Source organism: Desmodus rotundus, chromosome 10, assembly GCF_022682495.2.
Source record: "Desmodus rotundus isolate HL8 chromosome 10, HLdesRot8A.1, whole genome shotgun sequence".
In the NCBI taxonomy this organism is placed as follows: domain Eukaryota; kingdom Metazoa; phylum Chordata; class Mammalia; order Chiroptera; family Phyllostomidae; genus Desmodus; species Desmodus rotundus.
The window spans coordinates 86178066-86248357 of NC_071396.1; the positions used below are offsets into that span (position 1 = coordinate 86178066).

Here is a 70292-nt window from a genome sequence, read left to right on the forward strand (position 1 = left end):
TTTTCCAAATGCAAATGTCTTTGTTCTTGGCTTAAAAAAAAATAGAACAGTGGGAATTTGAAATGGTGCAGATGCTATAGAAAATAGTATGGCAGTTTCTCAAAATATTCAACGTGTAACTATATATGATTCAGCAATTCCACTTCTGGGTATATACCCTAAAGAACTGAAGCAGAGACTCAGACAGTTATTTGTATACACATGTTCATAGTGGCATTATTCACAATAGCCAAAAGGTGGGAGAAACCCTTCATAATCAATGGATGAATGGGTAAATAGAATGTGGTACGTACATACAGTGGAATATTGTTCAGCCTTAACTAGGAAGGAGATTCTGACATGCTACAAATGGATGAAACTTACAAACATTATACTAAGTGGATAAGCCAGACTCAAAAGGAAAAATACGATTCCACTTATATGATGTACCTAGAATAGTTACATACATAGACACAGGAAGTAGAATTGTGGTTACCAGGGACTGGGGGTGGGGAGAATGAGGAATTATTGTTCATTGGGACAGGGAGTCGGTATGGGATGATGAAGTAGTTTCTGGAGCTAGATGGTCGTGATGGTTGCATGTGTGAATGTATGTAGTGCCACCGAATTGTATACATAGTAATGGTAAAATGTCAAATTTTATGTTTTGTGTATTTAACCAAAACTATGGAATTATGGCAATTTTGCTACCTCTTTTAATTTTCGTTATACTTTTTATAGTATTATGTGGGAGGTCCAAGATCATTCTGTTTTTGGAGTTGTAGTTTCTCTTTCTGGTCTACATGAGTTCCTCCCTCTCTGCACTTTATCCTTTCCTCCTGCTTTTCTTTTCTTTCTTTTTTTTACCATTTCTTCAGTTTAATTAAGGTTTACATATGAAGAGATCATATAGTAAAATAAAATCACATTCAGTATTATATAATATGACCGAATATTTTAATTTTTATTGTTATTCAATTACAGTTATCTGCATTTTCTCCCCATCCCTCCACCCCACCCCAGCCATACCCACCTCCCTCCCCCACCTCCACCCTCCCCCTTGATTTTGTCCATGTGTCCTTTATTCCTCCTACTTTTCTTAAGCCTTTGACTTCATAGAATGGGGATATTCAAGAAGACAAAATTTTTAATAGACTTCCCGAATTCAAAAAATTTTCTATTTTATTATGCTAAAGTGTTTTTATTTAATCCTGAATTATTTTATTAAATTTCTGACTTAATTGTGATTCTAAGTTGTTTAATCTGTTGACATGGTCTATTATAGTAATGGGTTTTCTGATGAACTGTCTCTTGCATTCCTAGGAACACTTTACTAGATTGTAACATATTACATACTGTTGAGTTTGATTTGTTATTTAGGATTCTTGTTATCTACATTCACTTTCATTTTCATTTGTATCCTGTTAAGAGTTTTTGAGGTTCTAGGATTTTATCCAACTTAAAGCTGCAAGTTAGCTGTTACTATTTCATGGGTAATGGCAGCAGACATGACTCCTGGGACACAGAGGACTTTTTTAGCTCACAGCATAGCAAGTAGTGCGAGCATCAAGTGCATCAGGACCTCTTCATTGCCTGCCCACCAAGTCCCACTGAAGCAAAATAAAGGGTCTCAGGTGGATGCAGCACAAGTGAGTTTGTGAGGCAGCTGAACTTGCAGAATTCAACTCTGTTATACAAGGTCTGATCTTTGTCTCAGACCTCGTTCTTCAAGGTCATTCACTGATAAATGGCCCGGACAGCGAAACCTAGCCAGCAAAAATGTGTAGGGAGTCTTGAGTCCTAGCTAGACTGTCTTTTTCATCATAATTTTATATGAAGGTTACACTAACCTCAATGAACACAATGAATGTTTTTTTCTAATCCCAGAAAGTATTTCTGTAAACTAGGGATTTATGTGTTGAAGTTTGGGTAGACAATGCAAACAATGCTTTGTTTTAGAGGAGAGAGGGGAGAAATTTGGTATGATGATCATTTTAACATTAATATGTGAGGGGCTCTGAACTGCAGCCCCTTCACCCCCCCCCCACCCCACCCCGGGCTGCCACGGATGAGAATAAGTCTACCAGGACATGATCTGCTTGGGCAGGAAAGGTGGCCAATCTCTCAAAGGAGAAGGGCCAGGAGCCTGTTCCTCAATGGGCTTTTACTGGGTTTATTTGAATAGGAAAACAGGTCTACAATGATCATCAATCATTGTCAGGCAGTAATGACCAAACAATAGATAACATTCAAAGAACTCTGAGGGCTTATTTTCAGTCAGGGTCAGATAAAACTTTGAGGAACAAACTCATTTCATGTTTGGACCCTTATCATTTAAATTGAGGGTATTAGCCAAGTAGGTTTCATAGGATTTTATGCATTCTCTCTTAAGCCTGATCACCCCAGGGAACCTGCCCTTTCCAGCACAGGGCCACACCCACCTCCGGCATTGTTTCAGGCTTAAGTCAGGGAGGGGAAGTAAGGCAGCCAAGAGATTAGGAGACTTCTTGCAGACCAGAATGAGGACTCAGGCTATGTCAAAACTGAGGGGCAAGGATCCATTACCCTCTTTTTCTATAGCCCGTCCTTCCCCGAGGGCCCCTTTGCGACCATGCTTGTCTTAGGTCATCCTCCTTTGAGGAATATTACCTGTCATTAGCTAATGGGTCAGGCTTGGGGCCAAGAAGGGGGAGATAAAAGGGAGCAGAGGTGGTGACCCTACAAGGAAGATAAGCTTTGTCTCCTAAGTGGCTTATGGTCCCAAGGTCTTTTTACTGAGCCATAGCCTTGAGGGGTTATAGTTTCCGAAACCAGGCGGGGCAGTTCCCAACATTAATAGGCTTTTTTTCTGTGTGAAAATTAATCCATAAAGTTCTCAAATACATAGTCTGCTTTAATAATTTCTTGAATCTATTCAATACTATTGTATATGAGGGGAGACCCCCAAAAACAGATTTACAAAAAATTGTATTTATTCTTACATGTTTAAACTTCAGTCACCTTCAAAGTACTTGCCATTTGATGCAATATATCTATTAAGAGCATTTTTTTCCACTGCTCGGAAGTTTTTGAACTTATCAATTTTGATGCCTTTTAGTGCTTCTGCCATTTTTTGTTTCATCTCTTCATGTCGGCAAAATGTTTCTCTTTGAGGGTTTTTTTTAATCTGGGGAAACAACAAAAATTCTCTAGGGATGAGATCAGGTGACTAGGGAGGGTGGGGCACGGGGCATCATGCAGAGGTCAAAAACTGCTAAACACTCAGAGCAGTGTTGGCAGGTGTGCTCATAAATCACCCATCATGATATGGGCAAGTATGTTGAAAGTCTTTAAAAAATTCACTGAAGCTAAACACAGCCTCTCACACCACCACCAGCAGGTGCACTGATGGATGGGTTCCTAGAACATGAGTCTAGTGTGGGAAGCCTGTATTACAATGGGGCCCACTCTTGTATCTTTATTTATGCCTCCTTTTTCAATGAAGATATTTCTTTTCATCCCTTTTCTATCAGTCTGCACCCTCCAATCCACCTCCCCAAGGATAAGCTTTTGGTCCATATTTTAATCTGCCTTTTCCTCTAACCTCCATTCTCCCCCACATGGAACCATGGAACTAATTACTACTTAAATCTTCTACATACCCACTAATGTGTTCAAACTAGACTAGCAGCTATTGTTCCTATTCATCCTATTTTGTGGGCTGATCTAGCACACCTTCCATGTTGAGAATCTCTGTGAAGGGTGTAGGTACAAAAGTCTGTGTTCCCCAATCTCAAGGAACATTTCCAGGTATTCCAGAACTCTCTTGCCTTGCACTTATCTGGCAGTGGCTCTAGGGTAGGTCTGTGGACTTCTGCAGCAGAGTAATCAATCAGCCAGAGGAGGTGCTTCATCTCATCCTTCAGGCACCCCCACTCCAAGAAATCCTCCTTACCCATGGTTTGGGGAACAAAATGCTCGTCCAACTGTCTCTCAGGAGGCTCTAGGTGGGGTTTAGGGTCTCGTCCAATTACTTCTGATTCTCTTTAGAGTGTAGGGTATTAATGCTTCTCCTTTAGCTTAAGGTTCTCGTTGTTAAACAGGGATAGCGTGTAACAAACTGTGGATAAAGAATTTAAAATTGAATAAGGCCACCTAATACAATAATATAAATGAACTGATAAGTATACTATAACCTGGATTATAATGAAGAAAATCTGATATCTCATGTTCATAGAAATGAAAAGGAGAATGGTGGCTACCAGGGACCATGGGAGGAAGAAATAAGTTGTTTAATGGGTCGAGTTTCAGTTCTGGAAAGTGAAAAGACTCGAGATTCACTGTACAACAGTGTGAATATACTTAAAATTACTGAACTGTACACTTAAAAATGGGTAACATGGTTAAAAAAAGACATCCAGTATCCAGTTGACATGGGATTTTATTTTGTAGAAAAACAACATCTAGAGAATGCTACAGACAGCCCTCGCATGTCTAAAGTACTATGTATAAACAGGAAAACTGCTCATAATGACAGCACTGAAGCACTGAGATACCAAAGGACCTTCCGAATCCAGAAGTCGAATTATACTCAATACGGTCAAAGTTATAATATACTGACATTTGATAAACCAGATAACCATCCAAACATAACTTTGAGCAGTACATAACTTGGTGGTATCTAAGTCTTCTGGGAATATATAAACTTATTCATAGTCTTCTGGTATATCTCCACACAAATATTTTAAAATTCAAATTTCTTGGTCAAGTGATACAGTGTTTGAATTTAAATATATTTAGACGTTTCCATTATACAAAGTTAAATGTACAACTAAATTAGTAAAAAGTGCTCATTATGGTTTTATGGGAACATTAATACTGCGACTAAAATGTTTATGAATGTACTCTATACTAATATTGCCTTTTTAATTTAAATCTAAATTTTCCTTCTATTTTATAACCACTTTTGTGACTTTTTTGGTAAGAAATTTATGCCTTCTTAATTCATATATACTTTTTTCCTCCGTATTTCTTAGCTTAAATTCAGTACAAGCTTTATTGATTGGTATCTTAGGCTTTGTGTGTATTCTTACTCCGGAACACCAGCAGTTCTTCAGAGGCCTAAAACCCAGCACAGGCATTACTGTATTAAATTAGTTCTAGAGAAAACATTGATGACATTTTTCTTGAAATATACAGAACATATCACGCCAAATCTCTTGTTTATACAATGAACTGGTAAAACTGGTAAATTGCACATACAGTTTATATTCCAAAAGTAGAATAACTTAAATATTAAAACGTACCTTTATGTTACCACCATAACTGACCTTATAAGCATAACAAATGGCAATATTCAATACAAAAATCACAAAAACACTAACCTTAAGTACTGCCTATCACAGAATACACTCTCATCTTCCTATAATCTATTCAAACTATAGACAGCAGTTTTTTAAGCTACTCTATCATTTACACCCTAATTAGAAATTTATACGAAACACAATTTTGTGTTCAAATATGGAAATAAGCAACATAATTCCAAATCCCAAAAGCATCCCAGCGTTCTGTAAAAGGAAATATCCCCAGCGGCTACATCCATGGTCACTAGCATCATTGTGTAGCATCTCAGGTACCTTAGAAAAAGAAAAAAAGAGCAACCTTTAAGGCTTTAAAACTACAGATTAGTTTTTACAAGCCTTAGCAGGACAGCATATTTGTATTATATATAGCTGGATATATTGATCAATTCCTTAAAACATGACCATATACATATTGATTTTAGCCAGTAACATCACATAGCATTTCCTAGCAGTTTAATTAACAATGATTATTTATGATCTGCATAGCAAGTCAAAATTCTTTGATGACAAAGAGATGCTTTGTCCATTAATAAGGAACTTTTAAGCATTCACAGTACACACAGCATGCCAATAATATGTGGCTTGTGCTAGGTTTCCTACAAATCTATACACAATTCAAAGCATGACTGCTGAGCTTCTACTGACAAAGGGGAACATACAGAGGGGGTAGGTATTTCTCTGTGTCCTCTTACACATTAGGCAGGATAAAGATGTGCCTGTGATCAACAATCCAAAAAGTAAACCCTGAAGATACTATACTTTATATGGTACTTTGCTGCGTATAGAATGACTTATCACTACTGCATTTAATCTAAAGCCTTTTAAAAATAAGGTTTCACTAAACATTATCTCTATTTTATTGTAAGTCAATATTGTAATTTGACATCTTAAAAACTTACCATGTCAACCAGTGCAACATACATGAATAAGCCAGCAGTAAGTGCAAATATCCACATAGAAACATTTTCAGCATAATGACCAATGAAAATTCCTGTTGCCATTCCAAGATATGCCAGCATGGCTGACAAAGCATTATAAAGAACAGCCTGCTTAACAGTCATGCCTGCCTTTAGTAACACAGCAAAGTCACCTTTAACAGAAAACAAAACAGAGGATAAAGCAATTGAAAAACCATTTTTAAAACACATACCCAAGAGATGTCACAGATTTAAGAAATTTTAAGAGGAAGAGAAAAGCAAAAGTGTAACCCTAACAGCTCTATAAACTAAGATATTTTTTTATTCAAAGTTTTTCTTAAGGCTCACACTTTGTTAATGAGTGATAAATACCACAAACTTACTATTCTTATGCTCTTCCACTGTCTTAAAGAAGCTCATAATTGGCCACAAGGAGGAGAGTGGCAAACACTCATGAAATGATGAGCAAATTGTAAAGGCAACTTATAATTAAGAGCTAGAGTCCAATGTTCTCCTTGTAAGAGAACATAACATAAATTAAGATGGGAATAGTTAAGGCTTTGTGGAGTCTGAAGGATCCAGAATGGAGAACATAAATGGATGTTAAATATAAGCATTAAGCATGCAGATGGGAAGCCTTCTGAATGGCAGGCACATGCCATGGAACAAAAGTGAAAATGGTGGCATGGTTGTGTGCAACAATGTGCCTATAAAAAAATCGAAAACCAAAAACAAACAAATGAACAAAAAGACCCCAAGGCCATGAACTAGGATCCAGAACAACTCTGGGAAGGTTTTTATCAGCTCCAGTGAGATTCTCTGTTAATGGAAGATGATTCACTTGATTCCTGTGGTCTAATTCATATTGTGTATATGAAGATAATGATCACTGAGGTCAGCAGAATGTTGGCATAAGAAAACATTTAGTAGGGGGAGGGAGTGACAAAGGTACCTCTTTGGCAACCCCACGTAGGCAATTGTGTAAATGTACTTACATGGTCAGAACTGTGACTGGAAACAAACTTACATTCATTAAGAAAAGAAAGCTAACTAGGTTAGCAGAGTTATAAGAAGGCCTAACAGTTATGAGGAAGCTTGCTGGAACTATCACTAACAAAAGCTAGTGGCACTCAGACATGTCAGCCACCTGGAAAATACCATTCATATAGTTCTCTTACCTAATTCATGAGGCAACTCATGACAGAACACAGCCACAGAAGTACTTAAACCACTTGATAAACCCTCGGTGAAAGCAGCCCCTGTGTAAAAACCAATCAGAAAAAGACTGACATTATTTTGTGGGTGTGTTTTTAAAAAACCTTACCAGCATACAAAATGAGGTAAAAGAAATAAACTATATTCTGGTTGTGAATAAACAAAACTTTCCCAAGTGCATCCTGTACCTTCTTTTTAAGTAATCTCAGATTACATTCAATTGGTTTAAATTTCCCAATGGAGCACAAGCTGGTATGATTAAGAAGGGAAGGTTCTACTATGACTTAACAGTGATTAGATGATCTTATACAAAACTGCTCCCCCATAAAACATATTTAAAAATATAAAATAAAATGACTTAAAATTAGGAAAAAAAACCCAACAACTCAGCAGTCAAGAGTACAAATTGTTTCACTGGCCTCAGAGGAGTTCACTACGATATCAGACTTGTTACATTCATTCTTCCACTGTCTCATAAAGAGAGTCTAAGACAAATAGATCTTTTCCTTTTAAAAGTTAACATACTACATATAACTGATCATTTATAAACCATGACTTAGCATTTGAATATTCTCCTTTGTTGCTTCTGCTGTGCAGAGAGGAGGAAAACAACCAGGCTCCCAGGGGGGAGCCAAGGCCTGGGCTCATCTTAGCTGGGCTACAAAATAGCATTGTCTCCTTGGGCAACTGTTTACCCTGCCAGGCCTCAGCTGCCTAATCTACAATTGTTTCCAAGGTCCCTTTCAGTACTAAGTTACTAAAATTCAGACGTATCCTACTATCTCCTAATTATGGTATAACAATTTAATAGCAAAATCTCTAGTTCTTCTTTGGATAGGGATTGGCAACTGAACTTATCATATATGCAAAGACTCCTTTATAGCATGAAAGAAAAAAATGATAGAAGATATTCTTTTACCTTAATTAATAGTTTATATTGCAGATAAGAAAACTTAAATGTACAGGGGGGAAAAAATTCACACATGCTCCAAATACATTGGAGCCTGATCTTAAGACCTTGCAAATTAAAACAACTTTTGGTAGTTAACAATTTAGGTAATGGGCTAGGCACAGTTCCTTTCACTTTACTGAGCATTTCATTGTCAAAGTAGCCAAAGAAGAAACAGCACTTTGATAATCAACCAATAAAGGGCAAATATGTAGATGTATACCGATCGCCAGGCCATCGCTGAAATTGTGCAGGCCGTCGCCCATTATCACCATCCATGCCAACGTGGCGATGCCGGCATCTTTCAGCTCCTCCCGAGAGTAGCGCTGACTGTGACTGTGGGGGTGGTGGTTTTGGTGGTGGTGGTGATGGAGAATATGATGGTAGTCATGATGGTGGTGAATGAGATCATCTGACTGGCCCAGTGTATCATGGAAATGCGAATGGCATTTATTCTTGCAACCTCTGGGTACATATTCATTATAAACTTCTTGTGGATGAGCATGAGCTATCATGACCTCTTCTTCTTCCAAGATTGCTGGCTGCTGAGAATCAAAGTGGGAGGGCTCTTGTGAGTCTGCTCGTAAATAGCTTTCAGGTCCTGGGTACAAACAGAAAAGGATATTGGGACAGTCAGAAAGCTTTGTTAATAAGCTTAGACACATTCAAACATTCCCATTGACAAGGTCAACAAAGATCTTAAAGTGGAGCAACTCTCTCACATATGCCTGAAGAAATAAACATTAGAGTATTATTGATGAAAAACAGGTTTTAATGAATTTTAGAAATTAAATCATCTCACATATTAAGAATGGATTTTAAACATTAACCTTCAATAATTACCCCCTAGATCCTCCCTTAATTCTTCTACCTCCTTACATTTTTAAAGATTACTTTTTTCCTGATTATAAAAGGAGATACTTATTTTAAACTGATAAGAACAGATACTATACTTGATCTTAGCCAACAGGCTGAGAAGCACTATTTCAGAAAAATATTTAAGAAAAATAATTAAATTGGAAATAAAAAACATACAGAATTCTGTTGTCTTTCTCTTTTTTGATGGCAAAATTCAAGGAAAAACAGAAGAATCAGAAATACCATCATCACCAAGAACCGTTTATTACCTATCTGTACAAAGAGAAGTAAATGCAACAATAAGGTTTTGTTTTCCTGTATCCTGTTCACTAGTATCACTTTTTCCGGAAGTACTCCCGACACTGTGGACCAATTGTAAAGCAGCTATTTCTTCTCATTTTTATAAATTTCACTAGAGTCTGCTAAAAAAAGTTAGAGAGAATAGATACAGGAGGAAGAACAACAGCACTTTACTTGCTCTTTAGAGAAAAAGAGTATGTTGGAAAACAAAAGGGTGGAAAAATACAAAAAGGCACAGCAACAATAAAGTTTCTCCTCAGTTAGCACCTCTCTCTTGAGCACCTACTCTGGGTCAGGCACTGGTGACAGGATGGAGCATGACAATACCTCTGTCTTCAAGAAACTAATGCTGTTGTGGGAAGAAAGCCAAGGAGCAAGGAGCTAGATATGTAACGTAATTTAAGGAACTGGAAAGCATGGGGAGAAAAGAGAAAAGGGGAATATGATAGAGAGTGATTAGAAAACCTTTGTATTTGGGTGATCCAGGGAAGGCCTCTGAGAAGATATGAGTGGAGACTGAAACAATAGGAGAAGGAATTTATGTGAAGATCTGGGAGAAGAGGCTTCCAAGAAGGTACAGCAAATGCGAGGCTCTGAGACAAACCTGGTATGCTCACAGGTTAAAAAGGCCAGCAGGCTGGACAGAGAACAATGGGGGAGAGTAGAGGGCAGGTTAGAACCTTGAAAGTCACAATGAAGAGTTTAAAATTTTAATCTTAAAAATAATAAATTTTAATCTTTAAAACTTTAATCTTAATTCAACGAAGAATGCCAAGCTTAATTCAACAAAGAATGCCAAGCTTACATTCAAGTGACAGGAAAAATAATAACTTTACAGTGAAAAAACATGGTAGATATAATCTTAGCCAAGTGCTCAAAATTAATACTGCCCATATGTGACAAAGAGCATTGGGCCAGGTGGCACATTATGTGACTGAAAAAAATACGATATCACTTTGTGGTACTGCTGCTAACACTGATCAATCTTTATAAAAAAAACATTCGACTCAACATCTGACCAAACTGTACTCTAGATCTTTTTCTTCTTTTGGGGGTGAAGGGTAAATAAAAGAAGAAAATTAGAAAAACACAAGTAAGGTCTATGGACTAGATAATTGCATTGTATCAATATTAATTTCCTGATTCCAATATCCAAACTATGTTACATATGAGAATGTTCCTTTCCTTAGTAAACATATGGTGAAGTATTTAGAAGTAAAGAAACATCCTGTCTGTCCTGGCCAGTGTGGCTCCATTGGTTGGGCATTGTCCTGCAAACTGAAAGGTAGCCGGTTCGATTCCTGGTCAGGGCACATGCCTGTGTCTAGGGTTTGGTCCCTGGTTGGGGTGTGTGCAAGAGGCAACCAATTGATGTTTATCTCCTCCTTCTCCCCCCCTTCCCTTCTCTCTAAAACCAATACAAGAAAAAAAAAACACACACACACACATCATGTCTTTAACTTAACTCTCAAATGGTTTAGAGAAAAATGTGTACATGTGTACACAGAGAAAGAGAGAGAATGATAAATGCAGGTAAAATAACTGGAGAATACAGGAAAGGGATATACGAATTAATTGTATCATTCTTGAAATTTTTCTGTAAGTCTGAAATTACTTCAAAATAAAAAATTTAAAAATATCTATATAAATTTACAAATCTATATAAAAATAACCTCTCACTGGCAATTAAAAAGTATGATTTTAAAAAAAAGAAAGGGACATGGTCTCATCTTTTCCATATAGTCCAAGCAGAGCAATGAACTCCTTCCAGCCCTCAGATTCATACGGACTTACGATCGTCTGCATCTACTTTCTCCTCATGTGGTGAAAGTTGAGAGTCATACTTGGAGAGCTGCTTCTTAATCTCCACGTCATCATCATTTTCAGGCTTTTTCTGATTCTAAAATAGCAAGGGAAAGCAATACTTTAAAATAGTTGATTTGTTTATGTGTACAGCTTTAAATAAACACTTAAGCAAAAAACGCAGAAAAAGATTAGAGTAACAGCCCTCCAATGGAATAAAAGCCACCGAAGGGCAGGGCCTGTACTGAACTTGCACAGCACGTAGCAGAGTGTCCTAGGCATGGGAACTGTTCAAAATGTGAAGAATCAATGCCTTAGCAATATAAGATGCAGAAAAACGATGTTCACCTTTCTGAATGCCCCCTAGGTGATCTGCTCTAAGTGTGCTCTTACATAAACAGCACAGCACCCCCAGGGAGCTTGTCAGAAATGCACAATCTCAGGCCACACCCAGACCTAATGAATCAGATGGGGATTTTAACTAGATCCCCAGGTGATTCACATACACATCAAAATTTAGCTCTGCCTCAGGTTATCCATTTAGAACCAACTAGAAGCATTTCCTTCAGGCACTTAGTGATCTAACCTATTGCTTGTTTTTTTCTACCTGTCCTTTGTATGCGGAAAACCCATGCTTTCCACACTTTAGACATCCTAAAACTGAAACCAGAGAAGTCAGCGTTTGTGCTGTCTGTCACTACCAGAACTAGTAAGTAGAGACTAGGAATGAATCTTTATGGATGCTTTATTCAGACTGCGGGTTATATACCTTCAGAAACCATTTTAACATCTCATCTCAAGCCGATCTTTTATAAAGAGAAGAAAGGGTAGGTAAGGGGCTTTCGAAAAGGTTAATCAGATAAGAAGTTCCCAGTATACTTCTCTATCTGTAGATCAACAACTCAGACCATCTCTATTGCACAAAAGTTGAATTGCTTGTCTACCTCCTAGAGTCAAATGGTCTCGAATTCCAGTTCCTGGAATGACAGCTTTCCTCATGCATTTAATCACTTAAGCCTATCAACTAAGACTGAAACCTTTAACTCTTGAGTTCCCTTATCAAAACAACACCTGACACTAAGATACACTTGTTATTACAACTTAAATGTTTTTCCTATAGTAAAACACCATTAACAAACTTTCTTTTTTTAAACTATTAGTTAGCCTTGAATTTAAAACTGGGGTTTTTAAGCAACATACTTGAGATATTGTTCCCATCTCTGAGCCCAACCACAAAGGTCACTGTTTGAAAATGGTGCCTTTGTATTATCTACTTATATAGAAGATAACATTAAAAATATTTTAAAATGTCACACAAAAATTATACTTATTTGCAGTACCTTCGAATAGGACTTAAGATTTCTTCTAGTTCTAACAGTGTATAAAATATCAGCACATTCTTAGGTTTGTGGACAAAACAAGGGCTCTATAATAAATCTGACAAATGTAGTGACTGAAAGTAACCTCACAGGGTCACCTGACTGTAAATTTCTAACTGGGCAGTTTGTGGTGGGTAGTCACACCTCAGAACTGTAAACTTCCCTAGTAAAAGGTTACTATTGCCCTAAGCAAGCCCTGTCCATTGTTTCTGTGCATCTGCGTTGGCACACCTTTGAAATGCCTCTTTTTCAGAGGAAAATGGAATTATAACCACCCCCAAGAGAGCGCAGAATTGGCGTTGGCCAGGTAGTGTGGCTGGTTAGAGCATTGTCCAGATATGCCAAGGTTGGGGGTTTAATCTCCGGTTAGGGCACATACAAGAAGTAAAACATGAATGCATAAATAAGTGGAACAACAAATCAACATTTCTCTAAAAATCAATCAATAAAAATGTTTTAAATAGAGCACATAATCTTGTTAACTATCTTGTAATCCAATCATAGATTTCCCTGCCTTGCTTTCTCTCACTTCCTGTAATCTTACATTCCCTTAATTCCAAAGGCATAAAAGGAATGGCAAACTGCCATTCTGGGGAGCGTTGTTCTCAGTCTGTTGAGATCTTGCTTCCAGCATGTCCTGTGTGGCTCAGATAAATTCTAATAAACTAATAAATTTTCTACAGCTTTGGATGTTCTTGTATCAATCGGTTGTAAGAATATTCTCAGAGAAAGTATTTAAACATTTGTGAATATAAATAAATTCGGGGTATTTTAAATCACATTACTTAATGCTTTATTTCTTGTTGGGTAATGACTCTCTTGAACTTACAGACTTTAATGAAGTCTTTTGTTCCTTAAGTATTAGGTACCTATAATGTTCCTTAGGCTTCGTGCTGGTAATACAATGTATAACAAGTTACAAAGCGTGTATGTTCTCATGGAGCTTATCAACAGGGAGGGAGTCTTTACACATAATAATTATATACAATTCTTCGACTACAATTTTTGATACATTTACAAAGAAAAATCAGAGTGCTATGAGAGTGTATAACAAAATGAAAAGATAAGTACCAGGACAGGCTTCCTTGAGAAAGTGATATTTACACCAAGACCTAAAGATGAGCAGGGGTTTGCCAGGGGAAGGAAAGAGAGGCAGCGTTCCAGGCAGGAAGAATAGCATGTAGGAGGCCCAGAAAGGAGTCAGTCTCATCTGTAACAGAAAGAAGGACAATGTGGTTGGGGCCTAGTATGTCAGAGACAGGGTGGCTAGAGATAAGGCCAGACGGATGGAGGAGACCAGACAATGCAGACTTGTTAAGAGCTGTGGCTTTGTCCTAAAAGCCAGGAGGAATCACTAAAGGAAGGATTTTAAATAGTGGAGTCTAATCTCATCAGATTTCATTGAAACAAATCACTCTGCCTGGATTAGGAGAAGACAAAATAATGTAGACAAGGTCAGTTAGGAGGCAACTACTGTCACCTGGGTGGGAGATAAGGATGGTATGGGCTAGAATAGTAAGCAAGGTGGAGAGAAATGGAAAACCTCTAGATATATTTAATAAAACTAGGTTAAGTATGAGGATGGAGATGTCACAGGTGATTCTCAGGCTTCCTGCTCAGTATGAGCAATAACCTTTACTGGTAGACAGTTTGACACTGAACTAATGGAAGGGTCTAACTATGTCAAGTATGAGATATAATCCTAATTCGAATACAGTGATTTCAGATTTACAAGGATGGTAAGTAATCTAAAACTGTGGTATACACAGGTGCAGGATGGATGTTGTATGGACAAATCCTAGGTAAAATGTCCTGTTATGGGTGAAAAGATCTCTCAAAACTTACCATGTAATAAGTCATTATTATACTTTTTGAGGAACCAAATGAGATTAAAAACTGTTAAGTAAAACTAAGATCTGGGTGCCCTTGAAAAAAGATCTTCAATGTATTCTAAAAAGGAAAAGGACAAAGTCTGCAAAACTCCTGTGGGATGTCTTTATCTAGAAATTAAAAGTCCCCACTAGGACAGTCTTTTTGATAGTGGAACTTATGAGTTAAGGGTTTTAGCCCTGGCTGGTGTGGCTCAGTGGATTGAGCACTGGTCTGCAAACCCACAGCTCCGGGGTTGATTCCTGGGCAGAGCAAACGCCTGGGTTGTGGACCAGGGCCCCTAGCTGGGAGAGTTTGAGAGGCAACCACACACTGACGTTTCCCTCCCTTTCTTTCTCTGTCCCTTCCCCTCTCTCTAAAAGTAAATAAATAAAACCTTTTAAAACAAGTTAAAGGTTTTAGCCTTAGTTGATAGGCTTACGTGATTAATGCATGTGGAAAGCTGTTATTCCAGGAACTGGAATGCATGACTAGGTACCAAGTGACTCCAGGAGGTCACAAGCAATTTAGCCTTTATGCCCCAGGGGCTCTGCATGAAATGCAGATGGTATTTGAGTCACTGTGTTCCTGAGAGAGAATACCAACGATACAGATAAAGAATTGCTATGATCAACAGATAAAGAAGTACTAGGAAAATCACTGCAACTCTTATCCAATTAATCTTTTTCCCAACCCCATCACCTACCGTTTATTCTTAAAACAAACAAAAAACTGGTCAGCTTGAAATGAGATGTTAAGATCATTTCTGAGGGTACATAACCTACCATCTTATCTTCTCAAATTGCTGGCCATCTGAATAAAGCACCCATAAAGATTCAATCCTTGTCTCTACTTATTGGTTCTGGTGCAACAGGCAGCGTGAAATGACTTCTGCAGGTTCATTTTGACTGACTTGTCTGATCACATCATATAAGACGAGGCAGATAACCACAGGCAACTCAAAGTTACTTTTACCAGAAATAAAGAGCCTACTATTTGGCTTCATACTATTTTCTAGATGCAATTTGCAAAGGTCACATATCCTTTCAAATAAAACAGGATATCCAGCTACTGGGTAAATCATTAATTTGAAGTTATCACATAATCATAATTACTATGAATATTGATTGCATATCCACGATAAGTTTTTCTTAAACCGCTTTACTGGGGTATGATTAACATTTAAAAAGCTTTACATATTTAATGTATACAACTTAGTGAGTTTGTAGATACGTATACACCCATGAAACCATTGCCACCATCAAGGCCATAACCTCGATGATTGATTGTCAAGGACCCACTTGTGCCTTGTTTGGTCATTTATTTAAGTGTTTTTCCTTGCCTTTCTCACCCCCTCATGAGTTTGAAGAGAATTTGAAGATCAAGAACTCCAGGGTTATAAAGATACAGGATTGCTCTCCATTAGTGCCCCTGAGAGCAAAAAGTATCTCAAGAATAACCAATCCCCTCTCAAAGACCATATATCCTGGACAAGCTCTCCTTACAGTCTAGCTAGAATACTACTCTAAATAAATGTCTGATGCATAATAAGTACTCAGTATATTTTTTCTTACCTTTTTCTTTTTATCTTTAAATTGTTTGATCAAAGTGAGTACATGTTCAACAAGGAACATGAAATACAAGCCTCCCAGGGCTGTCAGACCCTTCCATGTGGAATCAAAATAGGTACTTTCTTCTATGTTTTGAGAAGATAGATGACTGAACAGTGGCCCTCTCTTCATGTCCATTGCTGTTTCTTCATGGCTGTGACTATGGTGGTGACTTGCATGAGACTAAAGGCAAAACAACATGTATTTTATAAATTCATCAGTTTCACACATCAAAAAAACTGGCCAAGGTCAAATTTGAAATCATTCAGAATAAGGCAATTAATGGGATACTGTGGAATGAGGGGAAGTTTAGGATATTAACAATAAAATGACCAATAAGCAGACAACTATCTAGAGCTTAATGCATCTAATGTACAATGGCACTTAACAGATTGGATCTGTTCAGTGTAAGGATACATTCCCCAATGATTCTCATAATACATCGGCAGTGGGTATTTTTAATGTTTGACAAGTTATCATAGACACAGGTAATAGGAAAAAGCCATATTTAACACGCCTATAGTGTTTGCTTCTTATACTCCTAGCTGGAAAGCTCATGGCACTGTCATCGGTGTGCTTACAAGAAGCCCAGTCTGTGTAACAAGCCCTGCCAGGCACCTCCAGAGGCACTGCCTCAGTGGCCTGCAGCTGAGTGCAGCAGGAACTACTGCTCCCGCAGGTTAGGAACAGGGTGTGGCACATACGCAGAGCTGAGGTTGGGGGTGGTGGTGTCAGAGGGTATACACCCCATGCGCATGTCACTTTATGTAGCAGGTATTTCTGAACATCTGCCATCTGATGGTTAGGGAGTTGGTCACAGCAAAACAGTTGTCTCTCACTACTAGATAAAGCATGATGAGATATGTATTACTTTAGGAATAATTCCTTCCTCCCACCCCCCACACTTACCTGCGAACCTCTAAGGGAAATTTAGAAAATGAGATCCAAATTATTTTCTTGCCTGTGCACCTATCCCAAATATTTAATGGAAATGTAAACTCACTTTACCAAACCTGCTTTAGTTAATAATTCACTTGTGTCACAAAGTATTAGCCTCTAAATACACACATACATTCAACTCTGAAGAAAACCCTTAAGTTTCTTGTACAAGGAGTTGTATTTTCTATTTCTGTAACAATTGCATTAACATGTAAGCATATAATTCACACTATTGCAGTCTGTCACAGTACTAATATACGAGTAGAATCTGCCTCCTTTTATTAACTGGGTTCCGAAAGGTTAAATTAGTTTATACTTAATTACCTTTAAAAAGAAAAGCAAAATAATGTATTAAGGTCAAGCACAAAAATGCAGCTTTTGTTACCAAATATATTTTAAAATCAACTCCTCTAAACCAAATTTCCAACCTTTATACATAGCAATACAAAGAGTTCTAGTATAAACAAAATATGTATATATTTTCTTTTTTTATTTTTTATTGTTATTCAATTACAGTTGTATGCCTTTTCTCCCCTATATTTTCAATGTTGAGTAACACACTATACTAATAGGACAAATTACCATACTTACATGTGGAAGGAGGTGTAAAAAAGCATCACCACTCAATGTCCCAACAGCCAAAGCCACAAGAAAACTCAGGAGAAACTTGAAAAATACCCGATTCATGAGAGGCACTAAGATAATGCCCAGCAAAGACAGGAAACTGATGATGGAAATTGCTATAAAGCCACCAAGCCAGGCTGTCAAACAAAAGGGAGCAAAGGAAAAACATACAATTGATATAAATGAGCTTTGAATAGCATAAAACTTTGTTTGAATAGCATAAAATAACTTGTAAAAAGTAGGGAAATCTTAAAGAAATGTAAACGCAGTGGAATGAGACTGTGATAACATAGCAATAACCAACAAATGGGCTCAAATGAACAATTTGACTGAACTCTCCAGGTAAAGAGTGTAAACCTGGTGGAAAATTCCTCAGCTGGTAGTGAAAGCAGCAGGGAAAATGACAAACAAGAATTAACTCCAGCTCATTTGGGAGTTGAACTTTCAGACTCCCGTAACACCTAAACTATTAAAGAGAAAAGGAAAATGTTTTGTAAAAAAAAAACTGCCGAGAGAGAAAGGAAAATAAAGAAAACCAGGAATTAAATATTTCCTCAGTAAACAAAGCAATTGTGTCTTGTCTTTTTTTTGAACTGATTATTTATTTTAAAAGATTTTATTTATTTTTAGAGAGAGGGGAAGGGAAAGAGAAAGAGAGGGAGAGAAACACCTTGATCGGTTGCTTCTCACAAGCCCCCAACTGGGGACCTGGCCTGCAACCCAGGCAAGTGCCCTGATCAGGAATCAAACTGGAGACATTTTGGTTCGCAGGACCCTTCAGTTCACAGGCAGGCACTTAATCCACTGGGCCACACCAGACAGAGCAGCAATTATTTCTTTACCGTAGTCTTTTTTTTTAAATCCTCACCCAAGGACATTTTTTTCATGGCTCTTTTTAGAAAGGCAGATAGGGAGAGAGGGTGGGACAGAGGGAGAAACATCGACGAGTGAGGCATGCCTCTCAAATGTGCCTAAACCAGGGACTGAACCTGCAACCTTCTGGTTACATGACAACGTTCCGAGCAAACGGAGCCACACTGGCCAAGGAGATTTCTTCATTATAGTTTGTGAGCACTGAAACTCTACACTATAGCAGAGCTTATCCATTTTCATTTATTAGTAACAACAGACCAGAATTAGGTTCCTAAACAACAGAGATTAACTCTGCCCCTTCTTCCCAAACAGTGTGACTACAAAGAAAAAGCCCAAATTTCAGATAACTCTGACACTTCCTGTGGAATGACCTCAGGCAAGTAATAGGTTATGTTTTATTTTATTTTATTTTTAAAGATAAGGCTAACACAGAGAAGTTACAATTTAAGATCTTTTTTAAGAGTAAGGCTAACACACTTGCTTTCTTCACATGCAAGGCAAGAACAATTAGGACGGTATATTTGAAATTATGCTGAAAAATGAATAGGTTTTTGTAAATATAAAGAAAATTACAACATAAATGCACCTATTGGAAATTATTTTTGCAAAAAAACCACAACTGTACCTATTTGTAAAGAATAGGTCTTTGGAGGGATTTCAGCTTTCTTTTCACTGGTGGTATGACTCAAACATGATCTAGCATCAATCTGATTGATGATGGCCGGGCAGAGGTAGTTAAACTCTGATGCGTTCAGCGGCACCTGGAGGGCCATGCCATGAGATGTAAGCAGCTTGGATGCATTGAAACACTGAAGAAAACAAAGCAGTGAAAATCACCAAAAAGCATTCCCATTAGATAATCCAGAAACATTATTTGATGACACAACACCCTTTCCTTAATGAAGCTATTTCTTAAATTTTTTTTAAGTTAACACTAATTCAAAATCAACTTTTGTTTTGAGTACTTTGGAATTTGCCTCAAACTGCCTGGAGATACTGTGTCACAATAGTGTTATCCACTTGTCTGCCTACTTAGTAGAAACAGTCACATCACCAGTTGCCTAGAGAGAAAGCCTCAAGTGCAATAAGCCTGAGGATAAACGAACATTCACAAGGCTGTTAACTTATTGTATCAACCTATTAAGGAAATGAGCTTTAATTTCCGAGAAGGGATTCATTAGAGATTGGGACATATGTTGTTTTAGTAACAACGCTATCCTACTGGGCCTAAACAAGCCCCAAACGCGTCACTCTTTCAGCAATGACCATACTTGGAAAACTTAGCTCTGCTCTGACTACGTACCTGGCAAATAATGCTCTACAAGAGAATTAAAGTATGCACATTACCTTTGAGCAGGGCAAAGTTGGTAATAAAACAAACCTGTACTGGCAGGCAGCTGTTTCAACAATTTAATTAGATGACTACTTTGAAGAGAATCTTCTGAGTAATCTAAGCCCTTCTATGCCCCCAGAATTGGGGGTAGCACCTATTTCTCATCTTCTGTAAAGTTATTTTAAACTCCACCAATTCCTGGTTAGTAGTACTCAGAACAAACTTTATTACCAGTGTCACTATGGAACAACCACTAGTAGGATTATCCCAGAATTAGTACAGTCATATGATGATTTGAATGAAGTACTTAAGTTTTACTTTTTAACATATATCAACTAATTCCTTGTTCTTGACATCTTTCAGGCAAGGCAAACCGAGTACAGTCAGTAAGACTAGTCTAGAAAAAACACATGAACTCAGAACTTCACCGCCCAGACATTGTCCAATGTGTTGCTCTTTGTAGCAGTTCCAATTTCAATCACTCCACAAAGTACGATCCCTCTGCCAAGGAAGTAATACCGTCCTTGCATTCTTCAGCCCCTGCAACCACACCTTTCCCTAAAATATCGAATCTAACTCCTGCATTTCCAACCTCCTGTTTACTATTTTTTAATAATAATATTCACCTTTAAAGACTTTCTCCAGAAATAACTTTGATATCTGCTTTCTATACTTATTTTAAATTCTGTATTATAAAATGTTTTTAGCAGGCATACTATTCTTATTATCTCTCTCTTTTTTTTAAATCAGAAATGATTACAACATAGTAGAGATACTTTGGGCCAAATGGCTTGCGGAGAAAGTAGAAATTCCCTTTTCTTTCTTTTTAAGATTTTATTTATTTTTAGAGAAAGGGAGGGAGAGGGAGAGAAACATCATTGTGTGGTTGCCTCTCCGTGAGGCCCCAACTGGGGACCTTGCTCACAACCCAGACATGTGCCAAAATCAAACCAGCAACCCTTTGGTTCACAGACCGGTGCTCAATCCACTGAACCACACCAGCCAGGGCAGAAATTCCCTTTTCAGTAACTTCACCATTTTATTTGTACCTTAAACTCCTAACAACTAGAGATGGAATGGCAATAACAGAATAGACAAACAGGCATAATGATTAAAATAAGAACAGCCTTTATCTTACCTCCTGAGTATTTCCATTTGCATTTATGGGATACATAAAGTCTTTTCTGGGCTCACTCACAGATTCATTTGTTTTCCTCCTAGCCAGCCGGCTCACTCGGCTCTTTTCCATGATACTGGGGGGAGTAGAACTGCTCACATCTTTGGGGAGAAGTTTTCCAGGTTTTGGAGTTTCTATTGTCTCTAGAAAGTGAGTTCCTTCAGAGACAGCATTATACACAGTTGAGGTCACTTCACTAGCACCAACACCATCCTTGATTAAAACGTTCCTTCTACTACTGGCATGTTCTGATCGGTGAGATCCTTTTCCTTGGTTGTTTCTAGCGTCTTTTCCAGAGCTATCAGAATCATGGTCTGGGCAAAGAGCCTTCCGATTATTTTTACCGGAAGCAGCATGATTATGGTGAGAGTGATGCTCGTGGTCAGAGTGATGCTCGTGGTCAGAGTGATGCTCATGGTCATGGTCATGGTGTATATGAACTCTTTTAATCTTATCTATGCCTATATTCTGCAGCAACTTTCTGAACCCTTCAACCGACAAGGAATTATTTTCTCCATAGCGATGGAAAAGCTGCTGTAGATGATGTCGCTGTGTGGTAACCGCCAAATCAACATTAATGCCAGACTCCCAGTCTGGAATAATTTTCTCAGTGGTGTGAGGGAAAGCAGTCGCTGGTTCTACTTCCTGAAGGGGACTTGTGACTGACAGAGTGAAGGTCAGGACGAAGATTACAGTTAAACTCCTCGCCATTGCACCTTCCTAGAGAAGACAGAAAAAGAAATGTCGCTTTCACTTCTAAAATAATTTGAATTAAGAAATCTCATGCTGAACACTGATGTCTAATCAAATAATCAAGGTGTACAGCACACCATTTAGTGTGACCAATGCAGTGTAAGGTACTGTGAAAATAGAGAAACTAGAGTCCTAGGCTCTACCCTTGCATTGCTAAGACAGGTGAAACAAATGGAGAATTGTTGAGTGTTAAGAGAGTCTGGAATTAGCAGTATAAATGCAACAACAATTCAGACACTGGAGAGACCCATGTGGCCACAGCCATACTGACAACTTCATACTGTGTTGAGAACAATGATTTAAAACCAAAACTTACCTCTACCACCACCATCATCATTTCATAAAAACAGTATTGTAACATCAAAAGGAGTAAATATGGCAATCTCAGGTAATCCACATTTAAAATTTTTCTTAAACTACATACAAATCAATTTAAGGCTCCTTTTCCCCTACACCACTCTTCAAAGTCGCCCAGTTTTGCCAGTCTGTGTAGGCCTCAGGGTATTTTCTGTGCGCACTCAACTAGTTGTGTATGTAAACCACACAAATAGGATCTTTTTCCCTGCTCAAAAATGACATCTTTCCATGTCAGTACCTATAAGCTGATTTCATGCTTTCCAATGACTGCATGATAATAGTTCCTTAAGTAAATGAAACTTCGTGAAAAACCTCTATCAACCTTATGTTGCTACAAATGAGTGAAAATTTTATCCCTGGCCATCACTTACCCAGACAATGGTGTTTGGAGTTAGGAAAAGCAGCATTCAGTTAAGCCGAGGAAGGTACAGTCCAGATACGTGGATAGACTGGCATCGCAGGCCCCACATGTCCAGTCGTCACCAAACTCACCTGCCTCCAGAGAAAGACACACAGGTTGTGTTTCTGGAGCGAGAGCGCGAGGGCACGAGGCAACGTAGCTCTACCACTTTCAGCTGTTCCTCCTTGCACCAAGAAAAGCGGGCAATACCTATTTACAGGGTGACTGAGGCCACTACAGGACGGGCGTGTAAGCAAGCGCTCCAAACAATGTCGGCAGTGCTGCACAGCTGCTGCGTACCGTACCCCGAGAAGTGAAAATGGAAGTACGTTAAGTACACAGGGCTAGACTCCTGAAAGAACAATCTCCGGCCCCTGAATCTTCATAGGCAAACGAAAACCATTAAGAAGTCATTCTCAGCAGAGAGAGGCAAAGACTGGAAGGGTTGGGACGAGCACAGGCGCAAAGCTCCGTGCCTTCCTGCAGGAAGGATGCTTAGGGCTGTCGCGGACCCGCGGGCGGACCGCCTCCCCTGTAAGTCTTCGGGTGCTGTTGGAAAACAAAGCCTAAAGGAAGAGCCTGGAGAAAACGGCGAGTGAAGAAAAAGGGAAAGGGGGCACACCCCCGTTTATTTTTAAACACGACTCTATCTCCAGATAGATGAATAATGCCGTCTCCTCACAAAGTCCTCCTTTGAAGTCTGAAGCCCATCTGTGCACCCCGACCTGGAAAGTCCAGCCTCCACGGCCCGCGGGGCACCCCTCTCTGCAGCCCCCGTCCGGCCCCGCGGGACTCACCTCTACGCGGCCTCGCAGTCCCACAGCCCGGCCCCGCGCACAGGTTCAGTTCCCGCAGGCGGTCCGGAGGGCTCGGAACCGGCCGGTGCTTTCCTCTCTCGAAACTATACAAGGCACAATGAAGCGACGATCTCAGCGGCCCGGACGCCCCTCGGTCCGGGTGCCGCAGCACAGCCACCAAGAATCCGCGCCTCACGCGCCCTCGCCTCGCCGGAGCAGGACAATTACTAATTACCGCCGCGCGCAGCGCGCGGCCGGGAACCACCGCCTCCGCCGGCCCTGGCTGCAGGACATGCGCAGTGCGGCCCAGAACCCTGTCCGCCGCCAGTGGATCGGTGTGGACGCCTGATCGTCGGCGCCGCGGGGCTCGCAGGGGCGGGAGGGGGCGAAGGCGCGGCGCGAGCGGACTAGAAGTGTGGAAACTAATTGCATACCCTTTCTTCGAACCCTCTGCGCCCCTGCACCCCGGAGACCCGAGACTCTCTTGCCAAGGCTCTCGCCGGGCCCAACCGCGTCCGCTGCTGGGAGCCGGGGCGTGAGGGGCAGTGGGACGTTGCTGACGCTGCCCCGCACATTAGCCGCAGGTCTTTCTGGAACGTCCGGAACTACTCAGGCCGGTGTTGGTCCTTGGGACGGCGGCCGCGTTTGTTTGCCGGGCCACGGCCCAGGACAGAAGGGCTGGCAGCGGCGGCGCGGCACTGAGGATCCCTAGAGCCGGGGCCGGGGGGCGGGGCAGTTGCCGCCCGGCGACTCCGGCAGCCTCCGAAACGCGGTGAGGACTCAGCCATCCGGGGAGGTGGTCTCGCGAGTAGTTCCGCTCAGAGGGCGGAAGTGCGCGCCCAGGTCCCGGCCGCTGACCAGCCAGCAAGATGGTGGCGTCAGTGCTGGAGACGACTCACGTGTTTTGTTGCCCAAACCGGGTCCGGGGAGCCCTGAGCTGGAGCTCCGGGCCGGGAGGACTTCTGGCCTTCGGCACGTCCTGTTCCGTGGTGCTCTATGACCCTTGGGTAAGAGAGGTGGCCCGACGCCTGACCCTGTGGGGCTGAAAGTGCTGAGTGCTGTCGGGACAGAATGTGGACGCTGAGCCTGGGCGAGGACGCTGGGTGTGCGGGCTGGTCCGCTTGGGGGGTGGTGTCTAGGCCAGGACTCGAGAGCTTGCGCGCTTCGTCAGCCGGGGGTCCCCAAGTCCCACCAGTGATCGGTTAACCTCACGTAGATACCTGAATGATGATAACCTTTTTTGAAGCCTTCTGTGGCAACTAATTGTATGTAGTACTGTTAAAGATTTAGTTCGGGTTTTGAAAGATTTGCGATTTAGGTATGGATCAAATCCATTATCACAGATGCTATCCCATTTCTGTATTTCCCGCGGTATTTTGTAAACTTGTTGTATTGCTTTAAAAAATATATCACTTGTATTTTATATTTTAGCTTTGGAATTGGACTTTTTAAAGAAAGTGCCACTGGAGTAAAGGTCATAGGGGCTGGGGGTCCTGAGCACTAGTTCTGAGGCAGGACTTAACCTATTCTCTGAACTTCACCCAGTCAGTTGATTTTAGTTTTGGCTCTTTCCCTACCAAACTTCTCAAATGGCTAGTTTTTGCATGCTTCCCAGAGTTCGTTTTGCTCGCATTCTAACTGGTTAATTTTGGACAATATAGTTAATGTTGGTTTTCAAAAAGAGCCTCAGTATAAAAAGTAAAGTGCTGGAAATTAAAGTGCAGTGCAATAGCTAACTTTATGTATTTTTTGTATTGCTTTATTAATTTGATTAAAAATTCCATTATCCTCACACCCTTTGCAGATTCCGATTTATATAGGAAATAGTTGTATTAGCTTACTGTATCTTGAACTTGCCTCATTCTAGTTTTTGTTTCTTATAGTTCTGCACTCTTAACTAGCAAGAGAAAACACATAAAACCAAGGGTAAATCTTTGGCCGGTGAACAAGGACTGACTCAGCTGTGGAAACCTATCTTTCTGCAACTATTTAATGGATTTGTACCATGCCTTACATCACATTTTTATTTTTAGTGATAATCTGGTGGCCGTGTTAGGAGATTTTAACCTATCAAAAAATATATTGAGCCTAAAAAGTACTTTGTTTTGTTATGTTTTTGCTAGTTGGACATTTAAGTAAATGTGGGAATAAGAGCATGGAGGTGCCAAAACAAAGTTTTAGGGATGATGTTCATTCAGCATATTTTTGAGGACCCTCCATGGACCAGACCTGGACTGGGTGGTAGTGATACCGAGATAGTGGGTAAAAAATAACTCCTGCCCTTTAAGGAATTTTCAATCTAGTGAGAGAGAAAACGAACCATTATAATTGTTTCCCAGCCTCAAATAACTCATGTGTGAAATATGTTAATTAATGCACACTTACCTCTGTATACCTTTTTCTCAGCCCTGAGAATTCTAGTTGGCGTATAAGCCTGTGCAGTTGGCAATAAATAGAGAAAGGGTCTGTAAAGAGAAAGGCACTGTAATCACAGAGTTAGCGTCTTCAGCAGTGTGTGAAGTAAAGAGAGCCCAAGTGTGGAGTGATGCTGGTAAAAGCAATAGTCTGAAGAAATCTGATGTCTGAGGACCTTGTGGCCTAATGGTGACCTTGTGTCTTTAGGGTTCAAGAACCCTAATTAGCCATGATGGGCCACACCTGATTAGCCATGATGGGCAAAGTGAGCCATGAATTGATATCCATTAAATAACAAATTCCTCTATTAAAAGTTTTTTTGGTCAACAACATCCTCAAATTGGTGCAAGCATGATAGAATTAAGCCCCTGAGACCTGTGGGGGCACGAGGAAGAAAGAGGTTCCTTATTTAGTTGGGGGTGTCAAGACAGGCTCCCTGGTTGAGAGGACCAGGGTGGGAAGGGTGGGGGTGGTGAGCAGGACTTAGGCAGATGAAGACCTGAGAGCCCAGTGGATGAGAACACACGACACTGGGAACGTGGTGTGGCAAAAAGAATGAGTTAGAGTGAACAGATAATTGAAGCCACGGTTACAAGTTTATAAATTAAGGAAGATGATTCTGTTTGAAATAACCCTGAACATTTTTGTGTCAAAACCACTGAAATCTGACTTTCATTGGTTTTTTGATTCTTCTGTAGGATAGATTCTAACTTACTAACTGGTGTTTCCTTTGTTAAAGAAAAGGGTTGTTATTACCAACCTGAATGGCCACACTGCTCGAGTCAATTGCATACAGTGGATTTGTAAACAGGATGGCTGTAAGTATCAATCTGATTGTTAAAATTGATCTCAATTGGAACTCCTTTGCAAGTAACACTCTGCTTTTCTCTTGCTACTTTTAAGATTCTCTCTTTATCTTTAACCTTTGGCATTTTAATTATGATGTGTCTTAGTGTGGTCCTCTTTGCATCCATTTGTTTGGGACTCTCTGGTCTTCCTGGATTTGTATGTCTATTTCCTTCAATAAATTAGGGAGGTTTTCTTCCATTATTTTTTCAAATAAGTTTTCAATTTCTTGCTCTTTCTTTTCTCCTTCTGGCACCCCTATTATGCGAATGTTGGTATGTTTGAAGTTATTCCATAGGCTCCTTAGCCTATCCTTGGTTTTTTTTTTTTTTTGGATTGTCTTTTCTTTTTGCTGTCCTGATGGAATGTTTTTTTCTTCCTTATGTTCCCTGTAGATTTTTCTTTATTTAACTTAGTGTAACCTTCATTTCTGCCTGGGTCTTTTTTATGTTGCTGAAGTGTCCAATGCGTTCCTTGAGCATCCTAATAACCAGTGTTTTGAACACTGCAACTGATACTACTTATCTCAGTTTTGTTTAGTTCTTTTTCTGGAGTTTAGTTCTGTTCTTTCATTTGCACCATATTTCTTTGTCTCCTCATTTTGGCAGCCTCCTGTGTTTGTTTCTAGGAATTAGGTAGAGCTGCTTTGACTTCCTGTCTTAGTAACATGACCTATTGCAGAAATTGCTCAGGGGCAAGTTGGCTGGGGTGGAGCTTTAGTTAATTGCCAGGGCAACCTGAGTGAATCAGGTTGATGGAGTCTCTGAGGCAATATGGCTCTGTGTGGGGGAGGGCTCAGAAAGGGGTTAGTGCTGTTGCTTGGCCTCTGGAGTTTTGTTCAGGAGGAGGCTGTTCCCCATCATTCACCCTGATGCCAGATACTTCAGTTTTTCCCCCGTATGCTACTGTTGCCCTTCCAGCTGCTGTGCTGGTGCTGCAGCCCAGAGGGAGTAAGTCTACGTGCGACCTAAGTCTGTTGCAGGCCCTTTAAGAGAAGACGCCTAAGAATCCTGCAGTTTCTTCCGCTACTCTAACCTCCACTGGTTTTTGCAGAAGGAAGTTAGAGGGACTTATATTCCTTGCACTGGAACCCTGTGCTGAATGGTCTGGTTTGGGGTAGGGACTCGTTCCCGAGGTATCCCTCCTGATTTTTATCTACCACATGTGGACATGGGACTGTCCTTTCTGTGTCTCCGAGTCTCCACCCTTCCTACCTGTTTGGATGAATGTGACTTCTTTAATTCCCTGGTTGTCAGACTTCCATACAGGTCAATTTTCTGATGAATCTGGGCGATAGTTATTTTGTAGTTTAGTTGTAATTTTTGCAGTGGTTGTGCAAGAAGGCGAGGCATGTTTACCTATGCCTCCATCTTGACTGGAAGTCCCCATAAACATTATGAAGAGCATCCTGAACCAGGCACAAGTGGAGAATTTCCTGAATTAGTGAGACTCTGGTATGATTTTATCTGTGACATTAGAAGAAGTTAAATAAGCTATTCATTTCAGTTAGTAATGCAGCATTAGTCACATTAGGTCAGTAGAAACCATTAAATAGTGGAAAGAGTGGCTGTTAGTGCAGACATTAAAACACAATTGTAATTTTATTAATTGCCACCAAATGACATCACATACTACTTAATTATCTGTGGGATTCATTTAAAAATATTAATTTGGGCTTGTATATTTTATCTTCCCTTTTAAAGTGAGGTTATATAAAGCAAATTGCTTGACATCACTAATTTTTAACTATTAGGATTGATTTCCTTTAAGACGAGGGCTCTACCACCAGATAATTTAGCTATTTTTTCTAACCCCCCTGTATCAGGTACCTTATAGTTATTCTCAAAATCATGTAGTTAGATAAATTGCTTAATTTCTCTGATGCATAGAGAAATTAAATCCCAAGGTCACAGCTGGCTGACAGCAGGGTTAGGACAAGAACCTGGGACTTCTGAGTTCTTACCTGATGCTCTAGCTGAGTTCCCAGCTGCTGCTTCTAAATGTCTAACACATAGGCCAGAAGAAACAAATAAATGGCAAATCCAAACAAAAATTATATAGTCTCTTTCCCTTTTTAAAAATCGAGATTGAGGGACATTCTGTAAAATAGCTGGCCGGGCTGCTCATTGTCACACGAAAAGCAGGGACTGCGGCACTGTTCTGTGTGAAAGGAGACTGAAAAAGGTGACAACTAAACACAGTGTGGTCTGTATACTCTGAATTTAAAGAGTTGTAAAAGACATTACTGGGACAGTGTGGAGAAATGTTGTGTACATTATGTAATGACACTGTATCACCGCTGAAATTCTTGAATGCGGTAATTGTTTTGTGCTAATGTAGGGGATGCTCCATTTCTTAGGAGATCCATAGCCAAGTGTTTGAGGATTTCTGATGTCTGCAACTTATTTCTAAGTAGTTGTCAGAAACAAAAAGGGGTCTGTGTGTACACTGGGTGAGGCAAAGTAGGTGTACAGTTGTGAGTATGTGAAACATATTTTTGTATTATTTATTAACTATTGTACTATTTTTTCCATGCAAACAACTGTAAACCTACTTTTGCCCACCCTATGCATATAAAGAAAGAGCAAGCTATTTATCAAATATGGCAAAATGTTAACAGTTGGTGAATCTAGGTATCTGAGTTTTCTTAAATCTTTTCTACAGCTTTGAACGTTTTCAAAGTAGCTGGTAAAAACATAAAAATATTTACTGAGATATAATTTTTTGCAGCTCCTTCTACTGAATTAGTTTCTGGAGGATCTGATAGTCAAGTGATTCACTGGGAAATAAAGAACAATCAGGTGGGTAGACATGTTTATAGTTATAAGAAACTGTTATATCTACTTTTATTTTCAATTGTTTTCTCCTTTCTATTGTGGTCTTCCTTTATAAAGTTGCCTCATTCTTGCTTATCAGTAATTCAGATCCTTTATTTTTCTGTACTTCACAGACCTGTACCCTGCCTTCTAAAATCTGCTGTCATATTCACATGCTGTCAGTAATTTTTGTGAACTTCCAATTATTTTGAAATAATTTTCAAGCTGTTCTTACATGGGCTGTTTGATCTGAGTTCAGTTAATAGCAAAAGTTAATACTGCTATGTTCATAGGTAACTGTTGCCACGTGGAAATAGATTTACATAACTGAGTGATGTTATCATAAGCAGTGCTGGGTATGGATGGACCTCTACTGATGGATATTTAGGTTGTTTCTAGTTGTAAGAAAAAATTAAAAGTGGAAAGTTAGTGCTCTAGATATTGTACACCTTGCCCTGCTGAAGATGGTGATGAGGCAAAACCCTATTCAGAAACATGTACATAGTTTGAAGCAAAATGTACTTGAATAAAGTACAGCACAAGGTAGATGCTCTAACTTGCTGTCCCCCAACCATGGTGCAGTGATTTCAGAAGAGATTTTTAAAGAGGTGACCTTTGAGTTGGTTCTTAAAGTGTGAGATGATTTCCTTGGGAGGAGTTAAAGGGGTGAGAATTATTGGTAGGAAAAATAGCATAAGTAAAACTCAGGTGAGAAAACAGAGCACCTGGTCAGGAGTATCTGGTTTTAACCAAAGCCTGAGGTGCCTTTAGGGCTTTCTAAAGTGTGTTTGGAGAATCATTCATCTCTTAAGAAGTTCCACAAAAAAAGGAATCTCTGATCAATCAAGTTTGGGAAACACTGCATCTCCTATACGTATGTCTCTCAGAGAATCCCAATGCACAAGAGCCTAGTGAGGGCTCTGAAAAGTTCTTCTGTGGATGAACCTGCTTATCTTTGTTTAACTTACATTTCCCCAAATTGTTTCAAGTCTGTACTTTTTTCTTTTAAATCTCTTACCAGCCCTTGTAACTTTGAGGAACACAGTTTTGGACATGTTTCTAGGTAATACATACGGGCAGTAATACTTTAGAAACAGAATAGAGACAATCCTATGGGAATTTGAACACTTGCTTTACAAGTTTATTCTTTATAAAGCAGGTATTTGGAAGTCTGATGATTTCTAAGGAGAAGAGTATGAATATCAAAAGATTAATCTGACAGTCGCGTGACAAATTAAAATTGGAAAAAATGTGAAGGAAGGGATATGGGATGTATTTTTGAAGGAAAAGTGACTTCGGTATATATTACATAGTTATCAAAGGAGTAGGGAGCTGGTGATGGGGGAGTGAGTAATCAAAAACAGTGGGGTAGTGTCTTAGGGCCCCTGGAGAAAGGCGCCTCTGCAAAGGAAAATAGGCAAGTAGGAGGGAAGATGTAGATTTTAGTTGTAGACATGTCATTTAAATTACTGACCTGGCACCGGCCTTGTCCTCTGCAGCCTGTAAATGGGGATTTTGTAGCCACGTAGAGTTGATTGAGAACAAAAAGGTGTGTAGCGAACTTAACTCCTGTTTGGAATGATTTTATCAGGGAAATCCAGAGAGAACAATTTTGGCACTCACTTTTGAAGCCTTGAGGTGAGACTTAGCAAGACTCTTTTTCTCAGTGCTCCCCCAAACTTCTGTCATTAGAGGGAAGTGCAGGCTAAGAAGTATCTGAGGGCTGATGGCGAACTTATCTTGAGAGGCGGGAGGAGAGAATGTGAAACCCAACTGGGAGGAGAGGCGGATCAATGGCGGAAGGAGAGATGAGGGAATAAGAGCTTTTAGGGAAAAGGGCCACACATTGTAACCTTAGGGGCTTAAAGGTCTTTTCCATAGGCATTTCCATGTACACAGGTGCTCGACACACCTTGACTTGTGATAACCGGAAATGATTCTAAGCTGGTATAATGAGAGGTTCAAGTTTTTGAACAGGGAACAGTTTTTTTTAAAAAGCTGGTGAACCTGAGAGATTTCTTTTGAGTTTCTTAAATTCTTTCATGGTTGAAATACAATCCTGCTTAAAGATGTGAAGTATTTTCAATAGATTTATTTTTTTAAGCCGTAATGATAAAGAATCATATAAAAAAGTTTACATACAGAAAATATAAGGAAGGAAAACCTGTATACAAAATCTCAACAGAGTTAACATTCTGATGAACATTGTCTCAGATCTCTAGTTGTGTATGTACAATTATACATAACGTATTTCAGTTACTTAAAATGTTTTTTCAAAGAAGCCAAAGGTTAATGATGAAAGGAAGTTAGTGTATAGAGCCTTATATGTAACTATTAATTACTTTCTGGAGTGGCAGAATTCTGCATAAGTAATGGGAAAACAGCTGAGGAGACACTTAATGGACACCTCTATTTCAGAGGCAATTTATGGAAGCTACCTCTCGAAGTGGTGCAATTTCACACATTTTGGAGCTCTAAGATACACACCTAAATTAGCAGAAATGATGCCACGGTGAAGAGTTTTGCATGGCAAGCAAATGGATTACCAGTTCTGTTTGCCATTTTTCCTTTTTGCAGCTATGATTGACTCAGGCAGGCGTCATGAGGGGATGCTGAAAATACTTGGTGGTGGTTTGATATTTACTCAGTTCCAAAGTGTAATCTCATACATTATCAACCAAAAAAATTTAATTTCACAGTGAAAAAATCCGGCAGACAATACCTTTACTATGATGTCAAGGTTAACCTCACTAAAATTGGGACAAACTGACATCTTGTGGTGTTACGCACTTAGGTAGTAATGATGTGAGAATTTATATCCTGAATCTGTTCATGACAAAACTTCAGACTAATCCCAAAAGGAACATTCCACAAGGCTGACCCGTGTTCTTCAAAAATCTCTATGTCATGGATGTCTTTGCATGGTAATAATCATATATTTATCTGTATTATCCTTTTTATTAGCTACAGTGTGTGCCTACAACAATTAATTTAACCAGTTCCTTATTAATTCTTGGTTGATTTTTTTAATATTATAAAGAGTGTGTGATCCATGTCTGCATCCTCCATCAAAAAAAAAAGAGTGATGAATATCCTTCTGCATTTGTCTTTTATTATTTGTTACACTCATGCTGTTAGCATCTCAGAGTAGATTCTTAGATGTGAGATCGCTGTGTCAAGGGTGTGCACATTTTCTGTGCCATTAATATGGTCAGACAGACTTTTCTCCAAAGTTTACATTTTCTTCAACTGAAAGGACCTATTTCTGGGTCACAAATTTTAACAGTCCCATTAATCTTATGATCCCAGTTAAATAAAGTTAAAACCGATAATTTCTTTTTTATCATAATGTTTTTGTCATTTTTTTCTCATTCAGCTTTTAAATGCTGTCCATCTCTATGGCCATGAGGGACCTGTTTATGCAGTGCATGCTGTTTACCAGAAGAGGGCATCAGATGTTGCATTCCATACACTGATAGTTTCTGCAGCTTCGGATTCCACTGTTCGAGTGTGGTCTAAAGAGGGTTCACAAGGTATGTTTAGAGACATTATAATCCAAATCAATGAAATAGTAATTATCAAATGAATGACAACCAGAGGAGCAAACATACAATTTTTTTTAGTCTTTCAAGCACCTTTAAAAACATTGTAATTCTAATCTAAGTGTTTGTGTTTTTTGCACTTTTTCAAAATTCCTTATACTAAATGATTTGTTAACGTGAATTAATTTCCTCGGCTAGGGGTGTCCAGTCTACAGCCTGCGGGCCACATGCAGCCCAGGATGCCTATGAATGCAGCCTCACACAAGATTGTAAATTTACTAAAACCCTTTTTTTTGCTCATCAGTTTTTGTTCATGTGTGTATATTTAATGTGTAGCCAAAAACAGCTCCTCTTCCATTGTGGCCCAGAGATGCCAAAAGGTTGGACACCCCTGCACCTTTGCATATAAGTAATTTTGTTCTCTAACCTTGTTAAACATTGACCGTTTAAATTCACATGATCAGTAGGGGCTCAGGATTGATTTCTGTCATCTCCCTGCTAACGTGGTGATGCTACGCAGCCTCTCTAGGTGGGTAAGCTCAGAGTTAGTCATTCATGGTGTGTTTTGTTGTTTTTTAGTAACACCCCTTCAGACCTTGAACTTTGGAAATGGATTTACTCTGACTGTCTGCTTATCTTTTTTGCCTAATACTGATGGTGAGTATCCTGTTAAGTTCATATTAAAAGAGAATTATATATTTTTATACCTTCATATGACAAAACCTAAAAGAAACATATTGAGTCTCAATTTTGTATCTAAACTTTTTCATGAAACAGGTTGAGACCTAGCTAAGACACTTTTGTTTTCAATATTCAAATTATCTGAGCATAGAACATTAAGAGTAAGGGAGGCTCTTCGGCATTTTGGTAGCTTTTTAAAATTTACCCCAATAAATTCAATAAAAAGGGAAAAAATTAAATGACTTAATGTGAAATCAAGATTGATATTGCTGATTATCATATATAGGGCTCTGCAGAAGTAAGGCCTGCTTGAGTGTGGTTGGTAGGATGATAATATGGGTCTAATAATTTATAGTTTTAATTTCAACATTTCACCTAAAATGTCATATAGTGTGCCTGAGTGTGATATTGTTATGTTACGGGATTACATGCTTATGATTTTGTAATAAAACAGGGGCGTTATTTGTGCCAGACCGTGTAATTGCCAACGTATCTAGATCTAATTTTAGGAAAATTGTCTAACTCTTCAGAAGGTGAAGGTGTGGGGTCAGTTGAAAAAGCACTGAAGATGGACCGTGAGCATTTCTTTCAGAACAGCCCCCTTACATCCTGCTTGATGACATTTTTGCCTAAGACCACTTAAAATCTCCAAACAGAAAGTTTTCCCTTTTGCTGTGAAACCCATCTGTCCCTCTCTGTGATTATCCTTTACAAAGATGATGGCCAGTGTGAGTCAGTCTCTCTTTTTGCCTCCTCAGGAACCTGAAGGACAGGCCTGGTGGAGAGAGGCAGGGTCTGGAAGCCACCAGCCTCTTGCCTTTTGGGGCAGGACCTGCAACTTCATGGGTTATGTGATACTGCCGCTTTGTGTGAGGGCTCCCTCGGAGGAGGAACTCATACATTCTGGTTTCATAACAGGATTTAATTTCTTTCCATATACATTAAGGCCAAGTGACTGGAGTTTATTATTTTTGTTTTTAGTGTATGTAAGGTTGAAAATCTTTGAAAAACCTACTTGGTTGCAAGGTGTTTCCTTAGAAAAAGAGTTCTTGTTTTATTTTGCTCCACAGTCATTAGGGCTGTTCTTTGGTAATGTGAATTAGATTTTTGTGCTATTAAAGAAATCCGATTTTATAGTTGTACTTTTCATAGTTTTTTAACCACATATTTACTTACATACTCTTTTATACGGTTCTCTAATTGCTTCAGGAATTTTGTTTTTACTGTTGAATTCTCAAACAAAATGTAAGGTTCTTAGAGTAACAAACATACCATTACACCTTTGTGCAGTTACTGTGATGCCAGGCTTATAGTAGCTCTTCCATTTCATTATTCATTGGGGCTAACTCTTCATATTAGCTGTCTGTCTGACAGTGAAAATGACCCCAGCTTGCCCTGGAGCTTTTCTTTTCACTGCTCCTTCTTTCATAAAATACATCTAATGGAGAAAAATACTCACATTAGTAGTCATTTTTCCAAGTAACCATTTAATAGAACATTTTAGAGTGTTCACTTGATGCTGTAGATATTTACTGAGCACTTTCAATTTATTTGTTCAGTGATGTGAGAAATAGAAGTCAGAGTTCTTTAGAATTTAGAATGCAGCACAGGTGATAATCATAACACGTGATGGAATACTTAACAGCGAAAGTCTCTTTTTTTCCCCAGTTCCAATATTAGCATGTGGTGATGATGATTGCAAAATCCACTTATTTGTTCAACAAAATGACCAGGTAATTAATGATGTTCATTAAGGGACTGGCATTAGCTTCTGCTTACTTACACTTCTTAATACAAACTATTTTAAGATTATAGAATTTTAGAAATGTTCTCATCTAAACCAAAATAAATCAAGAGGAGTATTTTTTTTTTTTTTACAATTCTTGGCTAAATTGTTTCATATTCTCTGAACACCAAACAACTACTGCCTTGACTATGGGGTGCAGAGTATTTAGGGGGAAACAGGTCCACAGTTGGGGGAAGGAGAGAAGGAAGGTACTGTGGTAGTGTTTTTTTCTTTACAATTTTAAGTGAAATGTGTTATACCTACACTTCCTGGTGTAGTGTTTATTTGTTCTTCTGAGCCTTATGTACACTTGGAGTGGTTAAACTAGGGGAGGGAATTTCTAGAACGACGGTCGGTTAACTAGGCTCATTTATTTAATAATGGAGATACTTGTTTCTTTCTATTCTGTAAGATAGTTTGAAATGGTTGTGAATGTCCAACTACCCAATTTTTATCTTTGTTACATCATAGCATATGTCATTCTATTATGTTAACATTTAGAGTATTTGATGCCTACAGATACTGTCTACCCAGCATTGCTCAGTTAGATGATTATGAGATTTTTCATGTGAGACTTGTCTTATGTCTAATCAGATAATGTTCCCTGTTTAAAAAAAAAAAAAAAAGATTTAGCAGGGACTGGCTGAGACCAAATGAAATCAATGATATGATATACATGGAAATACTAAATTCTTACACCAAGTGTGATGATTTTTATCTTCCCAGTTTCAGAAAGTGCTTTTTCTCTGTGGACATGAGGATTGGATAAGAGGCGTGGAGTGGGCAGCCTTTGGTTAGTATAAACTTTTGCTGAAATACATGTGATGGGGACAAGTGTGTATAATTTCCAAGAAAGCAGTCTCCTATGTTTTAATTTTAAACTTTCTTTGTATGTAATATTTTTCTATAGTCCCAATTAGAAAAGAGGACACTTATCCCTTCTATTAACTGTTGACTGGGGTGGTAGAAGGTGAAACAAGTTGATGCTTAAAAGAGGACAAGCGCTGACTATTCCACGTGCAGACATTCTTGAGAAGCTCTTTGTAGTTCTTAGTGGACTGTGTATAGGAATACCACATGCTAACAACCATTTATGGGCATTGTACACTCATTTGTCAGTGTTAGTAAAACTGAATGTAGGTCAGGTGAATGAAGGGTGAGGAAGTAAAGTGTCTTTTTTTTCCCCAGGAAATCTAGAAATGTACATATATGGAGAAGAAAGTCTTATACCTTAATTTGAGAATATAATGCTAGAAAAATAATAAATTTTGTTTTTTAATTAGGTAAAGATCTTTTCCTAGCAAGCTGTTCACAGGATTGCCTGATACGAGTGTGGAGGCTGTATATAAAATCGACACCATTAGAAGCTCAGGATGATGATAATATAAGACTGAAGGAAAGTACTTTTACTGTAGAAAATGAAAGTGAGTAATAATGAAAATATTTAATGTACTAATAGGTCTTCTAGCTGATTCATTTTTCACTTTATACCTATGTGAAGATTAGTTTTTCAGAAGTATCAGAGCCGTGCATGAAACTTGATACTGTGCATTTTTCCTTTTTTTATTATTGTGGAATGATGAGTTGCTCTTCATATAAGAAACTTATTTTTCTTCAAAACTATATTAGTGAGAGTTTTTAAAAATTGGCTGATAATATATTTTAATCCTCACCTGATGGTATGTTTATTGATTTTGAGTAAGAAAGAGAGGAGAAGATCGATGTGAGAGAGAAACATTGACTGGTTGCCTCTTGTATGTGCTCCCACCGAGAATCGAAGCCACACCCTTTTCGTGTACTGGGCAACACTCCAACCAATTGAGCCATCTGACCAGGAAACTGAAAATATTTTTAATGTCTTCTTAATAAATTAATTTGTATAATGTTACTAAATTTGTAACTCTAGCATAGGAAGATCTAAAGAAATAATGTTTAATTATTTGTACCTTTGTAGGAAAATATTTTACAAGACAAGCTAAATTCCTACATTTGAGTAGTATGTAATTCTGATATTCTGTCTTGCATCAGAACAATGCTCCTGCTTGAGATCTTGATTCTGTTGAAGTAATTGTATTTGAAGGAGTTATTTAAAAAAAAAATTTTGTTTGTTTTTGAAGAAGGTATTTTTGGATTTGTATCTAAATTACAAAGTTAGTTCTCAGTGAGCATTGTTCTCCCAGGAATTCTCTTTGTTTTCACTCTTCTTGGTTATAAAATCTATAAGAGCTGAGATATTGGTAACAGTTTTATGGGGGAGAACCAAGAAAAACTATAACTAGCATGTTATGAGTAGCTATTCTGAAACTTGAATTTTTTTTAAGGATTTTATTCATTTTCAGAGAGAGGGGAAGAGAAGAAGGGAAATATCAGCGTCTGGTTGCCTCTTGTGCACCCCCTACTGGGGACCTGGCCCATAACCCAGGCATGTGCCCTGATTGAGAATCAGACTGGTGACCCTTTGGTTCACAGCCTGTGCTCAATCCACTGAGCTACACCAGCCTGATTTCAATTTCTTATGCATGTATCTTAACTTTTTAAAAAGATTTTATTTATTTTTAGAGTGGGGAAGGAAGGGAGAAAGAAAGGGAGAGAAACATTAATATGTGGTTGCCTCTTGTGTGCCCCCTACTGGGAACCTGGCCTGCAGCCCAGGTATGTGCCCTAGACTGGGAATTGAACTGGCGACCCTTTGGTTTGCAGGCCGGCACTCAATCCACTGAGCCACACCAGCCAGGGCATCATTTACCTTAATTTTTAAAAAATAGTATTCTAGGTTATTATACCGTGATGATGAGTGAGCATAGCTAGGTGGCTGGCATGTTTGTGTTTGCTTTTAAATTGTAGTGTAACAATAGCTATCTCAGGAAATAGAGCATATTTCTTAGTATTTATTTTTTGACTGGGAAGAGACAAAGATCGAGAAAAATTTGTCTCCTGTAGTTTTCTCCTGTAATTTTGAACAATAGGTGAAGTTAATGAAATTTAGAATGTATGTTCTTTTGGTTGACTCTGGTAAATCATGTTTTGTTCTGTTTTTTTTTTCTGGCCATTAATGTACAACTGAATGGTTATGAAAATGTTCCTTTTGGAAGAGCTTTGAAGAAAGTACTTCTTCATTGCTTTTGTTATAGGTACTAAAACAGCATTTGCGGTTACTCTGGAGACTGTGCTGGCTGGTCACGAAAACTGGGTAAATGCAGTTCATTGGCAGCCTTCATTTTACAAAGGTAGGAAGGACAACATACACATATCCCTCATTTCAGTTAACTCTCATATACAGAGTTTTAAGCTGACCAGATAAAATGGAGGATATTTTTTAGTGTAATTAGAAATCTCAAATGTAGAACATTTTCAAGCTGACAAAGTGTAATACTGCAGTCCTATTCTTCTGGACACTCAATTCCACTAAAAACTGTACCCATATATTTGGCTAAGTATATGGTGACAGAAAGACAGTTTGACTGTAGGTGCTGGGCACACAATGCAATACGCAGATCATGTGTCATAGAAATGTACACTTGAAACCTATATGGTCTTGACCAATGTCACTCCAATAAATTTAATAAAAACAAAAGAAAATTGTACTCCTGAGTAGGAAAAGGATGATTCCTGCCATGTTGCTGAAATCACTTCACCTATTAACTTTTTTTCTGAAAAGTGTTGGACTAGTCTTTATGAGATTTAAGATAAATTGACTTTCAGGGAAACCTCACTGGATTCTTTACCCTTGGCAATACAAAGTTGGTAATAATGATACACATAATTTATGAAAAAATAAGACCCCTCCCCCCCCTTCCTTTTGCCCTCAACCTCCATTTATGGAGCTATGCATGCTCCAGCTGGTGCTGGGGTGTAGAGCTGAGTAAGGCACAGCTCATGTTCTTCCCACAGCCCCTCCCCAACCCAATATAGAGAATATCAATGATGTTCAGGTAACCACCATTCAGCTTTTATTATATTATGCCTTATGGCTTGCAGATAGAAAAGAACTAGATATTACAGATTCTGAGGACCCCTGTGTATTTTGTCCTGAACCCTTGCCCCTCCACCCTTCCCTAGAGGCAACTATAGTACTGAATTCAGGGCATTAGCATTCCCGTTCCTATGCATGGTTTTGTACTTTACACATTTATGTAGCCGTGAACAATAGTTTTCCAGCTATTGAAATTATAGTATACTTATCCTCTCATAACTTAACATGCCAAAGATTTGGAGTTGTATCCATCTTGATTCATGTAGCCCCAGTTTATTTTTATTTCAGTTCAGTATTCCACTGTCGAAATATACTACAACTTGTTTACCTATTTTTCTAATGGTAGATATTTGTGTTGTGGCCAACATTTTGCTATCACATTCCTGAAGTGAACATTTTTGCAGTGTCCGTGGTGTGGTTCTTCCCCCCCGCCCGGTAATCTATAAACATGATGCCTGTTGAAAACCTAAAGAAACTAATTTATATTTTTTAGATGGTGTTCTACAACAGCCAATGAGATTGTTGTCTGCCTCAATGGATAAAACCATGATTCTCTGGGCTCCAGATGAAGAGTCAGGAGTTTGGCTAGAACAGGTAAAAATGGGAATGTTCAAAAAAATAGAAAATTATATTTGAAACTGAATATTTAATTGCTAGAGCTGCCAATGTTCACTCTTTGTGTATGGTTATTGAGAATGTAATCTCTGGAATCAGTGGTTTCTATTGTGAGAAGTGTGGACTATTGGTTACGAATTGTTTTCTATCTATTATTGCATAGGTTCGAGTAGGTGAAGTCGGTGGAAATACCCTGGGATTTTATGACTGCCAGTTCAGTGAAGATGGTTCTATGATTATCGCTCATGCTTTCCATGGAGCATTGCACCTTTGGAAACAGAATGCAGATAACCCAGTAAGGAAAACACTTTTAAATAAAGCATTTGTGATCAAGTAGAGTGAATCCTGAATGAAACTTAGGTTAACAGTGATGTTTTTCTTAGAATACTCTACAGAAGCATAGTAGAGGCCTTTAAGTTCAAATGACATCCAGTCTTTTTGTGAACACTATACTGCAGTTTACTAGGTAACATGCTTATGTTTTTCTAAGAATTAAAGCATTTCTCCAGAATTCATTGACATTTTGAAATTTGTACATAAGTCTATTTTCTACATGAGTGAACTTTATATAAATTTTAAGTTCTCCCTTTAAGCTATAAAAATTTTGTTATGGGAGTTCTTCCTAAAATGTGTAACTTCCCTGTCTTAAAGAAGGTAACATAGTTTGATATTTTCTTATTGGATGATAGGTACTCCATAGATAATTATTGAATGAATGAATGACAAAATGGCATTCTAAAAGCCTGTTCTTTTGTGACAGGATATATTGATGCTCTCAGTGGCTGTTAATATGTGTAATTCTACACGGCCCTCCAAATATTAAGCTCATTTAGCTTTTTCTTATAAATTTTGTCTCTTCTCAAAGAGGAGTAATCTTCCTTTAATCATGTTCAACAATGATTCGCTCTCTTACTTTCTAATTTGCTTCTTATCTGCTGCTTGGGGAAGAGAAATAGGAATACTGTGGCTAAAAGCACAGGCTTTGGAGGTAGACATCCTGAGTTCACATTCTGCCCCAGCACTTACTTACCAGCTGTGTGTCCTTGAGGACATTGTGTAAGCTCTGTCTCAGGCTCCTCATTTGTAAAATGTGAATAGTAAGAACACCCACTCATAAGATTTTTATAATGCTTAAATGAGTTAATATTTGTACAGTATAAAAAAGACAGGGCCTGGCATATGACACTTTTAAATAAGAAATATTGGAGGGGATAAATTTAATTTCATTCTTACTTCAGAGCTCATTGGAGCCATATTTCAGGTCTCTGAGAGCCTTCATAGAAGAAAGCATCAGATGAGCAAGGAGAAACTCAAACCAGAAGACAGAATTTCACTGAGCTTGTGCATTTAATTTGGCTTCAGATTTATCGTAGCTACTTACAAGTATAGAGGGTGATTTTTTAATTGACTTCATTTGTTAGAGCAATTTTAGGTTCAAAGAAAAATTGAGCAGAAAGCACGAAAGGTTCACAAATACTTCTGCCCCCACACACGCAGAACCTTCTGCACTGTCAACATCCCAAACCAGGAAGGTAGATTTGTTAGAATCAAGAGTGGTTTTTATTTTTATTTATTTGTTTGTAGAGAGAGGAAGGGAGTGAGAAAGAGAGGGAGAGAAACATTAATGGGTGGTTGCCTCTCGAGTCCCCCCAGGCATGTGCCCTGATGGAGAATCAAACAGGCGACCCCTGATTCTCAGGCTGCTCAGTCTGCTGACCCACACCAGCCGGTGCTCCAGAGTGATTTTTAAAAACAAACACTGCCCTTTAAGGACTCACAGTGGAAGACTGTACTAGTTCCAAAAGTGCTGCCCTTCGTTCAGAATTTTTGGAAACTTTCATTAGTGCTAACTTTAGAATCAGTTTTTATATTACAGAGGAAAGGAATAGCATTTCTTTGTCAAAGCCTTTTTATATTTTTATTTTTAATTGGTTTTTAGAGAGAGAGAAACATTGATTCATTACTCCACCCATTCATGCATTCATTGGTTGCTTCTTATATGTGCCCAGATGGGAGGTAGAACCCACAACCTTGACATACCAGGACAATGCTCAAACCAACTGAGCTACCTGGCCAGGGCACCTTTTTATATTTTTGACCGGAAATAATATAACTTAGCTTAATCACTAACCCCATTCATCAGACTTGGCTTTGAATGATCTTGTAGGTATTTACACAAGTTTAATTTTCCTCTTAAAATAAGTTTTACCACCATGTAAGGCTGGTTCAAAAAGATGCTTTGTGGATCAAGCCTAAGACTTTTCTGTATTTTGTTGTCACTGTTTATTTTTTTTAAGATTGTATTTATTTATTTCTAGAGAGAGGGAAGGGAGGGAGAAAGAGGGAGAGAAACATTAATGTGTGAGAGAAACATCAGTCGGTCTTGCTCATGTCCCAAATGGGGACCAGGTCCACAACCCAGGCATGTGCCCTGACCAGGAATTAAACCGATGACCTTTTGGTTTGCAGGACAATACTCAGCCAACTGAGCCACTGCTTATTTAATTGTGGCTGGTACAGACTTCCTCAATAAGTGGACCAACTAGGCTTGATTCACCCTTTTGTCTTCTACACCAACAATTCCTTTTACTTTGTAAAGAAAGCGATTGAGACACATGTTCAAAATCTACTAACTCATTTTACATGGTACTCTCTCCTTATTTAGAATAACAAATACATAGTACCTAGTATATGTTGCCACTGTTCTGTGTGCTTTACAAATATAAACTCATTTAATCCTCATAATGATTCTATGAATTAGGTAGTTTTACACAGGAGTTATTTTAGGCACAGAAAGGTTGAGTAGTGTTTGGCTTCTAAGAGGCACTTAATAAATAATGGATGGAGGGGCCCTGACTGGTGTGGCTCAGTTGATTAGGCATTGTCCTGCAAAATGGAAGGTCGCCGGTTTGATTCCATGTCAGACCACGTGCCTGGGTTGTGGATTTGGTCTGCAGCTGGGGCATATATGGAAGGCAACCAATCACTGTTTTTCACATTGATGTTTCCCTCCCTCTCTTTCTCCCTCCCTGCTCCTCCCTCTAAAACAGATAAAATGTAAAAATAATGAATGGAAGGGAATTTCCCAAAGTTACTGCTTTAAAGGACACAGCACACATTTAAATGTTTAAATTCTAATATGCTTGACTGGCAAATAGGTTCTATAATTTTAATAGCTCATCTTCTTTACTTAGTTTTTCACCTTGCTTTGGGTGAAGACTTCTCCATCTTTCTCAGTATAAGACTTTAGGGCTGAAGGCATTTTGAGTGGTGGTGGTCTTTGATTATTTTGATATGACGTGAGCACTTTAATTACAGAGAGAGTGGACTCCAGAGATTGTCGTTTCAGGACACTTTGATGGTGTCCAAGACCTCATGTGGGATCCAGAAGGAGAATTTATCATCACCGTTGGCACTGACCAGACAACTCGACTTTTTGCTCCATGGAATAGAAAAGGCCATTCACAGGTAAAATGTCGGCCTACTTGACTGATCCACTTTAAAATATACCCATGAGCTTGTGAAAAGTGGGGCAACATCATTAGCCATTAGGGAAATGCAAAGTTAAAGTATGTTGAGCTGTCACTACACTCCCCCTAGAAAGGCTGAAGTGAAAAATGCAGTAACAAGTGGTGATAAGGATACAGAGCAACTGGAACTTCCATACATAGTTAGTGGAAATGTAAAATGATACAAGCACTCTGGAAAACAGTTCGATATTTTCTTAAAATCTTAAACATACGCCTACTCTTTACAATTCAAATAACTCAGATGTTGTTGTCAAAATGTATTCTATTTCAGTTCCACATGAAAGTTCTGTTACGACTTGAGATTTAATTGGGAAACACCACCGTGTCTACAGGACAAGCTAATTTTTAAAGTCACACAGTGTTAGATAATAGAGGTTGAGGGTGCTGTTTGTTCAGGAAAATTTTCAGTCTTGGCACTAAGCTCAACACAATAATAAAACTTTGTTTTTATTTGAACTCTGCTATGCAGTAGAAGCCAGTATACTCAGCTTCAGTTTTTGACAAAAATTCATGGAGCCTGAATGTGGGTCAGTCAATGAGAGCTTAGTGGAATCTGCCACTGACATCATTGCTTCAGTAGCACGTAGTAGCTTCAAGTTAATAGACTCGAGGGCATGCGGAGTAATATTATAGTCAATTGAAAAACAAGGCAGATGATTTGGACTGATTTTTCTGTTGCTTTTGCTGATTTGTTACTGATATGGCTCAGTTGTTTATTTACAATGCATTAAAAAAATTGATAAATTGGACATAACAAAAACGTAAAATTTTTGCTCTTTGACAGATACCACAGGAAATCACAAATTGTGAGAAAGTATTTGTATATCTGAGAAGGACTTATATCCAGAATACTTATAAAACTTTTCAGAAGTCAGTAATAGGGAAACAAACAATCCAGTAAAAATAGAGGATTTGAATAGATATTTCTCCAAGGAATACATATGGCTAGAAAGTAAGAACAGGAAAAGATTCTCAACACCATTAGTCATTAGGGAAATGCAAATTAAAGCTACAGTGAAATACCATTGCACAGATATTAGGGTGATTAAAGGTAAAAGACTGACTAGACCAACTGTTGATGAGGGAGTGGGCAACTGGAACCCTCATATACTGCTGTTAAATGTATAACTGCCTTGGAAAATACTTTGGCAGTTTCTTAAATATTTAGGTACACATCTCCCATATCATCCAGCCATTCTACTTAATAGGTACTGTTTACCCAAAAGAAATAGAGGCTTATATCCATGCAAAGACTTGCACACAAATGTTCCATGCCTGCATTTTAAGTAAATGATAACAACTGGAAACAACCCAGATGTCTCATCAGCCGGCGAAGGGATCAGCAAGCACTGCTATGGTCATACAAGGAAATACTACTCGGCAATGAAAAGGATCGAGCATTGATAAACGCAACAACGTGGGTGAATCTGCCCAATGGTCATATCTCCACTGCACGTTAGAGTGATTTTCCACTGATGTGTCACAAGAATTTTTAAAGTATGCAATACTTGACCATTTAATCAGGGGCACTGAACTCTTTTATAATAGATTGTCAAATGAAAATAATGAAAACAGCCAACACAACAATAGCCATCCAGTGAATGAATCAAAATTTTACCTATTTTTTTCTTCTCAGATTGGCAAAAAATGTATTTTTTGGTGTGCTGCAGAATTTTAGAAATTAGCTTATGTGTGCCATGAGATAAAAAAAGGTTGAAAATCTCTGGCATCATAAATGATTTTGTGCCTGATATTTGTTTGCTTGTTGAAAAGAATTTGATTTCTTGAAACGTATGATTGTTTTTATTCATTCTATTTTAATACCCAGGTGACTTGGCATGAAATTGCACGGCCTCAGATACATGGATATGACCTGAAATGTTTGGCAATGATTAATCGATTTCAGTTTGTATCTGGAGCAGATGAAAAAGTTCTTCGAGTATTTTCTGCACCTCGGAATTTTGTGGAAAATTTTTGTGCCATTACAGGCCATTCTCTGAATCATGTGCTTTGTAATGTGAGTATCTCTCTAAATGTTTTAACTAAATCTAGTCACTTCATTTTAATTTTAATTTTTTTAAGAAGTCTTATTCTTTTAAGATTTTATTTATTTTTAGAGCGAGAGGAAGGGAGGGAGAAAAAGAGAAACATCAATGTGTGGTTGCCTCTCTTGCACCCCCCACTGGGGACCTGGCCCACAACCCAAGCATGTGCTTTGACTGGGAATTGAACCGGCCACCCGTTAGTTCACAGGCTGGCAGTCAATCCACTGAGCCACACCAGCCAGGACATTCATTTTAGTTTTTAAAAATTTTGCTTCAGGCTGTCAATAGAGTATATGGGTAGAACGGAAGTTAAGTCAGTTAATTATTGGCTTGACGAACTTTTGTGTGAACTGTGGCATGCAGTAATTTTAAGTATTAAATACTTGATATCAAAACCAGAAATTTTCTAACAAATTGGCCCACGACATTAAAAAATTTAGATGTTAAATTAAGGTATGAATGCTATATATTATCACCATGCTGGTTTTGATAGTTAGCTTATAGTTCATATGAGATAATAATGATCGATATAAATTGCAGAGTTTGAGCAAATTATTGGCATTTCAGATGGCACTCTGTAAAACATTTTAACGTATTTGATTATTTCAATGTGGTATTTGATTATTTCAGTGTGTTTAATGAAAATATGATGCCTGCCTTTCTGGGAAACAGCTGTGTGCATGAGCATCATTAGGGATATGCCTGTGAGACTCTCTTGAAAGTAGAGCTCTGGGCCTTACAAGCCTGCCCCGTGCATTTCCTATCAGACCCCCAAACCCAGTAAGCTGTTAGGGTTTGATGAGCCTATGGATGAGAGGATGCCAAACTTTCTGGATTGGGCAGGGGGTTGGGGGTTTAGCTGAAGCCTGTCTGTTGGAGAGTGTTTGCTTAGCAATGTACCTATTGGTTCAGGAAATGAAGGTGTGTGCAGACACCCACACAAAGGTGATCTTTAAGCTACTTAGCATTTATGAGCATGACATTTTTGTAGTGCTCGAGGTAACAGTAACTTTCAGTGTTTGAAACATACATCATACTTTCTATTCCAGCAAGACAGTGAACTTCCAGAAGGAGCTACTGTCCCTGCTTTGGGATTATCAAATAAAGCTGTCTTTCAGGGTAAGCCTTTAGCCTCCAAAATTATTGAACCAATAGTGTACATAAAACCTACTTACACACTTGTACAGCATGTACTTAATATTTATTACAGCCAATCTTTTTTAAAATAACACAATACCCACATCTGTCTTTATCACATATTTTGTGATAAGTACTCTGTACACATGCAGACCTTGAAGTAGGTGCAGCTTTCACACGGTGTGTCATGGAGAACTACAACCATGAATGCTAATATGGGTGCCTGAAGAATGTTCCATAGTTTTAAAAGCTTGGGAAATGTTAGGTCAAAGAAAAGGAGGGAGTCCCTAAATAATTGACTAGTGCTCCTACGAGCACATTTATAAAACACTGGAGTAGTAGAAATAAATGTAGCTTTGGAATCACGTGGATATGGCTTGAATTACACTACTTTAAGCGCCACTACTTTCTAATTGATAGCCTTAATATTAGAATGTGTGTAGGAGACATAAAGATGGTGGTGACTACATTCATGATGTTGTGTTTCTTTTAAACTAGGAGATACAGCTTCTCAGCCTTCTGATGAAGAAGAGCTGTTAACTAGTACAGGTTTTGAGTATCACCAGGTAGCCTTTCAACCCTCCATACTTACAGGTAAGAAATTTAAAAAGGATGATTTAATAACATCATTAAGTACTTATAGTTGTCACTGCTGACCTAAATAAGGGCTCTACCATTTACTTTTTTTATTTGTATGGAAGTAGAAAAAAAAATAATTTAGCACTATAAATTTATTATAGAACCTCCCACTGAGGATCAACTTCTGCAGAATACTTTGTGGCCTGAAGTTCAAAAACTGTAAGTTAAACTTTTAGCAGTTTGGTCTGATTCTGTCATAACTTGTGACTCGCCTCCACAACTTGCTTTTTCCTTTGCTTTCATTTCCTTTTACCTACATTTCCTGCCCTTCTCTAAAGATGTTTTAGTGACTTTCATGAGGGGGGAGAATCAAATTTTACATAGGTTTTTATATTACTATGTCTTATATTTACTAGGCTTGTTTATCAGTCTTAATTTTTAAAGTAGAGAAGCATAAATATATATATAGATACACACATACATATACATTCTCCCCATCTCTTTTAAAAGAGGCTTTTAAGTTTTGTTATTCTGTTGGTTTTCCTTTGTTGGTTTCCCATTGTAAACCTTGCCATGGTTTATTTGTTGTTGTACTGGCTGGCTGGGGTTGAAAACTTGTATTTTAACCTAATTATATGGATAAGTTGTATTACTTCTAGAAAACTGGTATTTTTCTCCAGTCTCTTTGTTTTTTCCCCAATTGTTTGCCTAGACAGAAATTTAGTGTTCCCTGCAATAACTGTATGTTACCTAGAGAGAGTGATGTTATTCTTTTCACATTTAAAAGTTCTGTAGCATGAGGATATTTACTAATACAGGGGTTATGCATTTTCTCCTTTTAATTTTAGATATGGACATGGTTACGAATTATTTTGTGTTGCTTGTAACAATTCAAAGACTCTGCTTGCCTCTGCTTGTAAGGTAGGGAATTTTACTTTTTTATTCTATTTCATCACAGGTTGAGTCATTAGGCTCCTGCAAGTTAGAACACCATGTGAACAGTCACTGGTGCCTGCTTTTTGTGAATCTTGCTTTCTCAGTCTCCTTATCTGTTTCATCAAAAGCTTGCAGTTGCATTTACATCTGTTTCAGCAGTTGCCCTCACTGCTGTAGTTGGGCATCATCCTGCAAACCAAAAGGTTGCTGGTTTGATTCCCAGTCAGGGCACAGGCCCAGGTTGCAGCCAGGTCCCCAGGTGGGAGCGTACAAGAGGCTTCTGATCGATGTTTCTCTCTCACATTGATGTTTCTCTCCCTTTCTTTCTCCTTCCCTTGTCCTCTCTCTAAAATAAATAAAATATTTTTAAAAATCTATTTCAGCTACACATTTTTATTCCTAAATACTTGATTTGAACTGATTTATGCCTCTACTCAAAAATTAATCAGGTATCTTACAAATAAGACCTGAAAATATGATACACTTTAAATAATTGGAGTCCCGGAGACACAGGAATAAGAAGGTGGAACTCAGAGGGCACTCCATTGGAGGTTTCTTGAGGACACTCTTGGTACAGACCTATAGGTGGAGTCCCTCCGCCCATGCCAGGGTGAGGCAGGAGGGTGGCCTGCTCAGCTAGCCACCAGCATGAAACTACAGAATAGTGCACTTCACACATTAGCCTGGGAGACTCATCTTAAACTATTTAGTATTTATCCATATGCTGTGGAGTGAAATACTTACAGAGGATTGTCTGAAGGGTCTGAGACCTACACAGTCTTCTAAATTTTCTAAAGTTTGTCTGCTTATTGAAGTGTGTTGATGAGAGCTGCCCATCTGTATGGTCTGCTGTCCCTGCTTTCGCTGTGGCTTCTTACCACTGGCCTGTATTGAGAGGCATGATAAGAGATATTGCTGTGCCCTCCTCCTCCACCCCCCTTGCTTGTGCCTTCTGTGAGGATGGTACCGAGAGTACTTCCTTCTTTTACAGGGGCCTGTGGGAGCTTAGTAGGAGGAATAGCTGTGCTGCTACTGAGCAGCTAATTTGTTTTTTGCTTAGTGCACTGTTAATCATATAAGTGATTATTTTTCAAGTTGGCTCACTTGTAGCAAGCATGTGCAACTAACTTGTTTTTTTAATTTGCGTACTTTTTCTCTGTGTTTTATGTTTTAATACAATGGAAAAGAGGCATGGTTGATAATGTAGTTTGGGAAGTTTAAATCTGAATGTTTGTGTAAACTCATTTGCTCAATAGAAGACCCATGGAAACTGCTAGTGGCTTTATCCTCTAGGCACCAACCTGAAGGTAGCTGGATTTCTTAATGAAGGTGCCATCCAACATTTTGTTTTGACTGTAAAGCAAATGATTAGATGCATCTTTATTTTAAACTAGTGTTTTTAACAGCTTTATTTAGATGCCATTAGTGTTCTATAAGTTGCATGGTGAAAGTGAAAAGATTGATGTTTAACAAATGTGTTTATATCTGTGGAATTATTAGCAGAATCAAGATAATGTACATATCCATCAATCCTCAAAATTTTATTCACCCCATGGCAATTTTTTTCAGCCCCTCCTTACTCTCTCCAGTCTCCTTACATAGAAGACCACTAATCTGCCTTTTGTCATGATAGAGTACTTTGCATTTTCTAAAATTTTACATAATTGGAATCCTACAGTGTGTACTCTTTTTTTGGTTGGGGGTGTCTGGCTTTTTTCATCATGTTGCATGTATCAATACTTCATTCTTTTTTTGTTGCTGAATGGTTTTCCCTTTTATAGATATATCAAAATTTGTTGATCCATTCACTTTTTAATGGACATTTGAATTGTTTACAAAATTTTTGGCTTTTACTGATAAAGCCGTTATGAATATTTGTGTACAAGTTTGCATGGATATATGCTTTTATTTCTTTTGAATAAATACCTAAGAGTGGAATTTCTAGGTGATTTGGTAGATGTATATTTACACTTTTAAGAAGCTGATAAAGTATTTTCCAAAGTGGTTATACCATTTTACAAGCCCACCAGCAATATATTAGAGTTCTAGTTGCTCCATGCCCTCACCAACACTTGACGTGGTCACTCTCTTTAACCATTCTAATAGGTGTGTAATATTTCATTATGGTTCTAGTTGCATTTCCTTAATGTGCCACTTGTCCATTTATGTATCTTTAATGAAATATCTTCAAATATTTTGCCTATTTCTTTATTAGATTGTTTTATTGCTGAATTTTGAAAAGTTTTTTATATCTGATCAACTATCAGATATAAGCTGTGTAGATAATTATTCCCGGTGGCTTTTCTTCTCATTTTCCTAAGAGTATTGTTCAAAGAGCAGAAGTTGTATGATTTGGTGAAGTCTACCAATTTTTCCATATTAGGTCATGTTTTTTGTTTGTTTGTTGTAGTATAGATCTTTACTACTATCGATTTCCCTGTAAGCATAGTTTTTGAGGCATTACGCAAATTTTCATTTCCATTTAATTAAAAACTTTTCTAATATTACTTTGATTTCATATTTAAACTATAGTTTATTTTAAAATGTATTAGTTTTCGTATTCTGAGTGTTTTCTAGTTATCTTTCTGTTACTGACATCTAATTTCATTGTGGTCAGAGAACAAATACGATTTGAATCTTTGAAAATTTAATCTTGGTAAATTTCCATGTTCACTTTGAAAAGAATGGATTCTATTTCTGCTGGGTGGAGTGTTCTGAAAATATGAACCGTGTCAGATTGGCTGATAGCATTGTCCTTTCAGTTCTATTGAGAGTGTCATTTGGAAGACTTATGACTGTAACTGTGGACTTGTCTTTTAATCCTTGCAAGTCGGTCAGTTTTTACTTTATGTATTTTGATGTCTGTTGTTAAAACATTTTTCATTGTCATATTTTCTTGATTCATCAACCCTCTTTAATTGCTGGTAATATTTTCTACTTTGAAATCTACTTTGCTGGTAATATAGCCACTCTAGCTTTCTTTTCAGTAGTGCTTGAATTATATATCTTTTCCCATAATTTTACTTTTAAGCTGTTTGTTTTATTTCTAGTGGGTTTTAGAGAGACAGCATGTAGTTGGGTCTTGCTTTTTTACTCATCTTGTTAATGTTTCATTTTCATAGGGGTTTTATTAAGTCATTTACCTTTAATGTCATAATTGATATGGTTAGATATAAATCTGTCGTCTTGCTATTTGCTTTCCACTTGATGCATCTGTTTGGTCCATTTTACTTAGATTGGATTAATTGGATACTTATGAGTTTACTTTATCTCTTCTGTTTGGTCAGCAGATACACATTTTTGTTGCGTTATTTTATTGGTGTTTTACATTTTCATAGTATACATCTTTAATTTACCACAGTCTGCCTTCAAGTAATATTTCACTATTTTATGTACAATTTAAGAACTCTACAGAAGTATACTTTCATTTTCCCCTACTTTGTGGTATTGTTGTACATTTTACTTATTCATTGAAATCCCATAACATACTGTTATTTCTGTTTTGACCCATCAATTATCTTTTATAGAGATTTAAGTAATAAAAAAATTCCCATCAGATATCATTTTCCTTCTGCCTAAAGAATATTCTTTTACATTCTTTGTAATGTAATTCTACTAGTCATGAATTTTTTCAGAATTTGTTAGCCTGAAAACTATTTCTTCATTTTTTGAATGATACTTAACAGTGGGTAAAGAATTGTTGGTTTTCCTTTTGTATGGTAAAACATTGCTATGTTTTCTTCGGACGTGCATTATGTCTCATGAGTCTGCTGCATTTTGTCTTTGTTCCTCAGTAATCGGTTTTTTCTCTCCAACTGCAATTTCATATTTATTGCTGGTTTTAAACAATCTGATTATTGTTGGTACAGTTGTCTTCATGTTTCTTGTGCTTGGGTTTTGTTGAACTCCATAGATCAATAGGTATTACTTTCATCAAATTTGGAAAATTTTCAGCCATTATCTTTTATAAGTATTTTTTTCTTCTCGTCCTTTCTGGGACTCTAGTTATACCTATATTTAACTGCTTGAAGTTGTCATAGAGTTTGATGATATTCTTTATTCTTTTTTTCCCCTCCTCATTCTGATTCATTTTTTCTCTCAACGATCAGTGTTCTTTGTTTACAGATATCTCAGTTTTGATGTGCCATCATTTTTATGTACTTTGTCTGGATTTTTAGTTTTTTCGCACAAGAAAGTAAAATCTGATCCTGTTATTTCATCTTGACTAGAACTGAATGTCTTTTTTTAAAAAAAATATTTATTTGTAGAGAAAGGGGAAGGGAGGGAGAGAAACATTGATGTGTGAGAGAGATACATGGATCTGTTGCTTCCCGCACACCCCCAACTTGGGTCCTGGCCTGCAACCCAGGCACATGCCCTGACTGGGAATCAAACCTGCAACTTTTCGGTTCATAGGTGAGCACTCAGTCCACTGAGCCACACCAGCCAGGGCGAAGTGAACATCTTTAAACTATTGTTTCATTTCTCTCCTGCAGGCAACTAAGAAAGAGCATGCAGCCATCATTCTTTGGAACACTGCATCTTGGAAACAGGTGCAGAACTTAGTTTTCCACAGTTTGACCATCACACAGATGGCCTTCTCACCTAATGACAAGTTCTTACTGGCTGTTTCCAGAGATCGGACCTGGTCACTATGGAAAAAGCAGGACACTATGTCACCTGAGTTAGGTAAAAACAGTTTCTGATTAGGAAGATTATTAGTAAGACAGTTACATCCATTTTGTCCACCTTGAGAAGCTGTTGGGTGAAGAGAAACAAAAATGATACCAGGTGAACGGCAGAGTCTCACTGTTGTGAAGTCTTTCAGAATTCTGTTATACTTGAGGAAGACTTAACCGTCCTTGTAAGATTTCAATGCAGGTGGTCTTCGGGTTGACTTTTGTGATTATGCAGTCAGGATGGCATGTAGTCAGACACCTCAGTTAAAGAAACAAACATCTATATGTAGAAAATTTAGTTTTTGCTAATGGTTATAGAATGCTACCATAAAACCAAATGGATGGCATATTCCAATCTAGGAGTTTATGGGAGAGGAATAATGAAAATAAAAACTTAGAAGGACAATTATTTTTATCCATTTCCTACCCAGTCCTGTCACTTTGATAGTAGGGAAGGGTGCTTTAGGCATCCACGTGTGAAAAACCCCTGGCCAAGATGTTAACACTCCTACCTGCATTCTATGCTGAGCCTGGCATAAATTTTTAAAAAGGGAGAGAGAGAAAGGGAAACTTTGTTTTGTTTCCACAGTGGCCATTCCTGTTCCCCCAATTTCTTTGGGTAAAATCTAGAGAGTGTTTAAAGTATCTCTGTGTTGTTTACACCTACTTTTAATTTTCCACTGATAACAACCTGCATTTTTTTGATCTTGTGATATTTATAATCCCTTAGTTTCTTGTTTTTTAGAGAATACCAGGAACTATGACATGTACTCACTTGGCATTATGTGTTAGAAAAGACTTTCTCTTGCAATTAACTAGTGATTTTCTAACATGCAACCTTTACTCTTTAAAAAGTTAAAGTGATACTAGTAATATATCCGTTAATTTACTTTATCTTTGTGGATTATGGATTAATAGATGCTTTCCTCTTCCCTCCTCATAAGCACTTACGTATTTTAGGTATAGTCCATGTAAGGGCTACAAGTTACCTTACATTTAAATCTTACAAAGGGATAGATTTTTTAAAGTTTGGGTTTAAAAAAAAATTATTTAAGGGAACATTAATCTTTTTTCCACAGCTTAATATGCAAATTTAGCTATTTCCTGAATAAGGTAAATTGCTTGAGGTTTCCACCCTAGGCATAAATTGAACCATTAGCTGCATGCCTGGGAGATGTTTTCCATCAAGTCACTAGAGAGTGACTGGTCAGTATAAAGTCATTTTCTACTAGAACAATAACTGTGTTCCCGTAACCTCTGGTAGGAGTCATTCGCGTAGCCGTGGGCTGTTGCAAAAGTTACCATACGTAAATTGAATATGGCACTTAAACATAGCTTTTTAACAGGCAAAAAAAAAGGCAAAACAGCATCCTCTGCTTTGTGAGTAGTGCCTACGTGTTTCTTTCAGACCCAATTTTCAGTCTCTTTGCCTTCACCAACAAAGTCACTGCTGTGCACAGTAGAATTATTTGGTCTTGTGATTGGAGTCCTGACAACAAGTTTTTCTTCACTGGAAGTCGGGACAGAAAGGTAATGTTTTAAAATTTTAATATTTTTTCAAATGTAAAATGATGTTATTACAGGTATGATTGAATAGAAACCACATAATCCTGACTTGCTGATACAACTTAAAAACTGATTTATGTATTTCCTGTTTGTTTTTCATATGCATACATAAAAAGGTATTTTCTTGTTAAATTCTATAAGTACATTTCTTTGAAATCTCAAGTATAAGAAGACCTTTTAAACACATGACCTGAATCAAATGGCCTGAGTGGGAGAAAACTAGTAAATGAAATGGATCAAGACTGAGAAAGTAGTAGAGCAGGAGCAGGGCAAGGGGGCCCAAGGGCGATCACAGTTTCTACTTTTCTTTTTCATACTTTTATGAGTGAAATTTTGTTCCTATACTGAATGATTATTACCTTTTCATTCAGTGGTGAGAGAGAGAGAGAGAGAGAGAGAGTGTGTGTGTGTGTGTGTGTGTGTGTGTGTGCGCGCGCGCATGCGTGAAGGAGAGGGAGAAGGACAGGGAGGGAGATTGATTCAAGCTTTCCAAAACCCAGAACAAGTTAGCTAGCAGCAGTGTCTTGGCCATAACCCCCTGCCCTTGTTCCCTGGGGAATGTTCACCTGGCCTCTGGTCTTTCCTTTGCTTTCATACTCTTTATTTCCTTTTACTGCAGACCAGAGGTGGTGAGGCAGTTTCCTTTCCTCTCCCTGCCCTAGTCCAGTCATAGCAGAGGGCCAGCATGGGCATTGTCACTCAGTGAGACACTGAAATGTTAGCCTTAGAAACACTTGCCCTCAGACCTTCACTTCTGTTCACTTCCCAGTTTAATTCTTCCTGGCATTTATTTGTGTAACCTCTGCTTGCTGCTGAGGAAGCAGGACTGTGTCTGTCTGCCACAGTCACACCCAGTAGCAGATGGCCCAGCTGTGGCTCTCAGGGATACATCAGGGCTGAAACAAACAAGGCACTATAGGCTGCACATGCTCGGAAACGCTCTTCCACTTGCTTGGGCAGAGCCCTCTGCTCGGAATCTTGCTTTGGTCCTGCATTTTGAAATTATCGTCCACTTTACTTCCCTCTCCATTTCTTTGTGACCAATCACATGCGCTTGAGGCTTGAGCTTCCAGGGAAGCCCTGTGTCTTATATGGGGTCTCCTCAAGGCTAGGGCCTCTCGACAGCTGAGCTGATGCCCTGAGCAGTGGGTGGTATAGAGGAGGAACCAGGGACTTGATTGGTCCCCGTGTATTTGTGGTAACTTCTTGGGCAGGTGCATGAGCCCTTCAGTGAGTACTCGCTGGATAAGAACTGGTTTCCTGAGTGCAAAGGCCCCCCTGACAGGAACAGTCCATCTAGGCTGGCACACTTAGGTAGTTTTGGTCTCAGAGACTTGTGTGTGCTACACTGTGGCTTCTCTGTGATGCTTACTTAAAGTGCTCTTAAGTCCTGGAACACAAATGTAAATGCTGAATATTTTTGAATGCCAGAGCAAGTATTTTGCATTGTTTATGTCACTGAAACTCTCTAATGCCTTGCTGGAAGCCTTGCCAAGAGAAAGCTTTATAGAGTTTGATCTTTTTTGGCTAGGTGGTTGTCTGGGGGGAATGCGACTCCAGCGATGACTCCATTGAGCACAGCGTTGGCCCCTGCTCCTCCATCCTGGACGTGCATGGGTCTGTGACAGCCGTCAGTGTCTGCCCCGTGCTTAACCTTTCTCAACGGTTAGTCTCTGTGTGGGGCTTCCTTACATGTTTCCTTTAAGAAGACCACTTGGTTTGTCAGTATGTAGCCCACTTACACTTCCATGCATGGGCTCTCTTAGCTTCCAAGCTGCTATTTTTTCATAGTGCTTATGTTTCTCATAAGAACTTGTAAATTGATAGAACTCAATGATATTCAAAGTGGTAAAGGGATATTGGAGTGTAGCTGAAAGGTTCTTACTTCATCAAATTCGGGACTGTGGTGCTTTCTAAGAAATAAGTGTCTTCAGCAGAACAAGGGCCCCTGTGCAGCCAGCCAGGGAAACATTGGTTCTTGGGCTTTGCCAATGGAGGACAGAGGTAAAACTGTGGGCCCCCTTGATGGAGAGGAGGCTTGTTGACGGCACAGTACAGTGGCTTTACAGTGGCTTTAAATGGAGGCTTTTGTAAGCATGGGGCAGTTGGGAACACTGAAGAACTACTTTAGTGTGATGATGGAGATGACAGAAATTCATGCTGCATTACTAACTGCCTTCCTCCCTCCCTTAAAAACAGATACGTTGTCGCAGTAGGATTAGAATGTGGAAAGATTTGTTTATACACCTGGAAAAAGACTCATCAAATTCCAGAAGTAAATGACTGGACTCTCTGTATAGAAACAAGTCAAAGGTATTTTCTCTTATTTTGCCATCAGACTAGATTGAAATAACTTTAGTTATTTAGTAGCAAATTTTATGTCACATTTGCATGAAGAAGGACAGAAATCTATATTTATGGTGCCCACCATTAAGTGGTCCCCTTGTGTTCTGTGGTATAATTTCTTAAAACTGGTGTTTGTTGCCAAATGGCTCCTGGTTTTTAAAAGTTTGCTTGACCAAATTGCTTATTCGCATAATATTATCTTTATAGATAATACATTTGAGAAAAGTGATTTTCATAATGATGTATTTTAAATTTGATAAAATTGATTCAAAATGTTGGTGATTTTTTGAAATATTGATTGGCTTTGGTAGCATTTGAACACTTCAGCTCAGGTCCCACAATGGAGCAAACTGTCAAGTACCCGTCAAAGCCCTGTGACCGTCTGTCAAGCACAGTAACCTGTCCCCGAGCCTCACAGCCTGGGCATGGGCCTTTGCGCAGGAGCTGGCTTCGAGGGCTTGCTCCTTAGAACCATCCTCCCCACCTCTACCTGCCCAGAGAACAGGGATCATTTTTTAATCTTTTTTTTTTTTTTTAACACATTTTACTCCTTAAAACAATCTAAACTTCTGGAAAGGTCACTAGTGTCATTCTGTATCAGATTTTCTTAGGATTCTTCAACTTTTCATGTATCTGAACTGTTCAGATTATAATTTCAAAAACAGTTCTAAACAGCATTTCATGATGAGATGGTTGGCTGGAAGGAGAGAAACTTGTGAGCATGTCTCTTACAAGATGTTTCATCCTGGGGAACTTGTCTCCTTGACCACAAAGTGTGTTAGCGCTCATTGTAACTGAATTCGTTAAAATGAAATCTGCCTTTATTACTTCTGCCCTCCTGGCTCCTCTCCTGCCCCTCTGATGCTGCAGTTAGCAGTTGAAATGGTTGGTGCTGTTGGCTTACCGAAGAGGGAAGTAGCCCAGTGAAATTCCATATTGTAGGCACTTGAAAGCTTTCTTCCTGGGTTCCCCTCCTTTTTCTTTTCCTTCCTTTCACCTTGCCTGCCCACAGCGCTGTATCTGCCTTTGCCTGGTACCCAGACCACTTCCTTGCCCTGAATGTGGGAAGGACACTGGCAGGAAGTCCCTTAGAAAGCACAGGCAGGTGACATGTACAGAATTTGAGTTTTTCATTGTAAGATTTTTTTTAAAGTCATTATGGTGATTTTGGATTTAGAAGGACTAGTTCCTGACTTCCTGACTTAACACATTATATTAATTGGATTGCTGATGTTTCAATTACCAGATTTCAAGAACCTTTCAGATGAAACTTCTTGTTAGTAATGAGACACAAAGATAATTGATAAGCAAAGACTTTTTTTTAGGTTTGTACCCCCCACTCCCTGTGTTCTAAATGTCAGATGTAGTGACCTGTTGGATTTAAAGAATATTATCAAAAAAAAAAAAAAAAGAAACCCTCCTTCTCAACATTTGTATAGGCAAGTAAGTAGGGTCTCTCAGAGTGACTCCCCTGGGAGGCAGTATACTACATACACACACTTGTTCCGTGATGTCACTGCTTCAGGTCAGTCTTGGAACTTCTGTTTAGGAACTGCATTACCGGGTGCAAGAAACTAACTATAATACTTTTTATAGTTCTACTCATTTTGATTGCTTAACTGTTTTCAGTAATCAAATTCGTCCTCACACAAAGATGAGCTATCATTGATAGTACTCAAGTCATAGCCTGTGTAATATAATATGGAAGCATTTCCTTTAGAAGAATTTCGGGAAGCTCTGAGGCCGGCAGCAGCGTGGGAATGTGCGGAACCTCCCAGTGGGGCCACTTGCAAGGGTTTGCAATCATTTGGTTGCATAGGTTCTGGAGTGCTAAGTTAAAAATGTGTTTCATACCTCAAGATTATACTTTAATCCTATCTTTGAACCTGAGAATACACCTGGTAACACATGTTCTCAGCATCTGAAGGTATAATTTGTGTGCTCTGGCATTGCTTTAAGTGTTTACTGCCTTAAAATCTAAGTTTTCCACTTTATTACTTTTTGGTTTAGAGGTCTAACTTGCTGGTTAAATTTACAGAGGATACTCTATTTTCATAGAGATTTATCAATAATCTATGTTTGGGAGCACTGTACGTCTGCCATGAGGATGGGGATGGGCGTTAATATGAGCTGCTTGCTCAAGGTCATGCAGTTGAAGATCACATTGGAGACCAAGATTTTTTCGCTGGGCAGTTCATTAAAATCTTTCACTGTCTTTCCTTACCCAGCAGTAAAAATGTAAGAGTCTATCCATGTCATAGGGATGTCAGAAGCGTAAAATAATCTGAATTACTGTCTTAAAGTCTGATTTTAATAGCTGTGTCATGCATTTCACTGATCATTAAAATTTGGTGGTATCCTGGTTAGGAAATGATATATTGACAGTTTTAAGTAACAGATGTTTTCAAGGTTAGAATAAAATTGCTGAAGTATTAGTGACGGTATTTTAGAATCTGTACATTCTGACTTTTCGGGTTTTGACTTTGGTTTATGTTAACAATATTAATGGTTAAATTAATATGTAGGTGAGGAACTAGTAAAATATTTTGTAGTCATAGCATACATTCAGTTCATGCTTTCTCTATGTTTGTTTTAGCCAAAGCCATACACTTGCTGTGAAAAAATTGTGCTGGAAGAATTGTAATGGAAAAACTGAACAGAAGGAAGCAGAAGGTACTGAGTGGTTACATTTCGCAAGTTGTGGCGAAGATCATACTGTGAAGATACACAGAGTAAACAGAGGTGCACTGTAATGGACTTAATAACTACAAACATATATAACATTGGTGACTTAAAATACTTGTCATAACGTGTCTTTACCTCATAATTTCATTGAGTTTCATTTGTAAGTTCTATAGCAGTAGTATTAATTTGGGTCACAGACCCTTTGAAATAAGATGAAAGCTTCAGACTCTTCATTCAGTATTGTTATATATGCAGACACCCAGAACCACGCCCATACTTTCAGGAATTCAGACCTGCATCCGCGTGTTCCAAATAAGAACCTCCGGTCTTTCTTTATGACCAAACTTGCCTAATTGTGTGCTGTTTGGGGCCTTCTCTTTTCATATGACCCTCTTCGGGGCATTTCATTATTTATTACCTTCTTCAAATGGAGGACATAGAAAATAAAAAGAGATAAAAGCCAGATTACTTAAGCAGACCACACACAAAGTGTAGTCTTGACCCTTTCTTCTCAGTACACAGGAACCATTTTAGGAATTTGGCAGGCTGTTGAGACTTTGAACTGGAGTCAGCCATTTCTTTCATTTGTTAAAAATACTTGGATTCTTCTTTTAGGGTGTGACTTTAATTTGATAGATGTGGGAGCTGAGAAGTCGAGGTCTGAATCATTTGATTTTATGTGAAGTTATAAATAAGTCATGAGAGTAAAGGATGTCCTCCAGGTAGAATGAGTAGTAGAAGCCGAGGGAAGAAGGTGCTAGAAACAGAATGTTGGGTGTGCCAGCTGAGGTTCGGGAGGTGGGCACAAGAATTGGGTAGAGAGGGGTTAAGAGGGGTTGTGAGAGGTACTACAAGGACTGGTGTGAGAGAGGAGTTTGCCCCGACCCTCTTAGAACATGGAGTCATCTGGCAAGTCGGTAGTTAAATGAATACTGGACGTGATAAATGTGCTGGAAGATTGGACATGAGGACTTCCCTAGTGGGAGTTCATGCCATTATCTAACATGACATCTTGCTTCCAAAAAAGTTAAGTGGTATTTTGTCTAAATTGAGATTTTTAGACAAGTGCTATCTAGTATATCTTAGTCCAATAGAAATATAATGTGAGCCTCCTATGTAGTTAAAAATTTCTAGTAGCCATATAATGAAAGTAAAAGTAATCAGGTAAAATTTATTTATTTATATATTTTTAAATATATTTTATTGATTATGCTATTACAGTTGTCCCATTTCCCCCCCTTTATTGCCCTGTGCCCTGCACACCCCCTCCCACCTGAATTCCCCTCCTTTAGTCGTACATATAAGTTCTTTGGCTTCTACATTTCCTATACTATTCTTACCCTCCCCCTGTCTATTTCTACCTACCATTTATGCTACTTATTCTCTGTATCTTTTCCCCCTCTCTTCCCCCTCCCCTTCCCCCACTGATAACCCTCCATGCAGTCTCCATTTCTATGATTCTGTTTCTGTTCTAGTTGATTGCTTCGTTGTTTTTTTTAGGTTTGGTTGTTAACACCTGTGAGTTTGTTGGCATTTTGATGTTCATATCTTTGATCTTCTTTTTCTTAGATAAGTCCCTTTAACATTTCATATAATGAGGGCTTGGTGATGATAAACTCCTTTAGCTTTACCTTATCTGGGAAGCACTTTATCTACCCTTCCATTCTAAATGAAAGTTTTGCAGGATAGAGTAATCTTGGATGTATGGCCTTGCCTTTCATGACTTCAAATACTTCTTTCCATCCCCTTCTTGCCTGCAAAGTTTCTTTTGAGAAATCAGCCGATAGTCTAATGGGCACTCCTTTGTAGGCAACTGTCTCCTTTTCTCTTGCTGCTTTTAAGATTCTCTCATCTTTAACCTTGGCTAATGTAGTTATGTGCCTTGGTGTGTTCCTCCTTGGATCCAACTTCTTTGGGACTCTCTTGAGTGTCCTGGACTCCCTGAAAGTCTATTTCTTTTGCCAGATTGGAGAAGTTCTCCATCATTATTTTTTCAAATAACTTTTCAATTTCTTGGTCTTCCTCTTCTCCTGCTGGCACCCCTATGATTCGGATGTTGGAACGTTTAAAGATGTCCTGGAGGTTCATAAGCCTCTCACTTTTTTGAATTCTTGTTTCTTCATTCTGTTCTGTTTCTTTCTTCCTTCTGCTCCAAACCCTTGATTTGAGTCCTGGTTTCCTTCCCTTCACTGTTGGGTACCTATAGATTTTCCTTTATTTCACATCATGTGACCTTCATTGCTACCTGGGTCTTTTTTATGCTGTTGAAGTGCCCAGTGAGTTCTGGAGCATCCTGCTGATAACCAGTGTTTCGAACTGTTAGGTTGGCTATCTTTTCATCGCCTAGTTGTATTTTTTCTGGAGCTTTGGTCTGTTCTTTATTTTGGGCCAATTTTTTTGTCTTACGGGCCCATTGTGTAGTAAGGGGCGGAAACTTAGATGTTCACCAGGGTGGGGCCACCCCTGTGGCTGTGTTGTGACGCTGTATGTATGTGGGGGCGGTCTGAGAGGGAACAGTGCCTCTGGCTCAGCTCTCTGCCGATTTTCAGTCACTTCTCCCACTTTCCACAATCAAGTTGGGGCCTTCTGGTGCTGATTCCCAGGTGGGTGGGTTTATGTGCATTCCAGGACCCTGTTGGTCTCTCCAACCAACTCTCCTGTGAGGCTGGGAGTTTCTCCTGCTGCCACCTCAACCCCCACAGGTGTTTTCAGTCAGAGGCTTTGAGACCTTATTTCCCTGAGCTGGGACCCTGGGTTGTGCGGTCTCACTCCCCAGATGTTCCTCCCAGTTTATCTGCACACGAATGTGGGACCATTCGCTCGACCAGCTGCCACCTTGCCTGCCCCCATTCTCCGGCTGCCTCCTTGCCACGAGTCCTTTCCACCCCTCCTACCTGATGAATGTTTCTTCTTTAACTCCTTGGTTGTCAGAATTCCATACAGTTTGATTTTCTGTCAGTTCTGGTTGTTTCTTGTTTTTAAATTTGTCATAGTCCTCCTTTTGGTTGTGCGAGGAGGCGCAGTATGTCTACCTATACCTCCCAGGGAAAATTTATTTTAATGACATTTGTTTTAACCCAATATATCCAAAGCAGTATCATTTCAACATATCACTATAAAAGATTTTTTATTATATTTTGTACAATATAGAGTGCATATACAGGGGGACCCAAAAACTCCAGAATTTATTTATAAAAAACTGTGTATTCTTACATGTTTAAACTTCAGTCACCTTCAAAGTACTCCCTATTTGATGCAGTACACCTATCGAGACGTTTTTTCCACTGCTCAAACCAGTTTCGAACTCATGCATGTTGATGCCTTTTAGTGCTTCTGCAGTTTTTTGTTTCACATCTTTCACACTGACAAAATCTTTCTCTTTGAGGACTTTTTTCACCCGGGGAAACCCCAAAACAGGTCTTTGGGGATGCGATGAGGTGAATAGGGAGGGTGGGGCACGGGGGTCATGCCATCTTAGGTCAAAATCTGCCAAACGCTCAGCACAGTGTGGGCAGGTGCGCTCCTAAATCACCTAGCATGAAGTGGGTCAACGCATTGAAAGAGTCTTCACGAAAAACTAACTGAAGCTGAACGCAGCCTCTCTCAACAACGCCAGCAGGTGCACTGATACAGATGGGTTCCTAGAACACACACCTAGCAGGGGAAGCCTGTACTACAAGGAGCCCGCCCTCCAGAAGATAATTCCAGGATTTTTGGGGGTCCCCCTTCGTATTACACACTTAGAGCCCATCTTAATTCTGACTAGCCATATTTTAGGTGCTCCGTAGCCACATGGGGCTAGTGGCCTTCACATTTGCAGTTCTAGGTGATTGACTGTATAAACTTGTTTCCCAGGCGTGTGTGTGCATGCGTGCACCAAGGCAGTGAGCATCCGAGCTGCCCAACCTCAGACGTCAGGATGCCCCAAACTACTGTTTCCTTGCTCATCAGCTAAAGGAGCTGAGTCTTTAACCCCATTGGCACAGAGGGATTTCTTCATCCCATGTATGCTGGATTCCAGAGCAGATTCAGTGGGCTTAGTCCTTTAGAGCCTCTGCTAGCATAGAACGCAACCCCTGAATTTTCCCTGAAAGCAGGCCTAGTCTTGGAGAGACTGAGTTCATGGTTGGTTATTGTTGTCAGTTGAATTTGTAGACAGACAGCTGTCCCAGTTTGTCCTAAAGCATCTTCCTTAGTCCCCTGGGTAATTCAGGTCAGTAAGTGTTCAGAGGTCTTGGGCAGTCTGCACGGCAATTTATTAGTGCACGTTGTAATTTTACGCATGCACGTCATAATCTGCTGAAGGAGCACCCTCTGAACCATAGTGTAATCATTTGTAATTTCTAAAACAAAAAGGTAGTCTTAGCCCTTTGCTCTAGAGGAGCTGAGGAATATTTTAGAATCTTCAAGCTGTCCTTCCCCATTGCCCCTGATACCACATTTCACTGCATGGTTCACAGCACAAAGTTCAGATTGATGCCAAGAGCCAGCCTGAGCAGTTGCTGTCTTCTGACCTATACAACTTTCCTAATGTAGGAGAGGTGGTTGGGCTGCTGTTCCAAGTACATGTTTACCTTGGACAGCAAGGAGCCAAATCACTTAATCTTCCCAATAGCCTCAGGGGAAGCAGAGTTGGTTATTGATGCCAGGGGTTGAATATGGGAATTAGAGGGAGACTGCAAATTCAAGAATGAAATAAAAGGGCAGAATCACTCTTTTTAATTAGAAATCCTGGGTTGTCTATAGAAAACCCATCATAGAAAATCCTGGGTTGTCTGTAATAGGAGTGCAGGGCTTCTACACCAACTTTTGTACAAATTCTATATATTTCTCAAGGCAGGCTAGGTGAGGGTTGGAACCTGGCCTTAAAGAATCAGAAATGTGTTTGAATCCTGGCTCACACTGGCTATACCTGCCCCTCATCTGTGTATGGAGATAATATTAGTGGTTCAGTCTGATGAAGATGCAAAATGTTCTTTCTGGTGTATGCAAGATGGATGTTTTCTCTCTCAAAAGGAATCAAGGCAGGGAGACTTCTCATTGTGACCAGGGGACGCAGGCTCTTTGCTGCCTGCCATCGTCGGTGTGTGGCTTCCTCACTGTCCAGAGGGGCTGCTTGGCCTCTTGCCATGATTTCTGTAGCCAAGCCAGCAGAAAGAAGGAGGGCATAGGAAAAGGCTTGCTCCCAACTTTAAGAAAACTTCTTGGAAGTCCACACAGTTCTACTTAATTGCCGTTGCCAAAATTTAATCTTGTGGCCCTATCTCAAGAGAAGCAGGGAAATGAAATAAATATAATTGCAGGTCATCATGTGCTCAGCTGAGAAGGGAGATCAGCTTTATTTTGGAAGATAGAACAAATGTTAGTCTCATTTTATAAAAAATAAGCACCTTGTAGGGTTTTTTTGAGGAGTAAATGAGCCAATACATGAAAAACACTAGTCCAGGGCCTGGGTATAGATAGATGCTAATAATTGGTAATTGTTACTTTACAATGAAAGCCCATGTTGCCTCCCTGGGGCCTTTCTTAATCCCTTTTTCAAGTATTCTTTCCTTTCTCTAAATTCCATAGTATTCTCATTTTCTTTTATGACATTTCTTATTTCTATCTTGTATTTATATATGTTTTAAGCTGTGTTGGTTATATGCTTTTTGTGGTAAGAAAGTTTGTCTCAAAGTGATACAAGGAATTGACTCACATAATTGAAAAAAATCCAGTGGTAGGACAAAGTTCAAGTATCGTTTGATTAGGGCACTGTTGCCCTTTCTCTGATTCTCAGCTCTGCCCTCTCCGTGGGTCAACTTTCCTCTAAGGCTGCCCTCCTTCATGGATGAAAGCAGTCCCTGAGGTGACAGATTTCCTTTCTCATAGCATTAAAGTTCCTAGCGTTGCCTCTGACCTGAATGTCCTAAACCAATCATGGTGGGCAGGAGAAAACCACACATGGAGTGCCTCTCTGATGTAGCCATAGCAACAGCCTTGAGATAACTATTATGGAGCTGGAGGCAGGGTCCTTCCTATTATGACCACATTGCTGCTACGCATAGGGTGTTTTTCCAAAGCAAAATCAAGGGCAGACAACACATGAAAGCCCACTATACAAGCCTACTAAAGCCTAAACATCTGGGCATCAGATTGATTGTTCTCCACAGCATCTAGCTCAGCATGTTAAATATTTAGTGAATTCATTGATAAGGTGGACAGTATAGATGGCTAGCTCACGGGGAAGCATTCTCCAATCTAGTCCACCAGTCAGTAAATAGAATGATTGTCAGATCCTTTCCCTATCTTGGTGGCATGAAGGGGTAGGGGGCAAAGAGCAGGAGGAAGGTGTCAACACAGAAGGGACCCAGAAGAGGTTGGCCTGGCCCAGAGGAGCTTCCCCTGAATGAACACAGGGAGAAGCCGTTCCCCCAGAAAAAACAGACTCAGGATGATCCTGCTCTGGGCCCACCCACCTCTCCTGTGGTCTGCCTAGTAGTGGTGGGGTTTTGTTGTTTTGAACATTACGAGTTTAGATATAATGGATCCTTGTTCCCAACCATGTGATTCCGAGCTGCCCTTTGAGCTTCTATTCACAGAAAAGGTCCCCTGTCACTCTAGGGGAGGGAGTGTCCTGGGGTTTCTCATCTTTCCACTGCCCTTGAGTTGTTGCTACCAGAGCTTGTACTCTGCTGGGCTTTGGAGAAAAACCCGGCCCTATTGCTGTCTCTCATTACTTCCTGCTGGGCAGGCCCTCTCCTGATTTCTCAGCTACCAGAATATCTTGGTCAGCAGATTCTCATTGTTAGGGAGGTATTCATTTCACCCTAGCAGGAAGTACTAAGTTAATTTCATTATCCAAGCCAAGTTCAGCCTCCTCGGAAACACCCACCCCCCATCCCAACTACTGGGCAGGAGATTTGATGCAGCATAATTGCAGCCCTCAGCTACCTCCCTGATCATGAGGCCTGGGCGCTTAAGCCAGTGGGACTTCCTCCATTCCTCACTTTTTTAAGACTTGGCCATTACAGTGGACTGTTATCCCCACTGAGATACCACCTAACTGGCAAGTTCAATAATCTTAATGTCTTTCAGCCTTAGGTACTGCCACGGCACTTTTTTCTGGCTCTCCTCCCACCTCTGTGCTTTCTCACCCATCAGTGAGGCATGGAGGCAGGTGCCCCTTATGTGTCGCTACACCCAGGACTCTGCCTTCTCCCTGAACACTCCAGAGCTCCTGGGATGATCCCTCCCATAAGTTATGTCTCCAACCCTGAATGCTGTCCTTCCTGAGCCCTGGGCCTGAGTCTCCACTTAGACATCCTGATCTGAGCTTCACACTGTCTCCCTATGCCTGAGCCTCTCACCTCCTGCCTCTCACCTCCCTGCATCCACCTTGTCACCCAGTCTGACAGCTCCAAGTCACCCTGAGCCAGTTCTCATCAGTCACTCTTTGTTGCTGAATTCCATCACTTCTGCACCATCTGGGGCTCTGACCAGGCCCTCATTGCTCTTCACCAGGCCTCCTGCCTGGCCTCTGGTGGACAGTGCTGCCTGCAGCCTCCCCACACCCAGGCCTCTTCCTCAGTGCTGCCAGGGGTATCAGACACAAGGCTGACACAGCCACTGGACTCTTCCTGCGCTGCGGTCTGCCTCACTCCCTTCTCTCGCTCCACGTGCCCACTCATCCCCACACAACCACAGCTATGCTCCCACCTCTTCAAAGTTCTGCTGCTGGGATTTTCTGAGACTTGCACCTCTAGGCCTTTGCACATGAGTGCTACCCTTTCCCACCACCTTCTCTTCCAGGACCCTCTGGAATCCCAGGTAGGGGAGGCCTTCACCCACTCAGCCTCAGTCTTTGCTGAACGGCCCCTTCTGCAGCACTGCAGTGTAGAGGGGTGATCTGATTGCAGACCCATCTTCTTCATGTCCTGGGTTCTTCTCAGGCCCAGAGGCTGCCTTATGGACTGTTGAGTTCCCAGCACCTCCCATGTTCTTGGCAGGGAGCAGCTGCCCAGTGAATGCTGAATGAATACCCCTGATAAGGCCTGTTTTCATCCTCAGTGATTCAGTGCTAGACAGTTGCCAGAAGTTGTAGCTGGTTTCTGTGCCCCCACTTCTCCCAACCTTACCCAGCCTGTTCATGCCCGTTACACAGTTCTGCCCAAGTCATCTTCATGCTTAACTGACACAGACACTGGCCAGCAGTGTCCGCGGCGTTGTAGCTGAGAGAGACAATTCACACGGACTACCGAGCCCTGTGGAGGAAAAGGGACGGCACGGCCACTGTCTCAAGGGGAGAGCTCATGAACCTTTGCCTTGACAGGCTTTCATTGGCTTAAGTTGCATAGGAATACAGGGCATATATGTAAAGCTCATCAATCATTGTCACGCAGTAACAATCAAATAGATAACATTCAAAGAACTCTGAGGGCTTATTTTGAGTCAGGGTCACATAGCTAAAGGACCATAAAACTTTGGGGAAACAAACTCATTTCATGCTTGGACCCTTATCATTTAAATTGAGGGTATTAGCAAAGCAGGTTTCACAGGATTTTATGCATTCTTTCTTAGGCCTGATCACCTTGGGGAACCCGCCCTTTCCAGCACAGGGCTGCACCCACCTCCAGGATTGTTTCAGGCTTAGGTCGACCAGGGGAAAAAAGGCAGCCAAGAGGTTAGGAGACTTCTTGCAGACAGAATGAGGACTTGGGCCATGTCAAAGCTGAGGGGTGAGGGTCCATCACCCCCTTTCTCCATAGCCCCCCAAGTCCTTCCCTGAGGGCCCCCTCATGACTGTTCCTGTCTTAGGTTGTCCCTCCCTTGAGGAATCTTACCTGTCATTGGCTAACTGATCATGCACTGGGGGCCAGGCAGGGTAAGTGAAGTGGGCAGAGGAGGTGTTCCTGCCAGGGAGATAAGCTTTGTCTCCTTAGTGGCTTAGGGTCTCAAGGTCTCTCACTCAGCCTTAGCCATGGGGGGTTCCCAACACTTAACATTTTTCAGAATAAAAATCCAGTCCCTTAGCCTGGCTTAAAGCCTTTCAAAGTCTGCCCCCAAACCTGCCCCACTTTCTTCCTTGACCAGCACAGCCTAACTCAGAGGCACTCAATGAACTTTTGCCAAGAGAGTGAATGAATGAAAGAATACATAAGCCATGATGAATGGCTTATGTATAGGGAGATTCTCATAAATGGAGCCCATTGCTAGGAGACACAGCATCCTGAGTATGGAACCAGGCTCAGTGGGCTGGAACAGGGATGAAGCCTCACCAAGGGGGAGGGTTTTGAAATAGAAAATAGGGGCTGACTCTCCTATCTGGCCCCTGGGCACTTAGTTTTCATGATTCTATGAAAACTTAGGTAAGACAGGGCGTAAGTAGGAGCTGAAGAGCTGTAAACTTTGGGTGCAGAAACTACTTGCCTGGGACCTCAGCATGGACCAGACCAGCTCAGGGTTATCTGAGCCCCAGGTCCAGCAGCTGGACCAGGCAAGAAGAGACAGTGGCTGTTCTTTAGCACAGGACACCGGAGCTCATTGAGTGATGAACATATGTAAGACAGTCATCGATGGGTGCTGGAGGTTCCACCTCAGGCAAGGTGAGAGCAAACAGTCCGACTCCTGACGGGCTTTTTCTGGCAGAAGAGGCCCAGGGAATCTTGGTGTCAATTACAGGCTGAGACTGTTGGTCTTCCGCACACTCTTTACTCTCCCCTTTTTCACAGGCTCACTACTGTGGCCCCAGTTGAAGGCTTCCTCCATTGGGGTACTTCCCTGGACACCGGTTAGCAGTAACTCCCTTCCTCTCTTGTGCAATACTCACCCACATCCTGAAGCAGTGGTAGGGCACTCAGCCCATGTGGCCTTATGGCTGGGTGTTCAGTCGTTTATTTCCCTACATGGCTGTTGGCCAGTATTTTTACACCCTTTTGAGCATAGGGTAGAGCCAAGGGCTTAGGTATTTCTTGACTAAATTGTAGTTCAGTGATTGTTTTTAAATGATCTTCAGGAGTTTTGCACTGTCATCAAAGGACACAACAGTGAAAAGGCAACCTACAGAATGGGAGAATATTGCAAATCATACATTTGATGAGAGGTTGTTACCCAGAGAACTCACTCAACAGTTAAAAAAAAAAAAACCCAACTGGAAAAGTGGACAAAGAACTTGAACAGACATTGCTCCAAAGTTGTGCAAATGGCCGATAAGTGCAGGAAAAGATGCTCAACATCACTAACATTAGGGAAATGGAAATCAAAAAAAGTGGGATGCCACCTCACACCCAGTAAGGTAGCTACTATCAAACAGAAACAGTAAGAGTTTGGAGAAATTGGTATCCGTGCATATTGTTGGTGGGACTATAAAATGGTGCAGCTATGGAAAACAGTATGGCAGTTCTACAAAAATTAAAGCTAGAATTGTTATATAATCCAGCCATCCCATTTCTGGCATGCACCCAAAAGAACTGAAAGAGATACCTGTACACCCACATTCATGGCAGCATTAGTCACAGTAGCCAAGAGGCAGATGTAATCCCCCAAGTGTTCATCAGTGGGTGAGTGGGTGAACAATGGGATATTAGCCTGAAAAGGAGAGGAATCCTGTCACATGCTATAACATGGATGGACCTAGAAGACATTATGCTAAGTGAACTAAAG

General features: G+C 39.6%; 2 protein-coding genes and 1 pseudogene across 3 annotated transcripts; 1 reads left to right on the plus strand and 2 right to left on the minus strand.

Annotated features, from left to right (window-relative positions):
* Positions 1 to 4381: 4381 nt before the first annotated feature.
* On the minus strand, positions 4382 to 24049 carry SLC39A6 (solute carrier family 39 member 6). 2 transcript variants are annotated; one of them, XM_024580618.3, is made up of 12 exons: positions 23909 to 24049; positions 23475 to 23578; positions 22649 to 22769; positions 21129 to 21887; positions 19283 to 19466; positions 17752 to 17921; positions 16186 to 16404; positions 11355 to 11460; positions 8626 to 9003; positions 7417 to 7497; positions 6221 to 6411; positions 4382 to 5594 (listed from the first exon to the last, which is right to left on the minus strand). In XM_024580618.3, the coding sequence occupies exons 3-12, from the start codon at positions 22682 to 22684 to the stop codon at positions 5442 to 5444; spliced, it is 2277 nt and encodes a 758-aa protein (XP_024436386.2). In that variant the 5' UTR covers positions 22685 to 22769; positions 23475 to 23578; positions 23909 to 24049; the 3' UTR covers positions 4382 to 5441. The 2 variants fall into 2 exon arrangements, with proteins under 2 accessions (XP_024436386.2, XP_024436383.2); XM_024580615.3 differs by having other exon boundaries at positions 22649 to 22773.
* LOC112323059 (U2 spliceosomal RNA) lies at positions 9288 to 9385 on the minus strand (annotated as a pseudogene).
* A 294-nt stretch (positions 24050 to 24343) lies between the features above and the next one.
* ELP2 (elongator acetyltransferase complex subunit 2) lies at positions 24344 to 59793 on the plus strand. The gene is made up of 22 exons (XM_024580614.4): positions 24344 to 24481; positions 26629 to 26707; positions 29466 to 29536; positions 32928 to 33084; positions 33673 to 33750; positions 35443 to 35507; positions 36287 to 36353; positions 36844 to 36984; positions 38692 to 38787; positions 40027 to 40127; positions 40312 to 40443; positions 43467 to 43616; positions 45507 to 45695; positions 46773 to 46842; positions 47359 to 47454; positions 47601 to 47658; positions 48288 to 48360; positions 52872 to 53064; positions 54463 to 54584; positions 56152 to 56285; positions 56820 to 56933; positions 59563 to 59793. Exons 1-22 carry the CDS (start codon positions 24344 to 24346, stop codon positions 59717 to 59719), a joined length of 2481 nt encoding a protein of 826 aa, XP_024436382.3. The 3' UTR covers positions 59720 to 59793.
* The last annotated feature ends 10499 nt before the right edge of the window (positions 59794 to 70292 follow it).

What these genes read in the sequence shown, in the direction of transcription:
- SLC39A6 (XM_024580618.3), bottom strand. Translation starts at nt 22,684, where the DNA reads ATGCTGCTTTTCCTAACTCCAAACACCATTGTCTGG. An exon ending in CTCCAAACACCATTGTCTGG is followed by an intron (nt 21,888 to 22,648) that starts GTAAGTGATGGC and finishes TGTCTTCTCTAG; the next exon opens with GAAGGTGCAATGGCGAGGAG. An exon ending in GACCTATTCTTTACAAATAG is followed by an intron (nt 17,922 to 19,282) that starts GTACAGTTGTGG and finishes TTTGTTTGACAG; the next exon opens with CCTGGCTTGGTGGCTTTATA.
- ELP2 (XM_024580614.4), top strand. Translation starts at nt 24,344, where the DNA reads ATGGTGGCGTCAGTGCTGGAGACGACTCACGTGTTTTGTTGCCCAAAC. An exon ending in CTGGAAGTCGGGACAGAAAG is followed by an intron (nt 54,585 to 56,151) that starts GTAATGTTTTAA and finishes TTTTTTGGCTAG; the next exon opens with GTGGTTGTCTGGGGGGAATG. An exon ending in GTGCTTAACCTTTCTCAACG is followed by an intron (nt 56,286 to 56,819) that starts GTTAGTCTCTGT and finishes CCTTAAAAACAG; the next exon opens with ATACGTTGTCGCAGTAGGAT.